The 72089-nt window shown below is 38.1% G+C and overlaps 1 protein-coding gene across 1 annotated transcript; it reads right to left on the reverse strand.

The window, feature by feature from the left end:
* Window positions 1-9479: 9479 nt before the first annotated feature.
* Window positions 9480-28610, reverse strand: RND3 (Rho family GTPase 3). Its single transcript, XM_081261474.1, has 5 exons — window positions 28220-28610; window positions 27641-27728; window positions 16203-16312; window positions 13044-13178; window positions 9480-11609 (listed from the first exon to the last, which is right to left on the reverse strand). The coding sequence occupies exons 1-5, from the start codon at window positions 28367-28369 to the stop codon at window positions 11358-11360; spliced, it is 735 nt and encodes a 244-aa protein (XP_081117600.1). The 5' UTR covers window positions 28370-28610; the 3' UTR covers window positions 9480-11357.
* Between the last annotated feature and the right edge of the window lie 43479 nt (window positions 28611-72089).

The following is a 72089-nucleotide window of genomic DNA, read 5'->3' on the forward strand; positions in this document are numbered from 1 at the left end:
AGATAAGCACAGCCATGGTTTGATCTTTCCCTTTCTGCTGAAGCAAGCTAATATTAGTAGGGAGAATGAGAGTGTTTTGCTGTTCACTTAACAAGCCCGTATTTATTGAGGGCCTGATATGTCCTAGAACCAGGCCAGATACTTGGCTATACTGGTTATAAAAAAAAAAAAAAAAAAAAAACAGATTTTTCCTTGTTGCACTGTGGCATGGCCCATGGCATGGGAAACCCCATAGATCCAGATAAGAGGGATATCTAAGACAACTTGTAGTGTCAGTGGGATAAATATCTGAATTAGCAAGACCCAGGTTGACATTTGAAGTGTCAGGATGAGTTTGCCAGGTAACCATGGCCAACCATGAGAAGAGAAGTGTTTTTGGCAGAAGACACAGCATACCTGAAGATCAGAAGTGAGAGAGTACAGTGAGAGGATCTTGCTTTGTCTCTGTAGTCTTAATTTTCATTCAACTTAAGGAAGGTGGAAGTACATACATTCATAATTTACCATGTTACTTGGGAGGAAAAAAAGTATATGTCTTATAAATATAATATTACATAAATATCATTTTTCATGGAATAAATTCTATAAGGTTAGGGATCAGATGATGATCCATTTGGAAGCTTCATTTGGATGAACTAGTGATCCATGAGCCTTGGAAATCATAAGAGAATTCAAGATGTTCCTACAGATGGAATAGAAACCACAAGGAGAAGGAGGGAATCTACCAGGGGGAAAAGGAAGAATGTGAAAAGAGAGAAGGCTGAGCTGGTAAACAAGGAACAGATGGGCCAGACATTGCAAACCCTGTGAAGATGTTCAAACATGATTGTAAGAGCAATGGGAAGCCACAGTCTTAAACCAAATCCCTGTTGCTTCACCTGAAAAAGTATCAGGAGTTTTATTCCTCCATCCCTTCTCCAAACACATCCTTTTCTTTCTCTGTTAAACAGCAATAAAAGTGAATTGATGCTTTGTCCAATCCCAGGTGTATGAGAAACAACTTCATTGATAATTCCAGGATGCTTTGATTAGAGCAAAGCTATATTTAAGTTATCATAAGAAAGATTTTCTCAGCATCTAATTGTAGAATGCACTTAAGAGTAAGCACAAAACTCGGAGCCATCGGGGTGCACTGTCTGGGAACTCATCACTTACTGTTTTGCCTGTGGTCTCCCACAAATTACTATCATTCCTCTAACTTTCCCCAACCTGTTCTGTCTCATTAAGGAACTGGAAATCTAGCCCAGTTTTCCTTTTGATTGATGTCAAGAGATGCAAAAGAAGGTGTTGCAACATTCTAGCCTAAAATTGTCTTTCGCCTTTCCAGGACCTCAAAGAAATGACAAGATTGCCTTGATATGAAAGAGATGACTGAGAGGTTATGGTTTTTCTTGTTTCACAGTCTCCTTTCAGGACCTTGCTTTGCCAACCACATCTAGATCTATGTAGCTAGAAGATAGACTTCAAAAAATCCAGATGTATCTTTAAGAATAGAGGGTAGCAAGATACCATTTAGTATAATTAAATCAGCATTAAAGGTCCCCACCATCTTCTATCTAAAGCTTCAGAGAGGATGACTAGCTCTTGACTGAAGTCCGTTTAACAGGCCATGGGGTGAGCACTAATAAAGTCTCCCAGCAAAAAATGGCTCAGTATGAGTTGGAAAGAAAGATGACATTCACATGATTTCTTGCCATAGAATTGAGGATTTGAAATTAAATGTCTGGATTCTGTTCCTTAGGACAACTCAGCTGTTATTTCTATTTTGCTTTTAAAATTAATCATTCCTATTTTATAAATCAATCTCCTCTTTTTTTGCATCAGCATATACTCAGGTTGTAGCTTTTGTGTCTTTATTGAAAAAGCATGTCAACTCCTTTTCTTATTGATTATGAAAATTAATACCCTCCGGCTTCCATTCATGGCATTGGGAGAACATCTGAGCCTTGTCCTTTTTAGTTCCAGGAAAATATGAATTTGCATTTGAAGGACAAAGAAACACATTTCTTAGTGGACAGAATCAGACTTTAGTAATGTCCCCTTATTCAATCTTACTTTCTGCCATTTCAATTATCTGTGACGAGCTAGAATTTAATATTAAACAGAAATTTCTAGAAAAATAATTAGCTTTACATGTCATTCTGAATAATATGATGAAATCTTGTCCTGTCTTGCTTCACTCCAAAAGGAATGTGAATTATTCCTGTGTACAGTACATCTGCCCTGGATGTACCACCTGCCTTTTGCCAGTTGGTAGCCATCTTGGTTTTCAGATTGACTGTGTAGGTATTGCAGTACTTGTGTCCAGCTAATACTTGTTTTACCTGACAATATCCCCAGAGCCCTGGAGTAGTGATGCTAGCAATTTTACCAAGCCATATTGTTATAATTATTCTCTTTTATTATTGTTGTTAATCTCTTACTCTGCTTAATTTATAAACATTATTATAGGCTCATAATGTACATATCATTGTGTGTGTGTGTGTGTGTGTGTGTGTGTGTATTTCAGCACTATCTATGGTTTCAGCCATCAACTGGGGATCCCCTATAGATAAAAAGGGACTACTCTATGTATTATTCTCCATAGAATTTCAGAGAAAACTCTATATCACAAGAGTGGAATCTGATCTCATCTTAGTTGTCCTATAATGCTGCAAATAATCTTTGAGATTTAGGACATGGATAGAGGATATAAACAATGATAATAACAAAGAGAGGAAAAGAACTCTCTCTCTCTTTATATACCCCTCATTATTAAAATTAAAATTTTGATTTTAATTATATTTGTATTTCTCACCAATTAGACAGTCCTTTATAAGGTCAAGGACAGGACAAAATTTGTCTTTCTTTATGCCTAGCACAGAACTCAATGTCTGAGACATAGAAAGTAATCAGAAAGCATTTGTTGACAAGGACTGGGTCTATAAAAGCAAAGGCAACCTCCAAACAACTATTTCCATAGTGATATTTTCCATTCAGAAAAATTCCACTGCCAGTGGAGCTACATCTGGCTTGAAAGAAACTCTGCATTCTGATTCCATCAAATGGCAGACACATGGTGACTGGGTCTTTCATACAATAGGTGGCTCTTTGGCTCAGGTCTGGGAGAATAGCTATACATGAATTCGAAGGCTGAGATTTGGTCTCTCTTATTACCTTAGTGACCTTGGACAAGACCCCGAATATAACTGGTTTCCATTTTCTCCTGTATAAAGTAGAGGAGATGGACAGGGGATTCCTAACCTGGAAACCATAGATTCATGAATGAAGATCAGGAAAAGTCTATCAGCTTCCTGAAGTGTGTATATTACGGCTGTATGAGTATGTTTTTATAATTTTTTAAGAAAAGGAGATTATAGCTTTCTGTGTTTTTTAAAAAATAAAACTATCTTTACAAAAAGTAGAGTAAATCTTGAATAGCTACATTTTCATATCCTTTTGCTTATAAAGTTTCTACATCTCTATAAAAATTTCTAAAACTGCATCAGCCCACAATATTTTCTTTTTACTCTGATAATTGGCTTTCTGTGCGATCTTTTGACACTTTAAATAGATTTGTCTATGTTAAACTTCATCCATATATCCCAAACCCAGACCTAGACCTTTCACTTCTCCAGATTCCATTTATGAATTATGAGTTATTCCCATAGTAAATGTGGAAATGTTATTTTGTAGATTTACCTTACCTAGAACATTCGTTGTATTGCCTTGAATACTCTAGGCCTCTCAGGAGCAGGGCCATTCATACCACCTATTCAAATGAAGTTCAGAGTGTGGAAAGTAGAGGGAAGGTTTGCTAAAAATGTCCACAAAAGGGGGCAACAGGATAGGATGAGAGTTCAGGAAATTTGGGGGCACAGATTGACAAGATTTTGAAGATTTGTGACACTCAGGAATGATGGGTAGGTCATTCTTAAAAGGCATGGCCTGGGTCTGTGTAGAAATTCCATGAGCAAAGGCTATCACCTCATGCTCTGAGGAAGTCAAACTTAAAGAGTAAAGAAGGAGGAGTTTATTTAGCATACGTATGTTAGTTGCCTATTACAAATTACCAATAAAAATATCGCAAATTTATTATCTTACAGTTTTTGAGGTCAGAAGTTTGACATAGGTTTTTAGATTATGTGTGTTTGCAGTCTTTCTGGAGCGTCGGGGGAGAATCCTTTCCCTCAACCTTCCCAGGTTCCAGAAGCCAACTACATCCTTTGGCTTAGGATCCCTCTGGTTCCCTCTTCAGAGCCAGCAGCATGGAAGCCTTGAATCTCCTGCCTGTCCTTCTCCTTAGCCTCTGTCATCACATTACCACTGTCTTGACTCTGCTGTACCTCTGTAGCTTTCATGAGGATTTGTGACTACACAGCGCCCCATTGGAGAAGCCACAATGATCTCCCTATCTCCTGGTCTTTAGTGGATCAGTTCTGCAGTCTCTTCTATAATAGAAGGCAACCTTCAGTTAATGCAGTTAGGAGGTGGACATCCTTTGGGGGTGGGTCATGATTCAGCCCACCACAATACCTTTATGTTTACTTACTTGTATTTTTTTATTATGTCATAGTTTTGGGGGAACAGTTGTGTTCATAGATATTATGTGCAGAAAAGGAAAAAGCACGAAGAGAATGTATTTGGCTAAGTATATGAATAAGTGGTCAGAAAAGAGGACAGACTGTGCCTGAAGCTGAAGGGAATTCAGAGTTTTTAACAAGTCACCATTTATCTCTGGGGAATGTAAAGAACAGAAGAGTCTCTTCTCACTAACAATTTAGCACATCTTCCATTTCTAAAGTAGTATTCATGTGGAAGACTGAGAAATTGGGAAGGTTCTAAAAATAATAACATTATAATATAATTATGTGCTATAATCATATAATGATCCAATAGATGTGAATTAGTGCTCAATGAAATGAGAGTATTCTGTAACATTTTCATTTCTGGTTTATGAGTCCGATTGTTCTGTTAGAACAGGATACCTGAAACAGGATAGTTTATTAAGAACAGAGCTTTATTTCTTTTTGTTGTAGAGGCTGGGTAGTTCAAAATCAAAGTGTCAGCATCTGGTGAGGGTCTTTTTACTGCATTCTTACATGGCAGAAGGCAGAAAGGGCAATGGAGAGAGAAATTCTATGTCCTTACATGGCAGAAAAGCAGAAGAAAGTGAACCCTCCCTTCAAGCCCCCCCCTTTTTTGTTAAAACAATGATGATCCATTCGTGACAGCTCTACCTCATGACTTCAACATCTCCCAAAGGCCCACCACTTAACACTGCAACACAGGGATCAAGTTTCCAATGTATGAATTCCCAAGAACGTACTCCAACAATAAAAAATGATATTTCTCTGGATACAGAGAGGTGTGCTGTGCAGAAGTCTGCAAAGGGTGGAGGGAGGGTGGTGGTGGAGCAAATATATACCAAATGACCACATGGGCACATTATAGTCCCTTTCTTATGAATCTAAGAATTGGAACATTTCAAGATGTTTCAGAGATCCTGCTACTTAGGAGGAAGAGACCTAGCTGTCCACACTCTTGATTGGGGAAATATAGTCACAGCATCACCAAGAAAGTCTAGGTCTTTTGTTGCTTTTTGGATGATGTTAAAAAGAACATGAAGGTCATATTGGCTGTTGGCTTTTGGTCCTATTTTCATGGAATATGACTGAAGAAATTTGGATAAAGAATTACAATGATTTTTTGGTTCGGTAGGACAGAGAGTGGATGCAGGGCGAGAGCTGAACAGGTTGGGTTCTGGGTAAGCGAGAGCAATGAAACAAATTTATTTTCCAGAAGTATATAATGGCACCTTAGGAAGAGAAAACACCACACCATTTGGATGACAGGTGGCATGTGGCACCTCTGTGAGTTCTGTTGACAGATCACCCTGATGACTATGGTCAAATGAAAACTACTGCATTGTTTGAATTGAGTCATATTTTCTGTCCTTTTCTGTTTTAAGGGACTATGTCAGCCCCAGCCAAAAGTAACTCACTTTTAGCTACTTTTCATCATGTAAATAACTATGGACTGAGAATGAACCTTTGGGAAACCAAAAGTGAGCAAGGTAGATCTCTCTCCAACTGGATTCCTCAAATAAGGGACCTGCAACAGGAGAAGGTGGTTGGTTAATGCAGCTGATTGCCCATCACCTTCATTTATACTACAATTTATTCATCTTACTCATAAAAAATTAGACCCAACTTAGCAGTTGCCCAGCTGTCTGTCAAATCTTTTTCTTTTCTATTATTCATCTTAATTCGGGCCTCCACAACATTCATTTTGGGGTTGAAGGCTTCTAGGCTATTGCTGTGGAAACTTTGGTTCTAGTAGAGTTCAAGAAGCCCTGGATTATGGACGGACACATATGTCCACCATTCTTGTGTCCTTTCATTGTCACCTCATAATGCTTTCACTGCCCCATAATCAGGGAAAACAAAAGGTGAAGGAAGAGTGGGCACAGGGGCCAGGAGTCAGAACCTAGTCGGAATCAGGAGGACTCATGCTGGTGAAGACTTTAGGAGGTCAGGATGGATTTGGCCAAATTGCAGCTCAGAAAGCACCATGGGGCCTGGTGTTCAGCTGACTGAGCGGAGGATACCACAACATACTCAGGAAGGGTTTGTCCGTGACAAGGTGGTGTGGTAGAGCATGGAATTACCAACCCAAACAGCATGCCTGTGTTCTGATCCTGGGTCCCCCAACATGATCTGGAGAAGTCTGAATTCCCATGTGCAATACCGGGAGCTTGTTGGTACTTAACTTGCTGCATGTTTGTGGTGGGAGACCAGGGAGTCATGTGAACCATTTAGAACAGTGCTTAGAACATATTTGTGCAATTTAAATGTTAGCTATTACTTTGGCAGTAGGATTGACCATATATCCATCTAGTTTAAATTTCTCATTGTGGACTACTTTTTTTTTTTTCATTTAGCTTTTTTAAAACAGACGCCCACTGGGTGACCACAGAAGACAGGTACTAACAGTTTCCTTCAAAGAAACAAAATTTGAAAGTAAAAGTCTCAAAGAGGATTTGGCTTGAAAGTCCTGTAAATTTTCATTTTGGGATTCATTAGATCATGTATCCTGTATTCCCAGATTGAAGAGACATGTAACAGCCTTAGACTTCACTGTGAATGGATTGTTTTTAAAAGATGTTTTACTGTTACAAAATAAATATTTCCAGTGTTATATAAACAATGGTTTTTCTACCTTTGACTAAAATATTTATAATTTCTTTGATTTTTTTGTCATCTTCTGAGAATTAGAATTTCAACTTTATAATAGAATTTATTTTACTTATGCCAAACTTTATTTCAATTTCTCTTTTCCAGTTTACTCAGTAGTTGAGAAAGTACAGATCTATATAGCAAGTATAGCACATGTAACAAACACCCATTTGAAAGGGCTGCTTGTACTCAGTTGTGACACACTTTTTCTCCTACCAAACTGGCCTTGGAAACCTCTGATTATTGTACAAATACTGCAATGATGACTGGCAACACTGGACTCTAGCCTTTAGGATTTACTAAAATATACAATACTGTTTTTGAGTTATAAAGATGTTTAATATGGCTATTGCTTTTGTTCCTTCCATATTGAAATATTTGCTACCAACTCAATATCCATGACTCATTTAATGCCAATGGAAATCAAAACCTGACAGGATGCACTGTGGTTTGTGACTGTCCTAGATTATGAAATGTCCCTGGCTCAGAGATTATGCTTAAATCAAGATTAAATGCCAAATCTAGAACAGTGCTAGACAGGTAATAGGCAATTAATAAATATTTGGTGAATGGAAAAATAATAAGAATTGAATGGTTTAGAGCTGAATGCTGATGTCCATCCGTCAGAAGGAGGGTAAGCAGCTTTTAGTTTCAGGAGCCTTAGAGAATGAGGTCATTAAAAAAAAATTCCTGATAAAATAAAATTCCCTGGTTATTTCTAAGTTTACACTTAAGACACATTCCCTCTAAGACTAGAATCTTCTCAAGCAACTATTCCTGGAAAAGATTAATAGAGGTGAAAGAGATACAGCTGAAGTCTTACTCAAGAGTATGAAAACCACCTTTTAGTATTTAAAAAGGCATTAATCATGATCATTTATCAACAGAAAGGAATGTTCACAGAATACATAGAAGAAATGTTTGCAAAGGCAAAAAGTCAGAGCAAAGGAAGGCATACATGCCCAGGGCTGAAGGCTTTTTCTTTCTTCTTCTTTTTTTCTTTTTTATCTTTAACAAATTAAAGCTGCTGAGAAACAATTGACCAGAGAGAAACATTACTGCACAATCTATAAAATACTGCCAAGGTCAGCAGAACCTCAGCTTATTTTTTTTCCTTCTTTTTTTTTTTTTTTTTTTTTTTTTTGTGGTAACGATTGTTAAGAAACTTAGATGTCATGTTTAGAAGTTACCCAACACCAAGGATTTGGAAAGTACTTTTATTTCCTTTACTAGTTGATGATGGGAATGAGTTAAAAATATATCCAGTAAACCCTTGCTTTAAAAAAAAATTTTTTTAACGTGGCTATTCCTTAATGCCAGTCCTCTTTTAATTGTTCATTCATCCTGGATGCTCTGGTTTTCCCTTTGTTTTGTGCCGCTGGGAATTATTTCCAAGCAAGTAACTATATCTCAAAGATTTCTAAAGCCACTAAAAAAAAAAAAAAAAAAAAACAAAAAACAAAAAACAACACACACACACACACACACACAAAGATGCAGTTTTCATATGAAGTGTCTTCGCTGTGTAGAATCAAAGTTTTAAAGTCCCACATGGACTATCTTTGTACATTTATGTAAAATTTATAGGCAAGAATTTTAGCTGAAGACTGAGCATCAGCTGGGCTTGTGGGGACCCTGGCTTCCCTCTATCCCAAGCTTTTCCATGCTTACTTTCCACTTTTCGGGTCAGTGGGGAAGACTGTATGTTGTTCTGTGCTTTAAAAATGCTACCACCATAAACAGGACAGTTTTTGTTTTGCTTTTTTCTTCCCTTCAACTGTTTGTCACAATAGCAGGGTCTTGGGTCATGTGTGCATCTGGCTGTTGTGAACAAGAGAATACCTTGCAAGGCAGATGGCTGGGTGAAGGACCAAGACTTTGGACCCCAGAGGAGAGAGTAGCAATCAGGCTCACACATTAGAATTCAACCTGTGGCCTGTGACCATGTCATACTGTTTTATTCTGAACTTCATTGAATTTCTGTACTTTCTTCAAGATAATTCTAGGCAGTATCATGGCTTGTTCTGTTGATCAAATTGCTCAGTCTAAGCATTAGCCCCGTTTACTTCTTGTCATTTGAAATTATAATGAAAATCTCTTATATACATGAAGATTTATTGTTCTCTGAGAAAGGACTACTGTCCCCAAATCCAACTAATTCAGGAAAAGTTAGGACAGATTCTGTAATCATCTCTAGACTAAAGAACAAAGCTAAACTTCAAAATCAGGAAGTGGATTAAGAAAAGACAGAACACATTTAGACAAAGACATGGTTACTTTTTTATTTGAAGGAAAAAAAAAGTATGTTTAATAAATACTGCGGAAACATTGACCAAACAAACGTACAAAGTGACTTCAACATTAAAAAAAAAAAAATGCAACACAAGTTCTGCTTTATAGCAGTTATAACTTATTCTCTTTTTACAATATTTAAATACAGAAAGCACTTGCCAGCTATTTTGTAATACTGCCCAAAGCATAATGCTGCACCAATCAAAGCATATATTATGTTGGTAAAATGTCTGTATTTCGTGGGAAATGACTGGAATGGTATTTTCTTGCAGAGACAAAACAAAGTGCTTGTAAGACATAGAACTGAGTGTTGTAATTACCTTAATCTCCTCTCCTGCCACAACTTAATGGGAACACAGCTTCAACACTTCAAAAATGAAGCATTATATCATTGGAAGGAAAGCTTGTTTTCAACAAGCGCCAACAACAAACAGGTTCAATCAGGTTTACTCTCTGAAAGAATCTCTAAAAGGAACTGGTCAAGAAAATATCTGTAAACTGGTTTAAATGCTTATTATTTTATGTATCAACAATCAAGTTTTGAATATGGACCCTGGCTGAATCTGGTTAAGTGAGGTTTAGCCATCAGAGTCTAGAAACAGCATAGTGTTACATCAGGACTGACATTATATAATTTTCTACTAGGGATTCTCTAAAGCTTGGGTAAGTGGGTCCTTCTCAAACTGAGGTTCATTTTGGGTCCCTCTCAAACTGAGGTTCATTCAAAGAAAGTGAAAGAAAATGCAGATCATTAGAGGCTGCCCAATTTTGGAGCTTCATCCCCAAATTGTCCTTTTGCTTTGTATATTTGGTAACTTGTTCCAGACAGCTTTACTCACAAACTGTGCTTTCTGTTACTATTCCTTCATTATCTCTCCTGGTGAAAATAGTACCTATACTTCCCCCTTGGATCATTCTATGACATCAAACCAAGACAACTTTTATTTGACTTTGCATTTTTATCAAAGTTGGCAAAAAACAAAACAAAACCAAAAAAATCACACACCCTCTTTTCTAAACAGCACACAAAAATATTACATTGAGCAATTTACCACTTGTTAATGACAATCACAATGATGAACAGAACCATCCGACTGAATAAAAAATCAACACTTTTTTCTATTTGATCTATGCGATCTGTGCAGTGCCGGTCTACACATCTTGCAAGGCTGCGAAAGCCTTTCTTTAGAACCATCTCGCTCATCAGCCATCTTCAGGAAGGCAAGATTTCAAAGCCTCATGAAGTTTTCCTCTGGAATCCCACGGGTCCCGATACAATTTCCATTTTAATGATGAGCTAAGAGGAAATTAGATCACATCCTCTAGAAAACTAAACGCTAAGGTCACAGTGCCAGTTCCCCAACGAGGACGGTATATTAAGATATACTTTTGTAAAGGAGATTAAAACGTTTAAAAATTAAATCAAAGTAGAGATCCATGAATAGATTGGAACAACAACAACCAAAAAAAAAAAAAAAAGCCAAAAAACAAAACAACAAAAACAAAACAAAACAAAAAAACCGCAAGCACCATTCAGAGTGTGATTTTTCTTCTTGGTGGTACTCGCATTCCTCCTCCTCTACCTCTAGAGCATTTGAATCTCACTTTTTTGGCATATTTTTCAAGTCACACTTCAAAACTCTTCAAAGTATTCACTTCTCACCACTCCGTCTACATGCCGAACCTAAGAACAGGATTCCAAAAAGACGGGCACACCTTGCAGGGGCCTCTAGCCTGTGGGACACGTGACTTTGGCTGTGCACTTCACTCGACTTCAGCTTTTTTGTTTTGCTCACGTTGTTTTTTTTACACTAGATTCCTTTGTCCTCCTTAAAGATAAGGCAAGTTTCACATCACACTGCAGCTCTTTGCTTTGTCCTTTCGTAAGTCCGTAGCAACTGCCGAGAGTTCTGGTCTGCTAGGCATGTGTGAAATCCGCTTTGTGGCCCTCTGTGATTTGTTCCGCTTAACGTTTTTATTTGTCTTATTTACACAGGCCAAGGTGGCAACGTGAAAAATGTCTCTGACGCTATTTTCTGACTGTAAAGCTGAGCATTCAATGTAAGTAGCCGCTCCAATCTGTTTGGCCATATTTGCCCCCTGAGAAGCAAAAGAAGGGATTTTAATCAGCAATAAGACTTTGGAGGAAACTTACAAAGTATCTTCTGAGAACACACAACAATCCTGCATTGTCAAACGTTTTCTAATGTCAATGGAATTTTCCAACTGTCATTACAAAAAAATAAAAATGCTTTTTTAAAACTGAACGACTTTATTACTTTATAAATATTTGCAGTCAAGATCTAATTCTGAGATACTCAATTGTCATTAGATACTGCTGTAGCTCCCCATGATGCTAAAGGCCAATCCAACATCACTGGGTCACTAAGAGATGAAGGCCCTGATCAGCAAATACTTAATGGTGAAGCAGGAGAGGAGCTAAGGGGACGAGTCATCCTATCAAATGTAGTTAAGAGTCACTGGTTCATAGGTTCTTCCAGGGTTTACAGAAAAGCATAGAAGCTTACTACTAGAACAAGTCAGCCCAAGATCACGAACCCAAACTCTGCACTTTCCATACAGCTCTGGCAGGGGCAACATAGCCTCTAAAGCCCTCATGGGGACTTGCTTTCTAAAACTCTTCCTGACTATGAGTGGCAGCTGAAGCTAGTCAACAGGTTGTACAAAACACAAGGACAATGAAGGAATTTAAAATCAATTTCGAATAGAGTAAGTTTGTGTTTGGATTTTAGGGCCAAAATAAGTTGAGAAAAGGATTCGTAGTACTTTGACATCAGTTACTTTATGAAACGTAAAATAGCTAGTTTCTAAATGTGGTTGATTCTAGCAATATACACAATAATAAGCATGTATGCATAATCAAAATGATAGATGAAGAAGATGAGAGTATTTTTTTTCACTCTTTTGTGGTGCTGAAGATCAAACCCAGGGCCTTGGGTATACTGGGCAAGTGCTCTTCCAGTGAGCTATACCCACAGTCCTAGATTGTAGTATTTTAAGTGATGAGTACTAAATATCATTCTAGCTATTTCAACACAAATTCTCTTTAGAATCTGACTGTGGGCTTTAGAGAATGAACTTCTGGAACTGGTTTTCCTTTCTAAATACTTATGGGAAACCCCTGTAGAAATGACGCATCTCTAAAAGACTGTTTTATGGAGTTGGTCTACTTTACCTGCAACTGACAGTTTTAGTATTCTATTGGGCTGCTACGTGTAAAAAAGAGTACCTCTCTTAAAGAGAACTATTGATTTTGACTACATTCTCTCTAAAACTACTAAACTTAAAAACCAAGGGGATTGCAGAGATATACAAGGGTAGCATATGATCAACCATTTATGTACTCAGATATCATGTAATTAGTCTACTGAATGACAGGGCATTTCACATACCATAGTTGACCACTGGCTGAGTCTTTAGAAAAACAGTCTTTTTATTTTATTTATTATGAGTGATATTCCATTTCTTTCACTCTTTCTGAAATCTACTTTTACACACTGACAACATACATACCTGGTCATATGACACTGGTGTTTGCCTGTGATTTGAGAGCTCTACCAGTGTACTAACATCCGTCCGCAGATCAGACTTGCAGCCGACCAAGAGCATTTTAGTATTGGGACAAAATTCTTGGATTTCACCTTTCCACTGTGAGAGGGAAAAACAGAAAAAGACAGAAAATTAACAGAGCACCTCTATTCACAGAGTGAGAACAATTTTTCTACTGGCAGACATTGGAAATGGGACTTTCAAAAGGACATTAAAATGAATGACACCTCAGATAAAGAAGCAAACTTGCATTTATTTCCTAAGTAGATATTAAGTTTTACTACTTTTAAAAGTGGATCCATTAGGAAATGTCTAAGTCTATTATCATCCATTCCCTCTCTGTGACTCATGTGCTCCTACAATAAGAGGCTTATTGGGTGTTATCTAAAGGTAGCCTCAACAATTTCTTAATTTGGGGGTATCTCTTAAAAGATAAAAGGACCTTAAGAATAATTACAATGAGTGACCGTGTCCTTAGATGTATTGAGTGGGAAACTTTTAGGTAGAAGGCTGGAAATCAAACACTAGCATGCACTCACTGGCTGGTCAGGGAAGATTGACACATGCCACAAGTGTCAGGATCCTGAGCTGGAATTAGTGAAATAACCTCCTGCCTTCAAGGAGCTTCTATTCATGTGGCTGAAAGAACAGATGACAGCATGTCCATTTCTTGGGCTATCAACAAGGCTGGTCCTATAGCTCATTTGCCTTTGAGTTAGTTTATATTTTAATATAGTTCAGTTTGACTGGTTGGTTCATGACCCAACCAAAATTATTAGGACCTCCAGAAATGTCTGGCAGGGAATGTTAACTGTACTCTTTAAAAGCAAGCTGTGGTTTCATTTCCTGGGGCTTTTGCTCTCTGCCATCAGGACAGAAGTCAGGGATTCCAAGTGTATCCACAAGATATCACTGGCTCTCAGAGATGAGGAGTTAAAAGGGGCTTAGGCTCTTCCAAATCACATTCACATATCTGCCCTAAGCACTCTAAGAACGATTGTGGAGATGACAAAGATGCCTAAGACATAGCTGTTTCTCCCAGAACTGAATTCACAGAATAGCTGGGCTGATGAAGGAATGCATGATAAGAGAGACCACCATGAGGCAACCCCAGGTTTACAGATGTGCTTTGGGCAGTGGACTCTAGTTCAACAACCAGTTTATGATCTGATGATTTTTTCCCCATGATTTCTTTCCAGAAATTGTTTAGGACAATCTACCATGGCTAGGTAGCACTGGCATTAGAAACAGAGAGGGAATGGATGATAATAGACTTAGACATTCCCTAATGGATCCACTTTTGAAAGTAGTAAAACTTAAAACTTCAAACCCTCATTTTTTAATGGTACAGAAGCCAAGCCATCAAATACCACAGAGAAGTATAAATTCATAATGATGAATTGAAAATAAGAATAAGAAATCTATCTTGCTTTAATTCACACTAATCTGTGATATTCATAGACTTCAAGGACTCAATTAATCAAGATGAACCACAGCAAGAGTTATCCTAAGTCTCAACCCTAACACAAATCTAAAATGCACTCAGTAATATCACTAAGGCCAAAGCCACTGTTCATTTGGTCTTAGAAGACAAAAGCAAAAAAAAAAAAAAAAAAAAAAAAAGCCAGGAGAGAAAGGCTTTTCATTATAAATTATGCATAACTTGATACTACATCAAGTAAAAAACCCAGTAAATAAGCAACCTCTTTTATCTACAGACAGACCCAGACATGCCGTGATGTTGATCTTCAGCTGCGTAATGACTCTGGCCTCCCTCTGCATGTCTAGCAATTGTTTACAAGCATTAAAGACAGGAAAGGTGTATTCCTGCCTGAATCTGACAAAACATCAGTCCTATTTGTGTTTGATATACATTACTTAAAATTGAGAGAAGTTAAAAAAAAAAAAAACCTTTGATCTATTCAGAAAGTCACATTTCCACATTTCCTTGAGCTATGTTTGCAATGTTTAGTAAAGATAGAGGGATGAGAACTTCAAACCCTCATTTTTTAATGGCACAGAAGCCAAGCCATGAAATACCACAGAAAAGTATAAATTCATAAAAGCACAAAAATTTCAAATCCCACTAAAGGTAAAAAAACAAAAGAATCCAACCCAAACAAAACAAAATAAATAAATAAACTCCGGTGTCTATCTTCCTCAACCCCTTCCATGCTCACTCTGATTGGGACACGTGGTGACTACTTGGCTGACACCACCTTGCTCTCAACATTCTGTGTCTAAGCCACAGTGCATGGAGGCAGGGTGCTCTACCAAGGTTCTAACCCTGAATCCCCACAGCACTTAATCCAAAGTTGAGAAAAGAGGTTGTGGCTAGTCAATGCTGCCCCATTAATGCTCACACCCCTCTAACACCCACCTGAGGGCTGAGTCCCAGGCTGGTAGAGGCCAAGGAACATCTCTTCCTTCTGCTGGCCTCCCTATGACCTCTGGTGCATCCTCAACTGGTTGCTTTCCTTTTGACCTCCCCCTGGTCCCTTTGGTATGAAGCTGCCTCAGGTTCCTCCTCCACTACAGAATCTGCCTTATTTTTGCCTCCAGAAACTGGGAAATGTGATAATGTACAATGTGTTTACAACTATTGTCTTGATTAGTATCTGACACACCTAATCATAACTCACATTGTCCCATGTCTGGAGACATACCCCTATTTCTCCTATACCAGTCCCATTTTTGTTTCTAATAAATAAAATCATGACTGAAACATGGCTTCTTTATTAAAGTATCTACTATTGCATTCAGTTCAATACCTAAACTGAGGTCAAATATAAATCTATAAACTAAGGCTTAATCTGTCTGGTAAATGAAAAAAGGAGAAGAAAGGAAGATACATGATAGTACTCAAATATAACTATTTTGAGATGCACCATTGAAAGAAAGAGGAAAGATGGAAAAGTTTTAAAGGATATTTTGTCTCAGAACTTTATGAGAAAAAAATTCAAGCAGATGTATTATCAAAAACAGTGACGCATACATGTGGGAAGCCTGTTTTGGTGTATCTTTTCTGGTGTTTTAATTACAAAATATAAGGTAAGGAACTAATTAGAGTCTTGGAGCTCCCCAGCCAAGCACAGAACTGTGTCACCCACTCCCAGCACTTGCCTTTTTAAGGACACTGTCCAGGGTCTCTGGTCTACTGATATCAAAGCAAATCAGCACGGCATCCGAATCTGGGTAAGAGAGGGGGCGGACGTTGTCATAGTAAGGAGAACCTGAGAAGAAACAAAAGACAAACAAAAGTTTCAGGTTAAAGTCCCCTGTGTTTGTCATACATTAACTCTCTGCTTTTGACCTAAATCCCTCAACTGTCATTTTGAGGCACCACTCCTAATTCTTGGGAAAGAAAGGCAAGCAAATATACAAAAGCCCTGTAAGTAATATATTCATTTCTATCAGAAGATGAATGGCAATTCACATGTATCTGACCTGAATCAGAGAGTAGGACCAGGATCTTAAAGTGAAATCTACACAGTTCAAAGACTAGAGGCTGAAGGCACCTGGATGAAGTGGGGTGGCACCTGGGGCCAGGTGTCCTTATGTGCAAATCCACCTCCACCATGAAAGTGGGAGGGAGTCAGGTAGCCTCAGGTGTCTGTGCTCTGATTCGGCACTCATAAAATGAAGATGACGACAATATGTCTACCTGGAATTTAAAAAAAAACACCCAGGTAATGCCTGGCATTTAATAAAGGATCAGGAAATACTGACTGGGATTACTGTGGTGGTGGTGTCAATTTTGTTAAAATCTGAGTGCTAGCAAGCATCTTAAATAGAGCCCGCTTCCTGGAAAGGATTCCAAAACAAGATTTGCCTGATATTCAGACAGGGGCAAGAGGGGGAGGAGGGGGGTAGGTTCAACGTTCAAAGAGGACCACATATCCAGTGGCCTCTTATCTCTAAGTTACAAGTTTGGTTAGGTCTTTGACCTTTGAGATTACTGACTTAAACTTATTCCCAGACCCTATACAGGCTTTCTTCCTGTTATAACAAGGAATGCAATAAATTCCATGCTGGATCACATCATTTTCCCACATAGATCCACCTCCAAGAGTGATGCTGAGGCACAATACAAGGATCCTGGCTTGAGTAAAATCCAGGGTACACGAAAAGTTCATGCCACCAGACAGTTTAAATTAACCACAGAACTCTCTGGTCGTTTAAGAAGTTTCTTTTACTCCTTTAAGAACTCTGAAGGATGGGTAATTAAACGAGGCCGGTAATTACAAAGCGGTGTGGCTATAAAATTAAATACAGCTTGCCGATTGCTACTTTTTAAAGAAATTGCTTTCAGTATACTGACATTTCACAAACCTCACATGAAAACCAGCTCACCAAGCAAACACGTATGCACATACATATTTCACTCCAGAGCAAAGAAAGAAAACTGAAAGCATCCAAAGTCTTTTTGAAACTCTCTTTCATTTTGACACTATTTTTCATTTCTAGAAGAAAAACATGACATGTTGTCCCCTGATGAATCAAAACCTCAATAGTGAAAGACAGGAGAAGGAAAAAAAACTTTAAAATCATCTTTTATACTTCTATTAAAATTAAAAATTTCAGAAGCTTGTTCTTGTTACCTAGAAGTCACCATGTTAGGACACCCCATTCCATGTCCACAGTATTTGGGTCCCAGACATTGACTATGGAAACCCAGGCAAAACTGGCTTTCTCACCAGCTGCTTTTAGGGGTACAGAGTAGTAACTTGAACTAGATGTGTCTGCAACCAAGGAAGAGTGTCCCAGGAATCAGAAAGAAAAGTGAGAATAAGCCAGAGCCTGACAACTGAAAGATATTTCCTCAATACTTACAGAGTATAAGTTTTAAAGTTTAAAAAGTAGAAGCATTTAAATATTAAAATAATCAAAATGAGGCCATTCCTGAAAATGACAACCTGTGGCTGCCACTTAAAGAAATGTGAGGTTACAAGAATAATTCACAAACAGTTCACCCATTTTTGAGAGACAGCAGAAATGAGCTAGCTTAACAGTATTTATGGATATATTGGTATCTCTATAGTAATGCTGAAATGCAGATGGTCTTTATGACTTTAACATAGCTCCTGCTGAAAGCATCAGGGCATCTCTTTCCAAATAGTCAGAAAATTCTAGATCACAGAGTGGAAATGTAAACACAGATGCCATGTCTTAGGAGGGTTTCTACTGCTTTTGAGAGTTAGCAAAAGATGACCTGACCCTAGATCCATAGTCGAAACTGTGGACAGGGCTGTCCAAAACCTAACCAGACTTCAGGAATCTCCTTTTCTTGGAAGTTATTCACATAAGGAAAGATAACTCTCTGGATACTTTCCAGTCTCAAGGGAACCTGAACTTGAGGACAACTCTCTACGGGTGGGTGCCTCACTTCTTCAAGACAGGATGTTGTAAGATATGAGCATACGCCCCCTTAGTCTGGCATCTTAAGACTACATGATATTGTAGACCACCTTTTCAAATGCAAAAATTAGGAATGGTGGTGAAAAAAATCCAAAGGGGACAAAAGTCATTTAATTAAAATTGGGACTACCAGAAAAACCCAGTGAAATGATTTGACCATCCAGGTCACCACATGGCTGGCTGCAGAGAACAGCCCACCCTCTGTAGGCTGATTCCCCTCCCCCACCCATTTTATAGCCACAAAGGAGATCTGGCTTTGTGTTCAGCCCTCTGTCACAGGCTGGAGACTCAGCTTGCAGAAATCAACTGAGCCAGCTTCTGTGCTTAGTGAGCATGTGCAAATATCTGCAAAATTTAGACTCCAGCATGATTTTTAAGTGAAACAGATTTCTTAAGCTAAGCCAAATTCTCATGGAAATTGGTTTTTGCTTTTGTTTTTATTTGGTTTAACAGTCTGAATGACAATACATATGTAGTGGAAAGGTTCATGAGAAATAAACCTCGGGGCTTGTAGGCATGAACAGGTAATTTTAAAGGCTTTCACAAGATCTAATTAGCAATGACACTTTGATCTGGTACTATTACTTCTGTTAATAAATGTGCTGCTTTTGGATCATCAAGAGTGTCCAAGGGTACTAATAAAACTGATCCCTGCATTTATTAGTTTAAGTATAATTTGTCTGACCACGGACAATAAGACTCACTTGACATTACAAATAATAAAATAAAATAGTTTTTGATAAGTTAAGGTTTTGTTTTGGGGGGGTAGAGGAAACTATTGCCTCTATTTTTTTTTCATAGCAACAAAATGGATACAGAATTATAAAAGAATCATCCTACCAGGAAAGATTTAACAATTCATCAGCTAAAGAGGAACTTCAGGGGAAAAAAAGTCTTGTGTAACTTTACAGTGTTTACTCTGAACTTAACCACTTTGAATTCTCTCCTATGAAGCCCAAGCTACTGCACAAAGAATGCAAAGCAAAGCTGGAGAGGGCCTGGTAGTCCCAGGCCTGTGCAGGCTCCCTCCTAAGCCAAAAGAAGAGGAAGAGGAATCCCAGGAATGCCCATGTAAGTGAGAAGCACCACAACGAAGCAGAAATGACATCCAAGGAAGGGGGGCAAAAGTAAGCCAAGAAAGCAGGAACCACACCTGCCCTGACTCCTGCATTCCTCCAGGAAAAGTAGTCCAACAACACAGGAAGCCAAGTAACAAAGCTTCTATAGACTATTTTTTTAAAGATACACATGAAAAGCTTTCAAGCTGCTAACTGTATAATCACAACACTAGAAAGAGAGCTGAACATATTTTACTATGTAGCCAAGTATTAAACTTTAACTGCACTACATAGTAGGTACTGTGTGCATGCAGTCTGTACTCAAGGACCTAAGAATGCACTACAATTAAGGTCTAATAAATCTGGGCACTGAGCTTTGCTCGTCAAATAAAACTTTTTCTCAGCATTTGGAACAGGCTTCATGCATATGGAAATTCTGAGATGCCAGCATCTCTCTTGTACTCTGAAACTTCTAAGCCCACAGCACTATTTCATGGTCCTTTCTAAGTAACCTACCAGACCATCAAAGGGAAAACTACAGGAAAATTCATTATTATTAAAAGAAAAACCACATTGCATATTCAAATTGTTATCTCCCCCTCCTCCAGCAAAAACATATAGTTGAAGGGTTTTGTTCTGGTACAGACTAGAGTATGTCTGCTTTGGGGATTCTTAGTTGCTCAAGTTTGCAAACATCAGCAAAGTCCTAAAAGGCTTTTGAAATTGCAGTTCTACCCATCTTTGTCTTCAAGATCATTAATTTCAGGTGAGAGCAAAATTTCCAGACCAAGAATAGTCACAAAGTGCCTCGCCCAGAAACTAATTCTTCAGACACATACCTACCTGTTGAAGTCATCCTTTTACAGAGACAGAGCACACCATATATGTACATAATTAAATGTATATGTCAGAAGATTCATGCCCAAAAGGGAGGCTTTATGGACCTTTGCAAACAGGTTCAAACACTGGGAGGCTTTAGATGAATCTAAGAACAGAGGACTCTTCTTGTTGAATATTTCATAAGTCTAGCTTCTAAGGCTTGAACCTTAATTTGAAAAGCATCCCTTTTCTTCATTAGAAATTCCTAACAGGAACAGCAAGTTAGGGATACTGAAAGTTTTTGGCCGAGAATATATATTAACTTTTGTTATTTTTAGTGACTACCAAAGAGCACATCTGTACCAAATAGCAGCTAGCATGACACTGCATGATCTGCCCAATTATTACAAGACTGTGCTTCCTCATGCCATCTCTGCTCACAGTGAAAACTTCAAATGAGCAGCAGTTCAAGAATGTGAATCAAGTCTGGACAGAACTTTTATATCTGGCCCAGTAGAAGACTCTTTTTTCCTCTTTTGCCAACTGTTGACACTTCAAATTCCATGCCTAAAGTATGCCACAAACATTCCCAGGAAGGATATTTTATTTGTTTCTTCTATAGAATCAGACTTATGTTCTGAAAACTTGTGGGCATTTATGTAATGCTATAAAAATTGACACAATATGTTCTACTTCTGGCGAGAATGAATACACACAATTGAATAGAAAGGTTGAAATAAAATTGCTATTTGGGGGCTTTAAATAAAACATTAGCTTTAAACTCCTAATCATATTAAGATACTTAAAAATATAGAAGAATCAAAATATTTTACTAGTGGTGGAACCATGCATGGTGAGTCATAGAACTTTATGGATAAAAGTATGTAGGCATAATTTTTTGAAAATTACATTATCATTCAGTAACAGATTGAAGCTTTTATGTTTCATGTGATATATGAGAGTCAGATTCCTTAGAGTGAAGTCCCATGAGTGAATTCCCCTTTCCACATACTATGTCATCAGGCTCATTTTTCAAAACCAATGTGCACAACACCTGGTCAAACTCTGGAGGCAACTCACATTCCATGTCAGTAAAAATTTCTGTTTTTGCCAAAGGGGACTCTGAGAAATTTGCCAATATGGAGTAATTGAAAAGATACTTCAAGGACACCAGAAAAGGACTGAGGTACAGTTAATTTGGTATCATAGCCAACCAGACATCATGAACTAACTGGAGACACTACTGGTCCTTGGTGTCATATTTACATGCAAAAGAACTAGACTAATAAGGAAACGTGGTTATTTCATATGGCATCAGAATGACCAATCTGGACAGCTCACTGAAATGTTCAAGTTAGCAAGAAAACAGTTTGGAAATTATTACATGGCAAACAAATCTCCAAAATGCAGCATTCTGTATTGCTTATTGGAAACCACCAGCCAAGCTGTTTTGCCTTATCCTGTATCTCTTCAGAACGTGAACACCCAATTTAAAAACTGAACCTGGTTTTGACACCCTAAGCTCCCAGTGATTATTACCACTTAAAGAAAAACCTGATTTTCTGCAATTTTATCCTGGATATTCACATCACCAACACCCATGCTTCTATGGTTTCTCTATAAATCTTACTCTCTCCCTTTCTCTACAAAGGTTAACTTCAGTTGGAATTCCAAACTTACAAATCTTGTTTTCCTTGGTAGCCATTATTGTAAGCATGTTTTCAAGTGAGAGGGGTGTAAAGACTCAAAACCTGAGTCGGGGGCCTGGGCCAGTCCCCCGGCCTTCAGCAATCCCTTGGTTCTTGTTGCTACTTGGTGAATCCAGCTCTCAAAACTTTAGGCTCACTCTTAATGTTTTCCCATGACCTCCATTTGTCCTGTGCATATTCTCAGAAGGATGCCAAGCCAAGAATTCCTTACCCTGTTAAGCTCCAGTTCACTAACATTTCTTTCCATCTAAACTCCTTACACATAATCTGGACTCCTTACCTGGTTTCTTATATTTCCTTGGAAGAAACTGAGTATTTGTTATTTTATAGTCACCCATTCTTCTACCTCTCTAATTTATCCTCTCACTCTAACCAGACTGTAAGCATCTTGTGGGCAGAAGCCACCCTTTCTCAGGTGAGTAACAACTCCTGGTCCCAACAACAGCAGCAGTATATGCGCACAGTCAACCAACCAGGTTGACTGGCTTTGTACAAGTCTGTAATTGGTGCCAAGATGTGTTCATTTGTATGTTAAATCACAAAAAGTATATGGGGGGGGGGTGCGACCAGTGATCTTCTTGCAAGCCACTTTTCTGGATTATTTATATACTTATCTCCAAAGTTGCTGATACACTTCCATTCCTGTTAAGAAATATTTCACTAGAACACCTGTCACCAAGACCCTTCTTCAAACTTGATAAGCTATAAATTTAATAATAGAGATAGATTTATGTTTATAGAGAGGTTTGTCTTCAAAGTGAAGTCATTAAGCTATTACGATTTTTCTATCCTCCCTGTTTCTATAAGTATAAAATTTAAAGAATACCACATTCTCTGTTAATGATGCTAAAAAAATATTACAGGAAGTGCTAACTTTAGCCCTCACGGCCTAAAAGAAGCTCATAACATGACAAGATTCAAAAGAGTATTCATAAGGCATAGTTCTAGTAGCTGAATTGAATATTTTAAAACTAATAGTATGTCTTAAATAATATGTGCACTAACATGCCTTGGTTAAAAGCTGGCTCGAATGGTTATTACTCCTTAAATCATATGTGCTGAAATTACACTGCAATCAAACCTCCTAGAAAAAGATATGGTGATCCTTAAATGACTAAGTTTCTATTATTAGTAGGGATCTGGCTTCATACTACAAATTGCTTCTATGCTTGGCAAATGTGGCAGATTTTGAAGCACAAGATACTAGAATTACTTTGGTCTCACTTATCACTTTAAAATGTTGAAATCATTGCCCACTGTTTTGTAGACACTCATTGGATGAATCTGAAAATCATGCAGAGCACTTCTGCAATGATTAATAAAAATGTTTATAATAGCATTTGTTAGCAAAATGAGAAAATATGGATCAAAGACTATCTTTATGAATCTCCTGTTTTAGATAATTCCTGTGGCACCTTTTTGTTTACTTTTGGGAAGGCTGGAGTGAATCCAACTGGCAAAGTGCCATTTGTGGTTGCTTTAACTGGCATGTGCCTGGGGGCGGGGGTGGGGGGGTTTTCCTACCCAAAGATGATCTAGAGGATCTATAAAGCCCTGGGAAGCTGATAAGGAAAATACATTGGCAAGCAGGTGGAATAGGGCACTAGAGCTCAAAATCTCAACAATATTGGGCTCCTTATAGGTTGACCATGAGCTATGCCAAGTGGGGAGTATCCTTCTCCCTGATGCCCCACTGGGCTGAACAGGCAGTAGGGCAGGACCATGTTTTAATTAACAATACATCCTACAGCCTGACAGAGGGCCTGCTGATAGCAGATGCAGGGGAAAAAAAAAAAAAAAAAAGAAGAGAGGGAGAAAGGAAGGAAATATTAGGTCTTAAAAAGGTCTTAAAAATTTTCCTTTTTTTCTTGATGCAAAGACATCCCACATTATCCTACTTTCATTTGATCTTTCCCGTATTTATATTGGCAGAGTTTTGTTTATAAATGATCACATAGTTGTCATGAGTTATGAGATGCTGAGCAATTATAAAGACCAGATAAGAAAAAAAAAACTGCTTCTGTCTCCTAAATGATTGCCCCTCTGGTAGGAGGCTGAATAAAATAGAATACCATGCAAAGGACAAAGTTTGTGGTATCTGTATAAGTAAGAGAAATAAAGTGCACTCAATTTTTCCAATATAAAGCCCTTCTCACAAAGTTCTGAGAATAAAAAATTGACATTTAGGACTTTACAGATTAGTCTAGGGTCTTTTCTCCAGAGTTGATAGCAGTTGTAAAAAAATAAATATATCAAGAGACATAAGGTATATGCAAATATTTTCACAACTTTAACTATACAAATGTCTTCAAGGGCAAAGAAAATGCCAAACTTTTGACAAAAAATAATAATAATAATCCTGTTCAGAAAATTGTGATGTAGGGCTGGGGATGTGGCTCAAGCAGTAGCGCGCTCGCCTGACATGCGTGCGGCCAGGGTTCGATCCTCAGCACCACATACAAAACAAAGATGTTGTGTCCGCCGATAACTAAAAAATAAATATTAAAAAAAAATTCTCTCTCTCTCCCTTTCTCTTTTAAAAAAAAAAAAGAAAAGAAAATTGTGATGTAAAGCTTGGGATAAAGTGGACAAATTCTGAAAGTTGAAATGGTTAGTTGTTAATGCAATGGTTCCTGCTAGATGTATTTTATTCATGAATGACAAACCACTTTTAGTGTAAACAGGCTGTTCTTAGAATACAAGCAGTGCTTGGTGACTGTTTAATTAACTAACAGCTCACAAAATACTGCAATATACTTCTAAATAATTCTCTTTTGCCTCTGTTTCCAAGTGTATATGTCTAAGTTCTAATTAAGATTTCATACTGGAAAATTTTGCATTTTAATTATTTTGTAACCACAGTTGTAAAACCTTTACATTTTGTTAAGCATGCATAGGTTTTTTGTTTCACTAAATAAAAATACAAGTGATTGTTCCACTACTGACTTTATTTCAGGTGTTTATCTTTAACTTGATGAAAGGCAATATTTATAAGTTATCATTCTTAAAGCACAGGTAATTCAGTGTCAGAAATGTCAGAAAACCTCATCTCCTTGGAAACCATGCAAATCATTATTCATCTGCTTATTCATCAGATTTTATTGGGTGACTACTGTTTGTACAAGGCATTCTGTTATGTGTGTAGACTATGAACTGTAAAGTTTTGTTTATGCCTGAAAATATCTAAAGTGATATTTATCTGCATGCTTGAAGAACAGCTCCAACTCTAAACTGTGCCTATTCTGTTTATTTTCTAGCCTTTAAAAAAAGGGCCTCTTCTCTCCTAAAATAAAGTCCTTTTTCCCTCCTTTGGGCACCTAATCTAAAATCTCTGTTGGTGGTCTTGTGACTCCTGAAGCTTGAGACAGGGATGCATAACCTAGCATTCTTATAAGCCCACCCATTCCTCCTCCCTATCCAAATATGTCTCATTCCTAAATTCACCAGGAAGCCTGGCTCTGCGCAAAACCTGGCTTGCTTTGTAGGCTGTGAGAACTCCATCATAGGACGCCAGATCCACTGGGACTAAGAGCTGAAGCCAACCAACATCCTGGGAAACAAAAAGCCTTGCCTGTCCGGTGTACTAAAGCCAAGAAGCGCATAGCTGGGACAGACTCTGCACATTATCTAGCTCAGTGTCCTCTTTTTACAAAAGATGAAAATGAGACCCAGGGAGGTAGAGGATTTGCACACAGAAATCCTGGTAACTAGGAGCTAAATCTAAACACAGCTTTGTATCAAGGACTGGATCAGATCCACTGCCCCACCCCATGCCTAAATAATTCTTATCAAGCATTAGGTCCAAACAGGATTGGGTGGGGGAAAGAGTACTGGGGTTAATTACTGGTACCATACCAGCTGTCCTGCCCACTAGGCAAACGATTTCCATGATATGTCTTGGAATTGGAGCCCATTAGTGCTAGGCTGTGAATAATTCTGATGATAGTAATATTGAAATAAAAAACCATCAACACCTTTTTGATAGTATCGAGTCTGTGTGGGCAACCCCCAATACACAACACTAAATATGACAAGGTCCTTGTTCTGCTGCCCTTGGCGCAGTTGAAGGAAGAGCCTGACTTCACTCCAGGGGGAAAGTAAACCGGCCCTCCTCACTGCAGCAGTCGGAGCCTCTGGCACCCACCGTGAGAGGCGCTCCTGCGAGACTTCTGCCTTTGTGCAAGGACTGCCTCTGGCGACCCTGTCAATCTGGCCTTTTCCTCTTGCTCTCTAATGCCCCACGTCTTTTGGGAGCTACAGAGATTCAAGCCCAGAGTTGTGGGAAGAAGCTCACAGAAGCACCTCCACGAAGCCACTCCCAGCTGAGCCCGGCTCCACCTCAGAGCCTCCCCGCCAGACGGCAAAACCTGCTTGTTGGCACTTGTGCGCTCCTCCTCGCTAGTTTCGAGCAGGATTTGGCAGATCAGTCCACCAGCAGATCAGTTCCCTATGCGCAGAGGCCTTTCCCTTGCCTTGCCTGGTGGCTTTGCTCCCCTAAAGACACCCTTTCAGCAAACAGCAATCCCTCACAGCGGAGCACTGCTGACCAGGGGTAGAGGATCCTAGTCCCATATACTGAGGTGGTGCCCCCTCCCCCACCGACCTTGACCCGGTGCAAACCCCTAAGGTGGAGGGCTGTAAGTATTCCCACTGGCGGGTGTTTGACCCTTTCTGCCACCACGAGACTGGTAGGTGGATGGGCACAGGGGAAGGCAATAACCCGACCTTGAACCCCAGACCTTTGAAAATAACCCACCACGAAGCCAATAATTCAAGTAGACAGGAAGGTCAAAGGGGAACAGTGCTAGCAGCAGCTCCGCTGGCAAACGGAAGGTGATGCAATAGGGGTAGCGAGGGACTGGCGTGGTAGAGGTGAGCTGCGTGATCACTGGGAGGGCTAAGAGGAGATTGCGTGCCGGTGGGCGCTAAGAAAAGGGCCCGCGGCGCTTCCAAGAGGCCAGTCTACTACCGGGCTCCCGCGCTGCCCTAGCCGCCAGCGCATTCCTGGCAGTAAGCGTCATGGGCGCCGGCAGCCGTTTTGCACGTTACTCTGCCCCAAGCGCGGAATCCGCTTGTAACCGCATGGCTCCGGGGATTTTCTTCCACCTCCCCCTCACTCCACCCCACCCCACCGCCAGAGCTTTCCGCCTCCTAGCCAAACATCAGGTCACATTCAGTAGGGGCGCCCGCCTAGTGCCAGTGGTTCCCCAGGGGCGCGCGCACTCCCCTTGCACCGAGCCACCTTGGCAGCCCGGAGACCACTCGGGCAAGGCCGCAAGAACCGACCATGCCGGGCCACCCAGCCAGGGGCGACTCCAACCTCGGGGTCACCCTGAGGGCACACAGCGCTCTCCTCTCCCTACTGCCACCCCTCTCCCCATATTGTACCCCGCCCCCACGCAGAAAGGATAAAATTTTCACCCAGCAGGGGCCGTGAGAATCCCTCACAGGGGCAAAATTAATGAAAGGGCGCAGAGAGCTGGTGGAACGAGCCCGCCGCGCACCCCGCAGCGACTAGAAACCCGCCCCAAGCGCCACGCGGTCCGATGACTCTTACCCGAAGTGTCCCAAAGGCTCAACTCTATTCTTTGTGTGTCGATTTCAAAACTGGCCGTATAATTCTCAAACACTGTAGGGACGTAATTCTGGACAAACAAAATGGACAGAAGAGGAAGGAAAGGGGGCAAAGAGGTTATTTTTAAAATACACGACACCATCGAACACTGAAAATATCTCCTCCCCTAGTTCCCAATGGAAAAAAGGAAACACGCAGCGCGCACGCACACACACACACACACACACACACAGGAAAAAAAAAAAAAAAACCCACACATCAGACTACACACTAAACACGTGGACTCTGTCCGAAACCCTGTCGGCCCCATCGGCTCTCGGAGACAAGCTGACCCAAATCTTCCTACCTCGGGCTCTGCACACAGAAATGAACAAGTTTAAGGAGCTAAATAACCCAGTGTGCAGACGCGTCCCAACCCCTGAAACGCTTCCAGTGCACTTTCCCATTCCGAGCAGTGTGAGCAGTGGGGAAAGTGGGAAAGGGTGAGAAGTAGGGGGAAGAACCTCGAGAAGGGGTATCTCATGGGTTGCCTCCCTAAAAGCCGAGGCTTGCCTCACTCACCTCGGGAAAGCAGTCCTTGGCGAAGACGTGCAGCAGCGCAGTTTTCCCACACTGACTGTCTCCCACCACTACTATCTTGCATTTCACGTTCTGGTTAGGATCCATGATAGATTTACTGGATAGTTTCTGGCTGGCTCTTCTCTCCTTCATTGATGTTGCCTTATTTTCTCTTGGAACAGGAATTTTCTCTTAAGAAGAAAAAATATATATTTCTCTCTATATAAAAAGCATATATAAAAATAAATCGCAAGGCTGGTGGGAACCCCTGAAGCGCAACGCGGACGAGGAGGAGAACGAGAAGAGCCGGCTCGTTACTCCCCTCCAACAAGTTTTATGCCTGACTCTACACCGCGCCTCCCAAGTCCAATTCCGATCTGACTGCTTTGTTTCACGCTCTCTGCGCGGCTTTATACGCCCAGCCTTCCAATCCTCTTCTTTCTCAATGAGAGAAGGAAACTGATCCGCCTCCTCCCCTTTTATGGAGCCTGGGAGCGAGCGCTGTAGCGTTGCTTGCGGAAAATGTAAGCAGCGCGCCCTCTAGGGGGGCTGTACAGAATGGATTTCAGAGCAAAGCTTTGGGACAACTAGAAGACCCCAAGAAGGATTTTCTGATGGATGGCACTGAACAAGTACAGAAGGAGGCAGAAAATGGATATCTGTGCACATCGATTTGTACTAGAATTCCTTTAAAGATGTTTTCATAAGTGATCTTCTCCAGAAGCCTCATGAACTTTTTTGTGAGAACATAAGTATTTCCCATTAAAGTCAAGGCATAGTTACAAAACATAGGAAGCAAATTTTGGGTGCCAAAGGGTTAAATGGTTGTATTACAAAGAAAATTAAAAGGTCAGTGTCAGGTACGTAGGCCATGGAACAATAGCTAAGCCAAGCTGTTTCAGATGCAAGAATTGGTTTGCTGGGTCACAGTAACAGGCTGGCTTCTGAAACCTGGCAATTTCAGTCATTCAAGAGAAAGCAGAAAGGTTTGCAGGAGTGGGAAGAGGGAGTGGGAGGGGAGAAGAAAGCGAGGCAGAAGATGCTTATAACTGAGGCCACTGGAAGCAGCCTTACTGCACTGGGGACCAAATACACAGTGTCAGTCTTCTGCCCACCCCTGCCCTTGGACCTCTCTGCCTTTCATTCCTTCATCTGTAGCCACCGTCTGCCTTGGAATCAAAGCACTCTCAGATGGATTCAGAAGACACACATACCCTTAGATGAAAAACTCAAGTACAACTCTCCAGCCCTCTCCACCTCTCCTCCACATCCATACCTCTAGTCTTCCAAACTCTTCCTCCCAGCAAGAGCCTCAGAAGGACCAAAATAGCCCACAGATTTTGTTCTCTTTTTTTCCTCTCTGTGAAAACTCATCTTCATCTCTTGTATCCCACATGGTCAGGAGGTTTCAGTTATTAAATTGTAATAAGGATATTGGCCCAAACTAATTTATAGATCCTCCTATGGAAATTTCTGGGCTTCTAAATGAGAAGGTAAGGTGGAAAAAAAATGTTCAGTGTGGGTAGTGGAAAGACACAATGAAGGGTAGTTAAAACCTTGATGTAAATAGGAACAGCTAGGACCAAGAAGTGTAGGGCATCCTGGAATGGTCTCTCCCTTCTATTCAGAGCTGAGAACATTGGAGTCTCCTCTGAAAGGACAGTCCTGACTTTAACTGGATTGATGGGTTTGTTTTACACAGGTGTAGACCCACAGAGAAGGAAGTTGCTGGCGCTTCTGGGGTTTTCTAGAGCATCATTTGCTGGAGTTGCTTTGAAGAGCTTTAGCCCTCTCCTCACACAAATGGTCCCCTAGGCAGTTTGTGAGGAAAAACTGCCCATATTTCCCATGAAGACTTACCAGGCACTTAGATTCGTTAGGGTCATGAAAAAGTCCTATAGAAAAGTGGCCCAGTGAGAATGTAACCACCTTTTGACCTAGATATCCCACTCCTCGGTCTATACCCAAAGGACTTAAAAACAGCATACTACAGGGACACAGCCACATCAATGTTTATTGCAGCAAAATTCACAATAGCTAAACTGTGGAACCAACCTAGATGCCCTTCAGTAGATGAATGGGTAAAGAAAATGTGATATATATATATATATATATATATATATATATATACACACACACACACACACACACACACACACACATACACATACATATGTGTGTATATATATATATATATATATATATATATATATATATATACAAATGGAATATTACTCAGCAATAGAAGATAATAAAATTATGGCATTTGAAGGTAAATGGATGGAGTTGGAGAATATAATGCTAAATGAATGAAGTTAGCCAATCCCAAAAGACCAAATGCCGAATGTTTTCTCTGATATAAGGAGGCTGATACACAGTGGGGTTGGGAGGGGGAGCATGCAAAGTTTAGATGAACTCTAGATAGGGCAAAGGGGAAGGAGAGGTGGAGTGGGGGCCAGAGGATAAAAATGATGGTGGAATGAGATGGACATCATTACCCTAAGTACATGTATGAAGACACGAATGGTGTGAATATACTTTGTATCCAACCAGAGATATAAAAAATTGTGCTCTGTATGTGTATTATGAATTGTAATACATTCTTCTATCATATATAACAAATTAGAATAATTTTTTTTAAAGTGGCCAGTGAACATAGTTTCAGAACTACCACTTCCCAAACCTACTTAAGCACAGGAAACTTTTATCAAATTATTTACATGCTCATTTGAGAAGTAGTGGGCATAAAGATTGGGGCAGGCGATCACAAGGAAGTGTAGTTGGATCTTGAGATTCACATATTCTGGTTATGTGACATTGGGTGAATTATTTAACTTCTGGAAGCCTCTATTTCATCATCTTGAAAATAGGAGTTATAATAGTATTTATGAGGAAATGCAAATGAGGCTTGCATAACAAGTTTCTGGCACAATAAAGAGCTCTGCACTTATATTTCCCTGTCACTCTTGCTTTTCCCAGAACCGCTGAACACATCTTGGGGAATCCTATTTTCATTCATGGATTTAGTCATTGGAATTGGCCCCACCTCATCTTCTTTCACATTTTTGACTTGTGAAGTTGCTTCTTTCCAGAGATAGGACTTGACCTTTCATATTCCTTTACTGTTGTGGCCTGTGTGGTTAAACCACTCTGACTAGCATTAATAGTTATTTGTTTTGAATTGAATGATAGGTGAATACGGTAACCACATAATTTATTATCTAAGCTGGCATACTTTGGCAAGCAAATGGGGCACTACCAATGGTTACAGCAGGAACACAGATGTAAAAGGGTCTGTCCCAGGCAAGACCAGAAGCATAACCGCCTCACTGGTGAATATAATCCCAAATCATAGTGGATGACTGCACTTGGCAATCAGGTGACCTGAATCTCTAGGAATCTGCCAGTTGCTGAGTGAAATTTGATGAATGCATTATAGAGTAGAAAACCAATGGCCTAAAGTCCCCAGCTTTGAGTCTTTCTAGGGTAGGAATTCTTTGTTTCTTTGTTGTTGTTTTTTTTTGTTTGTTTGTTTTGTTTTTGTTTTTGTTTTTGGTTTTTTTTTGATTCTCTAGCACTCAAAGTGTGATGTATATTTAATACATATTTTTGAAGCATTTAACATTCAGTTTATCATTTATTTACCAAGTATCTGCTACATACTAGGTACTGTTCCAGGAACTACAGATATAGCAGTAAACATGCCAGACCTGTTTTCTGCTCTCAGAGAACATACATTCCAGACAGAAGATAAACAATATATGAGGAAGCAAGCACATAAATAAGAAGGAACGTGCTAAGCTCCGTGAAGGAAAAAAAAAAAAAAACCCAGGGTGGAATGATAAAGTACACTAGTGTGGCAGTTGGATCCTAAGGCCTGGCAGTGCCTCTATATGAAGTTGAGTCTTTTAATGATGGGGACAAATCAGCCATAAGAAGGCCCAGCAGGAGGATACTCAGGCAGGAAACAGACCGTGGAAAGGTTATGTGGAAGGAAGCGGTGGCAGCATTGAGGAACAGAAGGAAGGCCAGAATGGCTGAGGTCCATTGAAGGAGGGGAGCAGAGGTGGGCACAGAAGGATGAGCAGTGACTGAATGTCTGATCATAGGATCTGGACTTGATTCTCAGGGCAATGGGAAGCCAGAAGCTGGAAGGCCTGGAGCAGGGTAGCAGCATGATCCCATGAACAAATGAGTGAATGAATGAATGGCTAAAGTTCTAGGTCTGCATCGGTCACTTACTAGCTGAGCCATCTTAATGAAACTGCTCATCTTCAGTGAGACTACGAGATCCAAATAGGCCAAAAGTCCTAGAGAAGACTGAAATTTCAGACTGCATTGAAAAATTTCCCCTAAGAAATTAATTTATTTGTAAGATATAAAGCCCCATCTGGGGGATCATGTGTTGCCTAATGGTCTTCCTTTTGTTAGTCCTCCTATTTGTTTTTGTCTTCTTATTACTCTCTCCTTTCTTTGATTTACCCCTAAGACCAACCGAAGAGAAAACCAACAGCAAACATTTCTATATGGTGTTGTTAATATTGCATAATCAGTTTCCCCAAAAGACATCAGCTTAAAAATTATTCTTTGCAATGAACCCTTTAATTATTAGGGGAAATCATCCTCTTATGGAAAATTCATTCTCTCTGACACAAAGAGGGCTGATCCCAGGCCTGGAGGAAAGGCTAACTGAGAGATCCCCCACACAGAGGACTCATAAACAACAGCTCTGTGTTCTCTCTTTGAGCACTGGACTACAAGTCAGGACGTGGGTTAGTACAGGTTGAACCAACACACTGCCTGACCTTGGGCAAGCCCAGAATTCTCTTCCTTTGTTTCATCCTTTGGGTGGGGGGATTCTATCTGCCTCCTTAAATTGCACAATAAGGCAGCTTAGAAATCCATGCCCGATCCTTTCAAATATTCCTCTTTAGATGGACACTACAGACACCTTTCTTTTCAAAGTCAGTGTCTTCACAGAGATCTCAGCTCACAGTGGAATACTGTAAGGCATAATCTGACTGTTTGTTCTTGGTTGCCTGCCTCTCCTCATATTCTAGCACAAGTGTTTGAAGAAGCAATTACACAATGAGGAGAAGGCACAGGTCACTTACCGACAACATCAGCAAAGCAGAGAGAAAACTGATGCAAAAACAAGAAATCTGGATGCCTTCGTAGACATTATGTCAGAAAATGTGGATGTGAGTCATGGGCTTTCTCTGAGAATTTAGTAAGATGATTGATATTGGATAGTTTTAAAAGCATGAAGATTAAGGACAAGGGTATAAAACAAACTCTGTACTTAATGGTGGCATTTTCATAGTTGTCTTTTTGGGGGGCATGATCAGAAGAGGGTGATACGTTAACTAGCCTTATACAACACCTATAAACCAGGAGGGTACTTCTCCCCTCTGCACCTAAGAAAAAAGAAATGAAAAAAGGAGGTTCATAAAATTCAATAGCTTGAACTCGCTATTTGGGAAGAATTTGTTCTCTTGGAAAGGAATCTTTTATTTTCTCTTAAAATTAGGCCTGTGTCTCCTGCTGAGGGCATTGATCAGTTGTCTAGCCTATATGTAAGAGTCTTCCAGTTGAAGTATTTGGTCTTGTTTTTCTCATTAATGGTGACTGCTAGAGTGATTTATGCTGGGGTGTGGACATAGCCTTTACATTTTAGCCAACAGGAAATAGCTGTGTGAATGTTGAATAGTAAGTCATTACCCAATCATCTATCCCTTTCTCAGTTTATAACAAATTTGACAAAGAATTTGTTGCATCTATTTATTTATTCATTTCTATGGATAGGATCTTACTAACTTGTTGAGGCTGGCCTTGAACTTGCAATCCTCCTGCCTTGGCCTCCCAAGTTGTTGGAGTTCCAGGTATGTGTCACTGCCCAAGCCTTTGTTGCATTCTTTAAAGTCCTGGACCATACAATTTTAGTTGTGTATATTACAGGGCATGCAGCAACCTTTCCAACCACCTTTCCCAAATTTCACTGTCTTCAATTCTTGATAAAATTGCATAAAAAACAGATTAATACCAAATTATCTTAATATATTAAATATCCAAATATATTTTATATCAACTAATTGACATAACATGAAAAATACTTTAGGAACTTTTCTAAGAAAAAGTTCAAAGAATGTTTATTTTTAAAATAGATTGTTCTCTTTGAAAAACATATAGTATATTCCAGAGATACAGCTTTTCTAGTGTTTTAGGAGTATTCCAAGGAAAGCATGATTGTTACTGAGCACAAGGCAAGCTATTTTTTGGAGACTGTCTGAGCTTCAATGCCAATCTGATGAGATATACTGAGCTGATTTATTTATGGCTATGTGCATTGTCAAGTGACATTGGAATTACAGGTATGTAATTATTAATATTTTAATCTTAAGACTTAAAAGATGGAATCAGAGATGTCCTATTAAGTTTATGAAAAGTCCTTTTTGGAAATTCTTATCCTAATGTTGAAATATTCAACAAAAGAGTATATAAAAACTTAGTTGAAGTCCATGCATACTTAATGAAAAGGCAATAATTGTTAGATCAGATTTATAAACAATAACACACACACTAAGCACTATTTTATCGTTTCTGAACTCAAAGTAAAGAAACAGAAAACAATTGGCTTGGATAACTGGTAAAGAATCATTATCTTAGGCAAAGACAGAGGAGAGCTTAAGACATTGAATCCCAACTTACTCTTCAGATAAATAGCTCTAGAATATGTTTGGGCTTTGGCTATTATTTTGACAAACAAAATCAAACCACCAGACTGCAAATTGGTGCATCCACTATGGAAAGCAGCATGGGGATTCCTCAGAAAACTTGGAATGGTACTACCATTTGACCCAGTTATCCCACTCTTTGGTTTAAACACTAAGACTTAAAATCAGCATACTACAGTGACATAGCCAGATTAATGTTTAGAGCAGCTTGATTCACAATAGCTAAACTATGGAACCAACCTAGATGCCCTTCAACAGATGAATGGATATAGAAAATGTAGTATATATACACAATGGCATATTATTCAGCCATATAAAGAATGCAGGCAAATGGATGAAGCTGGAGAATATCAGATTGAAATAAGCCAAACCCCCCAAAAAACAAAAGCTGAATGTTTTCTCTGATAAGTGGATGCTAATCCATAATGGGGTGGGGGCAGGGGTGAAGAATGAAGGAATTTTGGATTGTGCAGAGGGGTTGAGGGGAGGGGTAGGTGTGGGGGGATGGGTAGGATGGTGGAAATGAGAAGGACATTATTACCCTATATACATGTATGAATACACTACCCATATGACTCTTCACCATGTTCAGTCAGAGGAAGGAGAAATTGTGCTCCATTTGTGTACAATATGTCAAAATACATTCTACTGTCATGTAGAACTAATTAGAAGAAATTGAAAAGTAATTTTTTTTTAAAAAAATCAACCCACCAATCAAGGGGGAAAAATACATAGATGCTCTCTGGAATATGGCACTCAGATTGAGAGGGGAGGTTGTGATAACTTTGATGACACACCTGAGATTGAAAAGAGATGCCTTTTACTCTATGATATTTGTTGAAAATTGAGTGACTTTAATGAGGTTATGTTAAAGCTTGAAATGTTAGTGACCCATGAACAAAGGTTATAATGACTCACCAGTCTTTCCTGACCCAGTATTTCAGAACCACTCCTCTGGACTTTTTTTTTTGTGGGGGGGGGGGTGCTTGTACTAGAGAGAGGGCGGAATGTGCGGGAATGTTTCCCTTTAACTCAACCAATTTGACATCAGTAGAGCTGACTGTACCTCAGATTGAATTCTCAGCTGAAGAGGCATGATTGTACTTAACAAATCTATAGCTTATCTGATAACAATAGTAAAAACTATGACAACATTATTGCTTTCTAAATTTTTGTCATAGAAATAGGAGCATAATTATTTCATTTTACTTTCACTTAATTATTCAAAAGACTTTTTGTTCTTATCCTAAAAGATCCTTTCAGTTAAATTTTTCTTATGTCCATTGTCAATTGAAACCCCAAATCTTATTCATTCCATTGAAGGGTACCGGTTTCGGAAAAGAAGGCATTATAGAGAATATGCCCAATTGCTTAAAATAGCACTCAAAAATATCTAAGGTAGCGTAGGTTCAGATAAAGTCTGGAAAACACTATTTTAAAAAAAGATTTGAAAGAGAGAAGAAAAGTATCCTTTTATGTAACCAACAAGAATTTTGCCTTCTGTAAGTATCTTCTAGTCCTGAGGATCCTCTCTGCCCTTTTCCACCACAGCTTCTAGAAGGCCACCCTGAAAGTCACTGTTTTCTCTAATTCGAGCTGAAGTATTACTCATTCACTGAGCACTGTGGAATGTGATTATGAACAGCTAATGCCTTAGAAGTGGCCATGTAAGTCAAGGACAAATGACTCATCACAATCTGATTCTGGCCTTCATGCAAGACTCTCCTGTAGGTCACATCATTGTCACCAAAGTAGGGCAGACTGACCATAGGTTAAATGAATATGAAGCATTATGATGCAATGTCTTGTGACTAGAAAGATTGGTCAATTGTATGGGGGCTGGGGAGAGGAACTGTCCTGTGTTTTAAAAGCAAAGAGGAGGTTCTAATACAATCCATGATATCATTCATCTTAATTCCCACTCAGAAATAAAAGCTCCCATCAGCACATAGTATGTAACCATTGATCTTAATTAATATTTACTGAGGATTTATGGTAGTGTCCGTTGCTCTTTCTTATAGTGTCCACGCCGCCTCTGAAGATGCACCGTTCTGGTTCCACATTGTCACAGCAATGGTGACACTGCTTTCAGAACTGTCCTGTGTATCATTGAGTTCCACATGTAGAATTCTAATATCATGTGAGGTCAATAAAGCTTCTTAAGGTGGCATGAGGGCACTTAAAGTGGTTCACATATGTAAAACAGATATGTGAACAGATATGTGAAACTGAATTTTGTGGTGCACCGGCAATCATAGCATGGTGAGGAAAGAAAATCAGGGAAAAGGTGAATGTATTTTCTTTATAAAAACATAAGAATTAGAAAGTCAAATACTAGCATCATTAAAGATGGGTTTATTAAAAAGTATAATGAAAACCATTTAACTTTCATTCTTTTCCATAAAAGCTAACAAGTGGCTTTCTAATGAACAGGTCTTGGAAATTTTCCAAAACAATACTTTAAATTTTTCAAAAGTTTATGTAATGCTTTTTCTGGGGAAAAATACATCTTAATTATTTTATTTATATTTTAAATATATATTATTTTATTATATATAAATATATAATATACATATGTATATATTGAACTCTTGGTTTTATCTCCCCCCTGACTTCTCAGTATGGCTGCCAATCCTCTAGGAGTGCTACTCAGCCTGTGCTTCTCATTCTTCTTCCCTCCCAGCTATTCTCTGCCAAGGTTCTTCTTTTTCATGCAGCTTCTTCACATCTCCTGCTAGCAGAAAATTAGCACACAGAACCTGAAAAGTCAGGTGGAAAAAGCTGGAAAAAAAGAATCAGAAAATTTTGCAGTTCTGTGGAGCTCACCTCAGTGAGGCAGCTCATGGACTACAAGGTTTCTCAAGTCTTCCCAAACAGACTGATATGGACCGAATTTATCACAGGGCTCCCACCATTGTCAGGGGAAAGGATAGAGACTCTGAGCTCTGCAGTTCAAACCCTGTAAATCTGTTTCTATGACAGTCCCAAATGGCTTGGACACAGAACCAGGCATAGGCTTGGGGCAAGCACAGAAGCCCTTTGGAAGGCAAATTATTTGGGTAATTCCAGATCCCTGATATCCAGTTTCTAAACAGAAGCCTGCCAAAGGCTTTCACTACTATAAGGAACATCAGTTGGCAGTAAAATGTAAACATTGTTAGACTACAAACCCAGGCTCCAAAGGAAATCTGGGACATAAGCAAGATCTCCAGGTGTTTTAAAATTACACAGTGACAACAAATAATGAGGTTAAAATTTGGAAAGCAAAGTTTTGTTTATATCTTAAACATATAAATGATCCTTAAGTATCAAAGAGTGAAAATCCATTATTTTACTACTTTGAAACTAACATGCAAATGAAATGTTTGTGTTCCTTTTGCAGAATAAATGCAGTTTAAATTCAGCGAAGATCTTAAAACCACTGTAGTGCAGTTGCCCTAAGAAACTGAAATACACTTAACTTGAAATAAAGTTCTTTCTCAGCCAGCCAGCCCTGGAGGGTTTTGGGCATAGGCAAGCACAGTTAGACACTCTTCCCTTTCAAATCTAAATCTGGTTTGAATACAGATCAAAGGGAGCCTTAAAGGGGTCCGAGACACTCAAAAGTCAATGTTTAGACTGAATGCCCTAATGGTCCACTCACTTTTGTTTTGAAAATGAGGAATAATTATAGCTGAGAGAAGCAGTCAGATATAGTGACCTCTCAAAGTGTTGGGAATAAGGGTATTTTGAGTTTAGCCTCAGATTAGCACTAACTAGCTGTGTGTTCTTAGGCAAATATTTAACCTCTCTGGATGTCAAGTTTTCCATCTGTATAGTTAGAGTTGTCCTGGATGACCACCAAGGTATTGCATGGTTCTAGCACACTATGGCCCATGACCCAGATTATGTTTTTAGATCAACAGAAAGAACTGTGTCCTCTATTGCCTGCCTCCCAGAAACCACAGATTCTAGGCTCCTAAGTAGAGGACTTTGGATATTTGTCCCATTTTTCTAGGCCTTAGATCCTCTGCAGGCAATTTTATGCATGGACTTATAAATCCAACCATGTGACATGGTAAGGTCACTGGCCAATAGGCATAGGATTTCTACCTACTCTAATATCATTTAAATGGCATTGAGAAAAATCCATTCGAATCTAATACAGAAGAGTAGATTGAAATATGGTCAAGCAAAGTGGTTTCTTTATGTGAAAACACAACTATAACTGCATAAATATGTCATATTGTACATGCCAGATTTGTGTTATTAAGGTATAACTATATACAGCAAAAAGCATAGATCTTGAGTATATGGATGAATGCGTTTTGACAAATACGTATGCTCCCATCATCAATATCCCAAGCAAAACACAGAACACTGCACTATTTTCTCATTTCCCTTTCCAGTTAATTTATCTTCCTCTAGGAGCAACTATTATTCTGATTTTATCTCTGTGGATTAATTTTACTTATTCTCGAACTTTAAGAATTGCATAACATCAATATAATGGTGTTTAGATTTATCCATGTGATTGCATATATTCATAGTTTCTCCTTTTTATTGCGAGTAGTATTTCATTGTATGAACATTACCACAATTTGCTTATCTATGTTTCTACTGAAAGACTCTTGGATTGATTCCAAATTTTTTATGATCATAAATTAATTTTCTTTGAGCATTTCTGTATGTGACTGTTCTTGGGCATGTTTTCCTTTCGATGGGGTAAACTCTTAGGAGTAGAATTGCAGGGCCAAAGTTTAGGCATATGTTAAATTTGAGAAGAAATTGTTAAACAGTTGTCAAGGTGATTACATTATTATACTTCCTGCAAGCAATGTGTGAACAATTCCATTGCTCTACATTCTCTCAGGCATTTGGTAATTTTCATGTTAGCCAATCTAGTGAGTATATAATGGTTTCTCTTTGTATTTTCAATTTTCATTTACCTAATGTGTTTACCATATTTTCAGGTGTCTATTTGCCTCTCCTATATTCTCCTTTATGAGGTCTCCATCCAAAATGTTTGCCATTTTTAGTAGGTATTTTTCTTTCTATTGATTTGTAATTTTTAAAAAAGTGTTCAGAATCTCTTATTTGTCAGGTATATTCATTGTGAATATGTTATCTCAGTCTATGATCTGAATTAGTTTAGTGTCGTTTGAATTTTGATAAGTCCTGTTTATCTATTTTCTTTTTATAATTAGTGTTCTTTACATTCTGTCTATAAATATTTGCCTACCATAAAGTCTCAAAGATCATCTCCAGTTCTTTACTGAATAGGTTTATTCTAGCTTTTACCTTCATCTGTAAAACTTATGTGGTTAATATTTTGTATAATATTAAAAAATAAGTAAATTTAGCCAGGTGCAATGGTGCACACCTGTAATGCTAGTGGCTTTGGAGGCTGAGGCAGGAGGATATTGAGTTTAAATACAGCCTCAGCAACTTAGCAAGGCCCTAAGCAACTTAGTGAGACCCTGTCTCAAAATAAAATATAAAAAGAGCTAAACAGGAATATGGCTCTGAGGTTAAGCCCCTCTGGGTTCAATTTCTGGTAACAACAACAACCAAAAAGTAAGTCATCTCTCATTTTTCTTGGTAAGAATATTCAGCTTCCCTAGCATCTTTTGTTCAAAATTTATTTTATCAGTAAATTTTAGCCATCTTCTAAAATTTTTTTTCAGTAAAAATGAAGGAGACTATGTCTTGACTTTATTCATTGAACCACTTATTTATTACCTAGCCTTATGCAAATACCACACTATTTTAATTGCAAGAGCTTTGCATTAAATCTTGTAAAGAGTTTTCCAACTTCAATTCTTTCACAGGACTGTTTGAGCTATTTTAGGCCCTTTATCTTTCCATATAAATTTTAGTTTAAAAAAATTCTGCTGGGTATGTGATCATACATAAAGAAAAATTTGGGCAGAATTATAACATTAACAATTCTGAGTCTCCTAATTTATGTAAAATAGCCATTTATCCCTTATTTGAGTCAATTTCTTCAGAAATATTTTGTAGTTTTTGATGTATGAATCTTACATGTATTCAGTTAAATGTATCTCTAAATATCTTAAATTTGGGGCTATTGCAACTTAGTTTGCAGTTGGTCATTGATAGTACTTAGAAAGATAATTGGTATTCATATATTGATCCTGAATTCCTCAGATCATGCTTATTTTATCTTGTAGGTCTAGTAGGTTTTTTGGTTTTTGCTTTTTTGTGTAGATTCTTTGGGATTCACAAACAGACCTATTGTCTAAAATAAATATTTACATCTTACCACAATGGTTAGGACACATAGAATGTTGAATAAAATTGGCAAAAATAAGCATTACTTAATCTGTTTCTTGTCTTAGTGGAAAAGTGTTCAGGATGTGAGTTGTAGATTATTCATATATTCCTCTTATATTGAGGAAGTTCCTTTCTATTCCCAGTTTCTTGGGAACTTGTTCAATTTTCCATATTGAAATGTCCATGTGATTTTCTCCTTTATCATGAAAATACAGTGATTTCCATCAGTTTATATATACACATGGGCACACACACATTTATTGTTTGATTGATTGATTGATTGATTGCCAGAAATTGAACCCAGGGGCACTTTACCACTGAGCCACATCCCCAGCCCTGTTAATTTTTTTTTTTTTTTTTAATTTTGAGGCAGGGTCTTCTAAGTTGCTTAGGGCCTTGCTGGTTGCTTAGGTTGGCTTTTAACTTGAGATTCTCCTGCCTCAGCCTTAAGAACTACTGAAATTAAGGCATGAGTGCCACTGTGACTGGCTGCATTAACTGATATTTGCATTCAAAGTAATACTGCATTTTTAAGATAAATAATATTTGATCATGATGCAGCATCCTTTTCTATATTGTTGGGTTACAGTTAGTGATATTTTGTTATAGATACTAACTATATTAAGGAAGGATGTTGACCTATAAATTTTCTTCCATTGTTCTTTTCAGATTTTGGTAGTAGGGTCATATATTGTTATTGGGATCTTACCTCCCCTCCACATTTTCCAAAAAAGACTGGGCACAATTGTTTGTTTGTTTCTTTCTTTCTTTTTTCTCTTAAATATTGGACAAAATTTATTCTCATGGATAAATGTGTAGAGTTTTTTGGTGTGAAATATTCCAAATTTTAAAATATATGCATTTATATAGAGATTATTATCATTTTTGGATATTAAGTTTTTGAGGCATATTTTCTCATCTTTGTTGTCAAAATTGTTGAAATACAGTTGTGCATAATTTTTTTTTCATTAGTCTTCTAATGTCCATAGGATCTTTGATGATAACCCCTGTTTAATTCTTGATTTTGGTGTTTTGTGATTTCTTTCTTTTTTCATGATCAATCTTGCTGGATATTTATTAATTTTATTAATCTCTGAAGGAGCCAACTTTTGAATTGTTTTAATTTCTTAATATTTGAGATTTATTTGATTTCTGTTCTGTTTTTTTTATTTTTTTATTTTCTTCCTTCCACTTCCTTAAAGCTTAATTTGCATTTCTTTTTTCTAGGTTTTTAAGATGAAAGGGAAAATTATTGATTTTAGGTTTTATGATTTTCTACTATAAATTTAAAAACTATAGATTTCCCTTTAGGCATGGATTTAGGTCCATCTTACAAAGTTCAGTGTTTTAATTCCTTATAGTTCAGGTCAAAATATTTTTTCTAATTTCTTTTGCAACTTCCTCTTTGACCAGTGAGTCATTTAAAAGGAGGTTGCTTAATTTCCAAGTATGTGAGGAGTTTATTAACTTTTTTGTTATTACTTTCTAATCTAATTTTACTAGGGTTGGATTATATATTCTGTGGTTTTAGTCCTTTGAAGTTATTGAGTATTTTTAATATTTTTTTGTCTTTGTTTTGGTGTTGCTTAACATTCCATGTGTTTTTGAAAGGAATGTATATTCTGCATCAGTTGATTTTCGTGCTCTATTACAGTCTATTGAGGCATGATAGTGCTGTTCAAATATAATGTATTCCTACTGAGGCTTTTATCTACTTTTTCTATCAATTACTGAGAATAGACTATGTTTAAAGATGATTGTTCATTTGTCTATTTTTCTATTTCATTTTATCTATTTTTGTTTCATGTACTTTGAAGCAGCTATTAGATATAGCTTATTCCAAAATGCCATTTGGGGATGAATTCAGACTTTTATTATTATAAAATATTTCTCCTGTCTTTAATACTTCCTAATAAAAGTCTACTATGTCTGATATAGATACAGTGATACTAACTTTTCTGTAATTAGTGTTTAGATGATACATTTTTTTTTCTATTTTTTTTTTACTTTCAAATTATTTTTGTCTAATATTTGAAGCTTGTTTCTTTTTGATAGCATGTAGTTAGGTCTTATATTGTTGTCCATCTGATAATCTCTAATTTTTTTTTTTTGGGGGGGGGGTTCCAAAGACTGAACCCAGGGGCACTTAACCACTGAGCCACAACCCTAGCCCTTTTTTTAAAAAAATCTTTTATTTTGAGACAGGGTCTCAGTGATCTGCCTAGGGCCTCACTAAATTGCTGAGGCTGGCTTTGACCTCGAGATCCTCCTGCCTCAGCCTCCCAAACTGCTGGTATCATAGGTGTGGATCATCACACCCAGCTCTGAAAATCTGTTTTTAACAGGAGTTTTAAACCCATTCGGATTTAATATAGCAATTGACACAGTTCAGTTTGCTCTGATTTTTTAATTGTTTCTTTTTTTCCTTCCATGCTGGTTTCTTTTGTCATATCTTATCTGAATTGGTTCCTAGGTGACATTCTCTCTGCCTGGGCTGCTTTCTGTCTCTCAAGGGAAGTAGTTCAATAGAAGACATAGTGCACTAACTATAATCAACCCATAGGGAAATGGAAAATAAGCAAGCAGAGAACACAAGTTCTAGGGTGGATCACAGAACTCCAGGTCATTCAGTATGCAGGATTTATCAAAGATCAGTGTCAACACTGGTGCTACTTGGGGCCAGTACCAGCCGTGGCAATGATAAATATTTTCTTGGGTGATTTGTGAGAATAATAATTAAGGGAGTAAATAATATATTACTAAACAAAAAGATTGGCCAGTTTGGGTTGTCTGGATCATATTATAAAATGATATGTTGGAGGAGTAATCAGTCACAACCTAAAGGTAAGTCATTTAATTATATCTTCAGCTGATAGGCTGCAGAACAAAACTCAAAGCTAATAGGATGATCAAGATTAGCAAAAAACAAACAAACAAAAATCTTGGGGTCAACAAAGATAATAAAGTAATCCTTTCATCCTGGAAGTCCAATAATTTTAAAAGACTGTTGTGAGACTAGGATTCAGACCCAGTAGCAATGCAGGTCAGTTGATAATATGACCTCTCTGTACAGCTCCAGTGCACTGCACCTAGCTCTAGAGTACTGGTTAATGTGGGTGAATTAGATGGACATCATGGTAGACTCAGAGCTTGACTTTAAGATACAAGAATAATTAGAGATAATTCAGTCCAAACTCCACAGTTTACTGATGATAAAACTCAAGAGAAGTTGAAATTATTAAAAAATACAGTTAATTTGTGGCCAAATTGTGGGTACAACCTTGACTTTTAATCCTCATCTTTTGCTGCTTCCAGTTCTCAGTGTAGACTAGGAATTTTGAAATTAAAGGAGATGAAGAAAGAGGCAGGAAAGTGAGATTATTCACTGTAGGAAGCAAACTCTAGGTTAGATACAATATCCATCATCAAGCCTATGCAAATCTTTAATTAAAAAGATGGTCACTAGTTACTCTCCAGCTTCTTTGATAAGGGACTTCATTCCCACAATATGAAGTACATACTTAAAATTAACAGGCAGAATTTAGGAAACCCAGGAAGGTACTATTATAATAGCAATTATTACATATTAGCTTCACGGTTTATAATATCTGCCCTCTCAGAGGTTTGGCTTTTTAAAATAAATTAGGGTGTAAATGTAAGGTATACATTGTGTTTTTATTTATTTTTAAAATAAATAAAAAATACAGGGGGTGCTTAACCACAACCTCAGCCCTTTTTATTTTTTGAGACAATGTCTTGCTAAATTGCTTAGGGGGTCACTAAATTGCTTAGAGCTTTACTAGGTTGCCAAGGTTGATTTTGAACTTATTCTCCTGCCTCCACTCCCGGAGTCACTGGGACTACCTGTGTGGGACACTGTGCCCTGTTACAACATGATTTTATAGGATACGTATATAGTAAAGTGGTTACTCTAGTGGAACAAATTAGCATATCCATCATCTCACATAAGTTATCCCCTTCTTTGTATTTGTCAAGAGCAGCCATATTCTATTTATTTAGCATCCTGAATTCAATATACTAGTGTTAACACTCCTCATTTACCAGGTCTTTTATAGTTTCTCCTGTCTATGATGGTGATATTTCGAGCTGGAAGAAGAAAGTAAAGTATTTGTTAAAGATCCTTAAAATTCTCTACTAGATATTTTTATTTGCCTTCTGTGTGTGTGTGTGTGTGTGTGTGTGTGTGTGTGTGTGCATGCCCGCCTCTTACTTTTCTTACCACATACTTAACACTGGAGAGTATTAAGATGTGCATCAATAGCAAATGGAATTCTTGATAAACACTAGCAAAATTTTAAACTGTCAAGCTGTGAATTGCTCTATAGAATAATCTTTCTCCAGTTTATTGGGAAAATAAAATCCTGGACACTAGAAACTACATTAAAAACTATAATTAAAATAATTAGGGGCTGGGGATGTGGCTCAACTGGTAGCGCGCTCGCCTGGCATGCGTGCGGCCCGGGTTCGATCCTCAGCACCACATACCAACAAAGATGTTGTGTCCGCCGAGAACTAAAAAATAAATATTAAAAATTCTCTCTCTCTCTCTCTCTCTCTCTCTCTCTCTCTCTCTCTCTCTTAAAAAAAAAAAAGAGGCTATCTGGCCTCTTTGGCTTCTAAAAAAAAAAAATTAAAAAAATAAAATAATTACCTGTGGGAGATTTTGCTTATATGACAGAGTAAATAACAATACAACCTGAATTACATAATTTCAAAAACATAAACCGGGGAAAACCTTAAAGACTTCAGAAATTCAGAGATTGCCTTTTGTTGTTATTTATCTTCTCTCCAAAATATTCTATGTTATGAACAAGACAATTTAGCATCTTTGAAAGTTGAAAGTGAATTGAATTTCTTTTTTTTAGGCAAGTACTTTCAGTCAAGAAAAATAACTGTGTTTTAGTTTATTTCAAGGTTGATTCTTTTCCATTATAGAAGAGTGTTTACAAATGAGTCTGACAAAGGGCACACAACCAAGTCATTATTTTTCTTTTGAGAATGCAGCTCTGTACGAGATAACAAAATTAGAACCAACCAAGGAAGTAAATAAGTTTGTTTACTTCTCTCAAATGTATGTGGGGACCCTGTGACTTGTCCACATCCCACCTAATTTATAAAGGAAGAAAAACAATAACACTGTAACAGCTGGTTGTTTAGAATAGCTTTAGTGTTTTTAAAAATATCTAATATTTTAGGTGTTTTCCTACTGAATAGTATGTACATGTTAGAGGATGTTAAAAAATATTTCCCGAAGCCTTGGGCTCTGTGGCAGTTTTCTTATGCTCAGCTGTATTCTCCATGCACAGAAAGAGGATCTATGCATCCTGGTCTGGATAAAAGCTTGAACAATGGAATTTGAGAGACCTGGTTTTGAATTTGGACTGTCTCTTTGCTTCCTGTGCATGAGCACTGTGGGCGAGTCCCTTAACCATTAGCTTCTTGCTGCTTGTGGATGATGGCTTGATTGCATCCTATTGATTGAGTAACTTGGTAGGTAGCATTCAAGACTGATTGTGCTAATATTTTTGCTTGCCCTTGCACTAACTCACTGTCAGAGGGCAGAACAACCTCTGCAAGTCCAGGGGAGTTTGGTGTAATAATATTGTAGCCCTGTGCCATACTCTCAGTATTCTTCCACCTCAGAAGGGAACATCCGTGACCCTCTTGATCTTGGACAAAGCAAATTTTTTGTGTTTATTTGTTTTTTTGTTTTGGTATCAAGGATTGAACTCAGGGGCACTTAACTACCCCTTTTTTGTATTTTATTTAGAGACAGGGTCTTACTGAGTTTCTTAGGGCCTCACTAAGTTGCTGAGGCTGGCTTTGAACTGAAGATCCTCCTGCCTCAGCCTCTGGAGCCACTGGCATTACAGGTATATGACGCCACACCCTGCAACAGATCTTAAGAGATCCTTTTCAGTGCTTATATGTAGATAGACTTTGCCATTATTATGCTCAAAATTGCATGTGGAGGATACATTACCTGGCCAGTCATCCCACAAAGGCTTATGATAATAGAAATGTGCCAGAGTCAGGCCTGCCCTCCTGCAAAACAGTAGAGTGAATTTTTATTTTTAGAGTTAGACTGCACAATTTATAAAAATTTATAAAGTACTTATAAAGTATTTCAGACAGCATTGCACTAGAGCTATTCTGAGGACTCCCATGGATTTCCACTCATAATATTTTTTTTTTCATTTCTGGAACTTTTAATGCATATGGAGAATATCTTAGCACAGATGATCATAACAAAATACCTCAGACTGTCTGGTTTAAACAATAAAAAATAATTTCTTACAGTTCTGGAGACTGCAAAGTAAAAGATTAAGGCCTAAGAGGATTTAATTTCTGAGAGAATTTTTTTCCTGGATTGTAGATGGCAACCTTGTCATGGTGTCCAAAGACTATCTTTCCTCTGAGCACACACATCTCTCCCTCCCCCCACTTTATAAGGCCATCAGGCCTATCTGAATAAGGTCCTGCTGTTTTTGCTTTTGTTCTTGTTTTATTGTTTTTGTTTTATAAAGCTCATTTAATCTTAATCACTTCCTGAAAACACCGTCTCCAAATATAGTCTTATTGAGGATTTCAACATATGAGTTTAGAGAAGAGGACACAGTCAGTCCAGAGTAAAGAATAAATACGAATTCTTAATGCCATTGTTTCAATTACTTAAATCTTTTTTTTCTGAAAAATACAACTGTTTAAATGTATAACTGTGATTTTATATCTTTGCTAGATTTTTCTGGTGGCAGGTACTAGGGATTGAACTCAGGGGCACTCAATCACTGAGCCATATCCCCAGCCCTATTTTGTATTTTATGTAGAGACAGGGTCTCACTGAGTTTTTAGTGCTTTGCTTTTTCTGAGTCTGGCTTTGAACTCAGGTTCCTCTTGCCTAGGCCTCCCAAACTATTGGGATTACAGGTGTGTACCAGAGCGCCTGGGCTTTGCTAGATTTTTTTTTTTTTTTTTAAGGCAAAATACTTGGTTCAACTTTCTAGACTTTTACATTTTACATAAAATACATTTATACATTTCATAAACTAGAAAACAGCCTTTGTTTCTTCACCAGCTGCTGAGGCCAGAAAGTCACCATAGCTTTAAGATGCCTCCAGAGGAACTATATGAGGTGGGATAGCATTAGCATCATGTTATGAGGTCAGAGACACTGAGTTCAGGGCCTGCACTGTGAAATCACAAAGTGGACATCCAAAGAAAGCCACAGGCTAATTAGCAGCTGAGGAGTTTCTGCAAACCCACCAGCCTTCCTATTCTCACTTCATTTTGCTTTCCTCATTATTTCATTCAAAAATCTTTCTTCCTCCTACCCACATTATTTTAAAATTCAGAAAAATAAAAAATCTCCTGCAAAATGCATTCAAGATGTAACCTGAATCTGTAGCTGAGATCTGGTGACTGTAAGTGGTAGCTCACCTTTGACCTTAAAAATTGATCCAATAAATCAAAATTTCAAAGTAAATAGAGATTTGTAGGAATTCAATAGGTCATAAAGTGACCTTACTTAGAAAAATAAATAATGTAATAAATATTGTTGGCATATTTAGCAAGATAGACTAGAATATTGGTAAAATATTGTATGGTGTTTTATGAAATTTATTTATGGCAGTTAACTAATCAGCAATTGTCATTTATCAGTACCTACTGGGAGGACAGTACTGACTAAAAAAATGGCACAATGATTCTGGTTTTCAAATTGTCAGGAGCTTTTCAGCGGTACTTAAAGTCTCTTAAACTAATCTGAAAAATATTCAGTATTTAAAATTTGAAAATAAAAATCATAGGTATTATAAAGATAGTAAATGTTTTATTATGTCTAAAATATTACAGTCACATTGTAGTAAAAGCTGCTACTTTACTCATCAGTACAGGTCATAGAGTTTGAGGAAGAACAAAAAAGGAAGGGAAAGGATCCTAAATAAATGCTAATCTTTGAAGTCTCTCTTTGGGGTGCTGAAATCCCCCCCCCCACACACACACACACAACTTCAGCATATTAACTCGTTAAACTTCCACAGGTCTCTGGAGTCAGCTTGAGGGCCTAAGTGAGATGAGTAGAGAAAAATAACTCTCTGCATTCAGGGTGGGTTGTAAAATACCTTTGTTAATAACAGTGCAGGCATTCACCTGGTTCTGAGGGGGTTAAATCAAGGGCATGAAACATTCCTTCTTTGGGTGGAAGAAATCTCATGGTATCACTGAGCCCAAATGTCATGCAAACTGCTGAAAAGCAATAATTAAACATATACCTTTGACTTTGTTAAATGAATTATCTAAGAAGCTCCACCCTTTGGAAAAAAAATAAATTAAGCAGTGTGAGCCTTCTCTTAGCAACTGCACTGATTATATGCAACTTGTAGCTTAGGAGTATTTGGATTAAGAACTATTTGCATGTATGGAGTGCTCAACTCTATGCCTACAGGAAACACTGTGATTCTTCTAAGACATGTTTACTTGTATATGCTACAAAATATACCAGGTAAAGCCAAAATCTCCTGAAGGGGGAATCAATTCACTGCATTTGGTAGGTCTATGTGTTTTTGAAAAATGAGAAAAATGTAAATATGCTTTTAGTTCTTAAAATAATGAATTTCTGTATATAAAAATTTCCTGTATGATTGTGATAAGGAAAATATTGTCATATAGGCAAAATGGAGGAGACAGAGTGAACTAAATTCAAAAGTCAAAATGTTCATAATATAATGGCAACAAACCTCAATATAGGGGCAGTTTAAGAAATTAAAGAAACAAGAGACCTCATCCAATCTAAATGGGGAAAGATTAATGGATTAATAGCGTCCAGTTGTTAAATTATATATCTTCTGTTGAGGATATGAACTTTGTTAAGAAGAATCTATGAGCCTGAGTTTTTATCTTAATTAGGTAATAAAATTGTGTGTGTGTGTGTGTGTGTGTGTGTATGCATGTTTAAGGTCTTTTTTTGAGCTTCACATTCATCACCTGCCTCTTTTCTCATTATCTCTTACTATAGATTAATCAATTTTCTAAGGCAGACAGCATACAACCATGTCTGCTATTCTAGGCTGAATGTGCAATACCCTGGACCAACTCCTCAATGAAGAGCCTTCCTTCTGGAATTAAGAGTGCCATTTACTAATTGATCTTTACTAAGGAACTGGAGAGTAATCTTCCTGGGAAAATTGATTCTTCTTACCTAGAGGAGATTATGTTTCTGAAGAAAGGATTGCTTACTCTGTGCTTGTTCTGTTGAATTGGCACTAGCAGCAAATCTTATTTGAAGAAGTCCAAAACATCTCTCTGGTCACCCCAAGTTGTAGATATACTACACATTTACCTAGAGGCATCTCAATTAAATGAGCGTGACTGTCCCGATTAGGCAAGAGTCCTCCCTATTAAATATCATTAGATTTAATTTAGTGCCTTGGGAAAATTCTTGATGAAGCCCATCCCACTAAAGGGCAGGGCATTGTATACTTAAATACAAATCAGACATGCTCAGAACACACAATAAAGTTCATTAAGTCTCAAATATCAATTAGAGACATGTGCTCTAGGCTTATAGGAACATAAATCATGAAAGGTAAAAAGAACTTTGGAAATGTCATTATATCTAACACTTGACAGATGAGTAAATGAAAGCCTATGGAGGTGTGGTTAATAGGAGAAATAAGATTAGATTTTAAGTCTCCTGACTCTTTCAGCCAAGGGCTCTTTACCTGATACCATCGGACAGTACATCTTCAACAATGCCAGTGGCTGAAGTAGATGCATCTCTAAGGCTATGACCTCTTAATGTAGTTGTGTTGCTGGGTGATCTTGCACTGATCAGGGAATTGCAGCACTTAGAGCTGAGTTCTAACTAGTGTCTTAACTGGGAGGATGACAATCTTACTGTATCTGATTTCTGTTATTTGTAAAATAGAGATAATTTTGTCTATGAAGTTGTGGTGGAGAGTTAAATCATTGCATGACAAGATACTTTGAAAATGATAAATCTTCCTGTAAAATATGCTCAACTGGTGTTGAAAATTTTTCTTTAGAAGCTTCTCTGCAACTTTTGATTTGACACAGTGAATGGAAAACCTGTGTTTATTCCCTTCCTACCACCATCACCCCCCCCCACACATGAAATGCCACTAAAAACAGTAGTAGAGAATAATGAAGATAAAATTCCACAAGAGTGAGGAAGTATGGGAGATAGACACCAACAGATAAGGATGCTAACAGATTTTTGGAAGATAAGCATGGATGATGAACCAGCGGATGATGAAGCTGGGCCTTTGGAGGACATTTAAGATCCAAATCATGACACATGGTTTAGAATAAAATTCTTTTAACATATTCAGCATTCCAAAAAATCATTCTCAGAAGTTTTTGAAGATATTTTTATTTTCAACAAAATGGTGAAATAAACTAAGAAAAAAAAAAAAGAAACAAGAACTCTAGTAAATAATATTTCCAAACCAGGAGAATTGTTGAAGGGGGGTCCCAGAAGGTGAGCTCCCAGGAGGTTAACAGGGCAACCGGACTGACAGAGGGAGGAAAGTGCTCGTGGAAGGATCACTCTGACAGGGGAGAAAAGAAACTAGAGAGAATAAATGATAAGAAGGAGTCTGATAGCAATTGAGAATATGATGAAGACAAATGGATCAAGAACAAAAAAGTGAAAATGTCAAAAGAAACTTCCACAAAATGACAAATAATGACATCATTTTGTAATAGAGACCCTATTACTGATTTTCCATCTTCCAGTAGTAACCTATAGTCAAAACTTTGCTTATTGAAGGTAAATTTACCTATCATTATAAAATGCTGTGAACATGTCATTATAAAAATGATAGATGACGGAAATTGGGGGTTGGCAGAGGAGAAAATCTGTAGGAGGTGATGGGAATGGGTAATAAATACCTCAACTGAAAAAGGAAGTTATGGGGGCAAAAATAGATTACTTCTTATGATAACCAGTAATTTCCATTGTTGGTTGACTATCCAGCATCTTCCTCCTTCCAAAAACAACCCAGATTTTGTTGGTATGCAGGGAGCTGGAGTTGGGGGCTGGGCAGTCCTACTTAAAATTCCAAGGACAATATCATTTCCTTTGTCTGTGATGCTAATTTGGCTAGATGAATGACAAAGGAAGGGTCTCAGGTAGGGGAACAGGTATTTTTTTTTTAAACAGCTTTCTTTACTCTTTACTTAGACTCATCAATTCTTTTTTGAGAGAGAGAGAGAGAGAGAGAGAGAGAGAGAGAACTTTAATATTTATTTTTTAGTTTTCCGTGGACACAGCATCTTTGTTTGTATATGGTGCTAAGGATCGAACCCGGGCCACAAGCATGCCAGGCGAGCGCGCTACCGCTTGAGCCACACCCCCAGCCCGGAACAGGATATTTTTGAGAAAAAAATCCATATTTAATATATTTACTATTACAACTAAACAACTTGATTAATATTACAAATTTTACTTCAAGCATACAAAATTCTCACTCTGCATTTCACAAGTTTTGTTTTTTGCTTTTTGTATTTTGGTAGGTGGGGGAGTATCAGGGATTGAAATCAGTGACACTTGACCACTGAACCACATCCTCAGCCCTATTTTGTATTTTATTTAGAGGCAGGGTCTCACTGAATTTCTTAGCACCTCCGTTTTACCGAGGCTGGCTTTGAACTTGTGATCCTCCTGTCTCAGCCTCCCCAAGCTGCTGGGATGACAGGCATGCACCACCAAGCCTGGCTTGAATTTCAGTTTCAAAACAAAAATTATCAAGTAGCAATATAAGTCAATGCAAAAGTATATAAAAATAACATGAAACACTCTGGTTGTCAACCTTAACATTGGGCATCTTTTTAGATACTATCATGCATAGTTTTTGTTGTGATTATATATGTTACCAAAACATGGGAGCATACTATATAAACTTTCCTACAACTTTCTTTTTCATACACATTATTTCCTGGATATATTTCCTTGTCAATGATTTTTTTTTAAAGATTGATGTGATTTTTTATATACTTTTATTTTATTTACTTATTTTTATGTGGTGCTGAGGATCGAACCCAGCGCCTTGCACATGCTAGGTGAGCGCTCTACCACTGAGCCACAGCCTCAGCCCCAATGAATTCCTTATAAAGGAATTCATTTTGTGACTGCACAGATTTCCACACATGGACAGCCCATAATTTATTTAACCTGAGCCCTATTAATAAATATTTAGATTGTCTCTAATTCTTCACTAATATAACAGCAATAGAAATGTTGTCATAAACTGGTACACACTTCTTATGTGAATATTTTTCTAAAATAAGTTGTAAGATGCAAAATTGCTGTTTCAAAGCACATGTGTTATAAGTTTTAATAGGTTAGAAACTGAAAAGTCCTTTCCTTAAGTGAGCAGCACCATTTTACATACCTACTAACAATAAATAAGAGTGACTACTTCCTTCAACCACTGACCTTATCAACTACTTAAAATTTGGCTCCATGAATTGTGCAAACCTAGTTCTCTGATTCTTTAAAATATTTTGTTCTCTGATAACTTTTCAAATGTTCATTAGTCCTTCGTACTTTTATTCAAATCTTTTAATGATTATTATTTTCCCATTTGACTATTTGTATTTTTCTTGTTATAGTGTTATTCTTTGTCTTTTAGAAATAATCCTTTTATCAAATATGATGCAAATATTTTCTTCCATATAGTTATTCTAAGTTTTTTATTTATAAGTATCCCAGTATTATCATCAAGGATTTTTCAGAATTGGCTAAGATTTTTATTTATTTGACCTTTCTCTTTATGTGCATTTAAAAATAAATCAAGCCAGGCATGGTATTGCACATCTGTGATCCCAACTACTCTAGAGGCTGAGGCAGGAGGATAGCAAGTTCAATCTAGCCTCAGCAAAAGCAAGGTGCCAAGCAACTCAGTGAAACCCTGTCTCAAAATAAAATACAAAATGGGACTGGGGATGTGGCTCAGAGGTCAAGTGCTTCTGAGTTCAATCCCTGGCCCAAAAATCAATCAATCAAGATAGTACCAAGCTATTGAGCAAATCTTACTGAATGCTCACTGTTCATTAATCAGAGAAAATTCTAAGATGAAAACAATCCCTGTTTGAAAATAGCCTATAGTACATTGAGCAGAAACACCTATAAAGAAACCAGTAAGACAAGTTTTTAACATAAAAATACAGTGGGACGAATGAGAAGGTGAAAGGGTAAAGTTTCTAAGCTGGAAAGCTTGAATTAAAATGTAAAAGATTAGGTATTATTAAATTCCTCTGTTACACCCAGATTCCTGAGATAGTTAAGACAACGCCCTACTGGCCATTCAGCCTAGGGCCCTGTGCAGTTTGTCACAGGGCCCGAACCAATCAGTTTGGATGTGTACCCAGTTTAGAAGTGACCAATCACCCCTGCCCAGCCTGTTCCCGCCAATGAATGGACTAATCATGTATCAGAGTTGTTGTTCAATTTTCCCGTGCCTCATGATGATTTGTTCTGATGTATGCAAAGCCCCCCCACCCTCTCCAAAAAGTGTACTTACGCTCTGCTTGACCTCTGCTCTGGGCTCTGGGCTGCTCTCCCTTCTTGAGTGAGCACGGAGCCCCAGCGCGCTGGAACGGATCCCTAATAAATCCCCCTTGCCATTGCATGGAGCTAGTCTCGTGTGGTCTCTCCTTCTCTGACGCTTCGCCGGACCCTTACAAAGGAACATCTAAAACGACCGACCTATGGATTATCACTGAAGAACCCAGAGGAGGAAAAATTAGTTTGTTGTTTCTATGTTGTTAATCTTTTTGGTAACATTTTAATTTAATTAGGCTGTTGAATTTTTAGGATACATTAATATTGTAAGAATCAAGAATAATTTGCAAGTCTGAAGTAGACTTGACTTTAAAAAAAATTGAATTTCAAAAATTTTAATATAAAACCTCAAAATCTAGGTATCTTATTGCTATTAAATCTTGATAGTTTTAAAAAGAATTGAAGAGTGAGTCTTAGGAATATGAAAAGTGTATTCTCTTTTGTTTCTATTTTTTTTTTAGATTACTCCTCCTAATATTCTATCCTCATTTTTAATAACTTGAAACTTTTTATTTACAGAAATGTGAACCATCTAACAACTGGGAACCATTTTACTCAGTTTTCTGAGAACAATTTATAAATACTTGTGATTATGAGAAGTAACACTTCCTCCCAACACCCCTTACAGCCACTCATCCAAACACAGCACTCAGAGGAAAACATGTCAGAGTGTTTCTCTTAATCTTTGAGAATGTCCTTGGATTGCCCTCTCCCCTCTATTGACTTTGGTATTTGTGGAGCCTTACATTAACTATCCCACAACCAACTTAAAGTGATGAGCACACTGCCCGGAATATCTGCACACCTCTTGTACTGTTTAGGGTGGTAAGTACAGTGGGTAGGTTGGCCTACTGTCAACAAGCCCTGGGTCCTGAATGAAAGACTGGTCACATGCCAATCTACAGCCCCCCCTCTTCTGTTGCCATGACCTTCATAGCACCTTTCTTCTCGGCCCTATCTCATACTCAGTTCAGTCTTTTCTCAAGTTCACCTGAAAAGCACAACTTTGTTCTCTACATGCCTCTGTGTTTCTCCATTCTGACAAAGACAAAGCATAACCTCCGAATGCCTTGAATTTTTCTAACAAAAAAAAAAAAAAAAATGTCTAAGTAAATTGGCTCTACCTGCAGTTCCAAGCAATCAGAGACTTGTTTCTAAATAGCTCCGGGGGATTTCACCATATGACTCCTATTAATGAAAATTGCTGAGCTAATCTCTCTGTGTGACATTACAAATATTAGCTTCCTGTCCAACTTTGTTTGAAGCTTTTCTGTATTTCTTTTGCTGTTAGAACAAGAACTGTAAATCTGGAAAGGATTTTCAAGATCAATCAATTCAGTCTTCTAATTTTACAGATGGAAAAAAAAAATGGTTGTTACTATTAAGTGGCTAAATGTTTTGAGCAGTTTAATCCCACTGGCTCTACAGACTGACTTGGAATTTAGGAAAGATGTTTTTAAGCATAATCTACCTAAAAGATATGAAGTGAGGAGGAGACTTGGAGAAGGACCCAGGTTATCTGAAGTCAGTATTTGAAGAGGTTTCTTTTACCCCACAAGCATTTTGTTAAATTAATGAATGGGCCAGTACTTAGAAGTTGCCCATTTAAAAGAGCATATTGGAGAAAGCATGGTAAGGGTCGCTGAATCATCTAACTGAAGGTTTGTTATTATTAATAGGACTAATATGGTAGGGTAATCTCTCTGGAGTGTATTTTACATGGTTACCTAAATTTAAAACCTGAAAATTACAGTAGTTTCATAAAAATAAGACTTTAACAAGCTTTGGCTGAGTGGTTTCCTACTGCATAGGTTACTATTGAAAGGGTAAAGTTTCTAAGCTGCAAAAGCCTGAATTAAAATGTAAAAGACTGGGCATTGTAAAGCTTCTAAATTGCAAAGCTTGAATTAAAATGTAAAAGACTAGGTATTGTTAAGTTCCTCTGTTACACCCAGAACCTGAAATTCCTGAGATAGTTAAAACAATGCCCTACTGGCCATTTAGCCTAGGGCCCTGTGCAGTTTGTCACAGGGCCCGAACCAATCAGTTTGTATGTGTACCTCGCTTAGAAGTGACCAATCACCCCCCCCCACCTGTTCCCGCCAATGAATGTGCTAATCACGTCTCCCCGGCCTCATGATGATTTGTTCTGATGTATGCAAAGCCCCCCCCCCCTCCTCAAAAAGTGTACTTAAGCTCTGCTCGACCTCTGCTCTGGGCTCTAGGCCACTCTCCCTTCCTGAGTGAGCCTTGAGCCTCAGAGCGCTGAATTAGGATCCTCTTCAATAAACTCCCTCCTGCCCATTGCATGAAGCTGGTCTCCTGTGGTCTCTTTCTCCAACGATTCGCCGGATCCTTACACTATAAACTATAAACTCTTCTTGGATTTTTAGTGAGGCTAAAACAATTCTGAATAACTCTTGAATTGGTTATGGACAAGCCACAAGAGGATGCAGACAACTTTACCTGTGTTTTGCGCGCCATTACTTCTTTTTCTCAGTAGCACTGCAACCATTTCCAGCAACTTGCAGTAATTAAAATTCTTCGACTTTTATAAGCTCAGTTAATTTATTTAGAGCATATGAGACACCTGTTTTTCTTTCATAATATTCTGGTTTTGTTTTTTATTTTTAATTTTTTATTTTAGACTCTTACCTTTTAGTGAATTTTTTTTTCATTAGTTGATATTTTAACACATGACTAGGGTTACACAGAACATATGGTGTACTTTACAAGCTCTTATTTCCTTTTCGAATATCGCCTCAGGTGGAAAGAATTTTTTTGCATTCATTTATGTAGGATTCAGGATCATTTGACTTTGTATTTACAGTGACCCTAGTGATCTAGGATGTAGAAGAGGACTTCCTATTTCGGTTCAAATCTGCCTTTTATCTTTGTATTTTTAGCTTCTGTTCCAATTAAAGTGAAATACTGTGAGAACCAATTGGGCATACAGTTGGTTTCACCTCAGGAAGAGGCAAATGTGTGACTAAATAAAAGAAAGCCCTTCGTATTAGTGTATTAGTGTTCATTCGTAAACCTAAAAGTTTCCCAGAAAAGAAATCCTTTCTTAATGTATGTGTTTCTATATGAAAATTTGCTTTTTCCTCAACATATTTCTTTTGAGAAATGACTGCTCACTTATTTTATTCCACAAATATCAAAATGCAATTTTTCATGTAGGAGATTCTTGTTTTTTCTTTTCTTTCTTTTTTTTTTTTTTTTTTTTTTTTTTTTTTGGTAAAGATCTTCATTTCTCTCATTGCCTAGAAAACAGATGACTTTTAATTCACCACATTCTGGGTTTTATTGTGGTGCAAAGATGATTTAATAATTGTAATATAACTCTGCATGTTATTCCTGCTTTGTACTTTCTTAGGAATAGTTCATTGCATGATATCAAAGCCAGATTCCACAATTAGAAAAAGGTTTGTATTAACTGGATTTTGAAATAGAACAATAAAACTACTCAAAAATTCTTCAGACAACAGAGGGGAAAACACAGAAAAAAATAAGCCTCATGCATTTTGGCATTTGCTTATACTTCTTTTAACTCTTGCTCCTTCATAAAATAAAAACATGGAAGAACTGTTGGGAACAAATGGTCTTCATGACAAAAAATTCTTTGGGCTCGTTTTAAAGAAAATGGAAGAGGAGATTTATTGAGACTGGACAAAGCATATTTGTCTTGCATTGTTCAGTTTTATTATGCCTAAATACTCATTTAGGATGAATTTAGTAATGACGCTATTGGACTCTTTCACATACAGTATATAGTGAAGATTAGTGAACTCATGACAACCAGTCAACCAAACAAACAAAAACATACTTAGAAACACAAGCTGTGAGGCACAGCTCATGCAAGGAAATTCCTTTGTAGGTATGTGTCAGCTTTGAGAGAAGAATCAGTATTCTAAAACTGGAACCCTGGGCTGTTAACTTCTGCCAGTGCCTTTTAAAAGGCATGGGGATTTGTGTATAAAAGCATTTCTGGGGTATTGGTGAAAGGGGCTATTCTCTAAGTGCAACAGATAGAAGAAGTTAGGTATAATAGCTTACAATTTTCAGATACTGTGATTTTATTATATAGGTGGAAGCCATTGTTTCTGAAAGCATGTGGTTTCAAGGGCGCATACTTGAGTGATGACAAATAATTTTTCCTCTATCCTATACAAGCTCCCTCATGTAATTAGTTTTCCCCTTGAAACAGATTGGACTGTTTATCAAGGAGTGAATATGACATTATTAAAATCTGTATGTGTAAGTAATTGTTTAAATAAGTGCAGAATTGTAGACAAAAACATTAGACATATAAATGATTGTTTCCTTTCTCGGATTTGAGGTTAAATCCGTCCTTCCATCACACTTGGCAGACATAGTTAGGTATGGTGTTGGTTTGAATGACTTTGAGAATCCTTAATTTCAGCTGCACCTCAGTCTTGTCAGAATGACATGGGTGTGTACTTAGATGGATGTAACTGGATATGAACCTGAGCACGTATTTCAAATGCAAATCAAGCCTCCATTGTTTTAACCATAAAAGGTATGAACATGAATTCCAAAGCTGATTTCACATGAAATGATGTGGGATAATAATATTACTTCCTTTTGTGGACCTGTTTCTCCTCCCACAGGACTTAGAACTTCTTTACCTCTCTTGAGGCTTGTCCGTGCAAGTCCATAAACATTTATGTGAATAAACTATAATTAAAAAATGCATCCTAATCCTTCACTAAGTAATTATATTGAGTATTATTCACCCTTTGTAAGAAATCCCTTTAAGATCTAAAGAGTGACAGCCTCATCCCATCTCCATTGCTTACCTTGATGCATTTCCATTTTTGGAAGTATCCTCTCACTTTCTACTTTGCATATGGGCACACCAAAAGGAATTCAAAGGAAAGTACCTTGAAAGAAGAACTTCATTAAATAATTATCAAATTAGAAAATTACATACTCAAATATCACACACACACACACACACAAGAAGATGAGATATACATGTGTTGGCATGTTTGTATGGAGATATGCAGTCTCTGGCATATATAAATACACATAATTTTCTCATATAACATAATTAGAGAAAATTACATATCTAGCCAATTAGTCTTCAGAACAATTTTCTTCATATTTTCTTCCTCCTTAGCCAAAATGGACTTGATAACCTGACCTTCATTTTCTGCAGTTTCACTCTCACCCACTGCCCTCCTCCTCTTCTCCACCATCCTTCACATGCTTTCCATACAGAACATCCTGCTCCTGTCCAGTTCATTTTCCCCAACCCCTTCCCAAGTCTCAGATACTGGGCAAGACTCCAACTGTTTGTGGGTGGACAAAACAATCACACAGAAACTTTAATAGAAGCAAAGCTGACTCTCTGTCTGATGTCATGGGTGGCCCCAGACCACGCGGATTCTCTCCATCTCTTTGTCCCTCAGCCACAAACAGGAGAATATATCATCACCCTAAGCAGAAATTGATTGCCAAAGTGTCTTTCACTACCAGTCTGCTAGTTTACAAAAGACCCAACATAGTCAAATACTTCCTCCCGAATATCTCCATAGAGACATGAGCCTTTGCAGAACCAGCACTTAAGACTAAACTCAGCCCTTGCTTGTCTGTCCCCAGGTGAAGAGCAATGCTGGGGAAGCCCAGCTCTGTCCTTACAAGCCTAAGCTCCAAGGAGGACTATGAGAAATCCCCACCCTCAAGTTTAACAAGCCACTCCTAAGCTGCCTGAGCCTGTCACTTCCCCAGCTGCCACCCAGCAGGCTTTCTCTGAAGTCTGTAAGACTGGGAATTTCATACTCTGTTTCCGCTCTCTGAATAGCTACCTTCAGCCTTGTCACTGCAGATGCTACAGTATTTAGACAGTTCCACCTTGGCTCAGGGACAGAGTCAGGTGGGGTTTTCTCATGAATTTTCCCCTCCCCCTCTCTCCACTTCCCCTGTGAATGCACTGCAGCAAGGCTGAGGCTCCTATGCTCCTACAACAGCATTTCTCAATCTTTCTCATCATTGCTCTCCTAAGGAGATAATGTCAAGACATTTTGTTCCTAAGACATTAGTAAATTAATAAAATTTTCCCCACGACAATTTAATACTACAGTATATGTGTGTGGTGTTTATGCATAACACCAGTTAGATGTTTTTACTCTCCAAGAACCAATCTTGAAGGTGATATTGGTCCCTTTAAAATGTGGGCTGACCAAGCGCAGTGTTGTGTGCCTGTAATCCCAGTGTCTCGGAAGGCTAAGTCAGGAGGATTACCTCAAGTTCAAAGCCAGCTTCAGCAAAAGTGAGGCCTTAAGCACCTCAGTGAGACCCTGTCTCTAAATAAAATACAAAATAAGGCTGGGATGTGGCTCAGTGGTCAAGTGCCCCTGAGTTCAATCCCCAGTACCCTCCCTCTCCAAAAGAAAAAATATGAGTTGTAAGGATTCTCTGTGTCTCTGAGGCAAGGCTGACACTGAATTCAGCATATCAAGGTCCGTAGCCTTCAGTCGGCTGACCTTGGATATTCTGTGCACACCATCTCACAGTGTCCTTTCAGTAGTAGTTTATTTCATTTTGTATCTCCTGCATATTAGGAAGCGCTAGGGGGGGTCTCCATAGGGCTGTTTGAAGTCAGAGGGAGGGCTGCAGAGGAGACAGAAATCGTCCAAAACCAATGTGTAGAACATTCCTGTGAAGTTAACCAGTGCAGTATCCAGAAAGCATCCCCTTGATCTCAGGCAGTTTGTTTTCTGGTTCTTTATCTAAGTACCAAGGGAGGGATGGTGCGTAGTGTATGCATTACTTTTAAAACATTCTCTGTAACAAGAGTTGATGACAGAGGAGGCTTATCTGTATGCACAACACAGGAAAGCAGGCTGGGATGGTGGGAAAGGGTGAGGATGAAATGCTGGAGACAGCCCTAATGAATGGGAGAGATGATAGTCTCAGTATTGTGATAATAGACACCGTTGGCTTTTCTGGAGTCCACAGACCATGCCTCCTCTTAAATCCCCTCTTTGCATTTGTTCTATACAGTGCTTTAAGATATCAGTATGTGGTCAGGATTGCATTTTAGGAAGTGTGATACCTACTTAAAAAAATACTCTTAGTACCTTTCACTTGTCTGAAGATTGAAGTGCATTCTTATTAAATTCACATTTTAGGCCCTCCCTAGAATGAGCCCATTTACTGATGTGTTACTGGTCTCCAAACTGCAATCTACATTCTCTTTGTAGCCCTAACTCTAAACTCATCATGGCCCAAATGTCAACTCACATGCCTTTGCAAAGGCTGCAGTCTCTTCTTGTAATAAGCTTCCTCTATGGCCAGCCACCAGCTCAATCCCCCTCTTCCTGCACCTTCAGGGTCAGCCTCTAGAAAGTAACTTCTCATATTTCCAAACAGACATTAATTCTTCCTCCTTCAACTCTCACTTCATCCCTTTGTGCAAGTACAAAAGAAGAAATCAATTACAATGAAAGGTAAACAACTGAACTCAAAGAATCTTTCGTTCCACCTTTCCATCTTGCTTCCCCCCTACCCCCATGAAGTTCTCTGACAACATTTTTCTGGATAATTTCTTTCCTGTTCAGTCCCCTCAGATTATTTAAATAATGTAGCTAAGTGCAAAAGTCTAGCTGTTATGAGGAGTGTAGAAAATGCATGATTTTGTTTGACTGTGGTATTGTTGCATTGTTTTTGAAGGGAAGAAGGCAAGTCTTGTCCAAATCAATTGGAAAAAAAAAAATGAAACCATCTAGGAGATAGTGTTCAGATGAAAGTCATTGAAAATGATGAAAGTGTGTGGGACTGAACAGCAAAGCAGTTGAAATTTGAAGTATATTGGTTATTTTCTGCCCTTTTGGTAACCATGGGGATTGCAGAGTAACTTATATACCAAGCTTGTGGGAAGGAATAACCTTGGAAATTCTTCCACTGAAGAATGATTTAAACCTTGTTGTGACACATGAATCATGGGGTGGTGCTTTCTGTCAACATTCTTCTGAACCAGAAAAGCCAGTATCTGTCTGGTTACTGGAGCTGCCACTACTGCTGGGAAATGGCACTGTGACAGAATTAAAAAAAAATAATTCTGAAATCATTCCCAAATAGTTGCATGTGCCCAGGAACACTTCAGTGTTATTTGCATCACAGGTATTTTTTGAACATATTGACATTCTGAACTACATAAATAACATTGTGAACAACTTAGTTTTTATTCTTAACTTAGAGAAGGAGAAACTACTCCAAGAAATTCTTTTAGCACCTGAATGATACCTAAGCAGTGGATATGACTGAAGTACTGGACTTCTTGTTGTTCTTTTTTTTTTTTAAATTTTAATATTTATTGTTTAATTTTCGGCGGACACAACATCTTTGTTTGTATGTGGTGCTGAGGATCGAACCCGGGTCGCACGCATGCCAGGCGAGCGCGCTACCGCTTGAGCCACATCTCCAGCCCCTTGTTGTTCATTTTGATATTAATATTATCTTCAATCTGCATCTCCAAAAGTATGTGTATTTGGGTGTATATATATGTATTTATATATATATATATATATATATATATATATATGTGTGTGTGTGCACATGTGTGTGTATATATCTAATTCAAATGATTTCTATTTTACTGTTGGTTCTTTTGTGGAAATGATTGTTTTGAATTATCATTTTTCTTTTAAAACTGGAATAAATGTGAAGATTTATTAAGATAGTCTAGAAATTTTAAAATTAGGCCTCTAATTTAAATATAGTAAACATTCTAGAAATTTTAAAATTAAATCTCCTCAGTGGATTTTATACATTAAACAGGAAAAGGAGCATTTGAGAAAATATATGGATTGATCATGTAGCCTATTTTTTTATTTGCTTATCTGAACATTTTATCAGAAAGCAATTTGTGTTTTATTTGCTGTCTGTAGTTCTTTGGATAATTGCTTCCATATCACACCTCCCTTTACTTTTATTTTGATTAAGAAAACTTCATCATAAATTATTCCCCCAACAACTCCATTAAAAAACAAACAGTATTGCTGGGCATGGTGATGCACACATCTGTAAATCCTGGCAGCTCTGGAGGCTGAGGCAGGAGGATCTTGAGTTCAAAGCCAGCTTCAGCAAAGGTGAGGTGCTAAGCAACTCAGTGAGACCCTGTCTCTAAATAAAATATAAAATAGGGCTGGGGATGTGGCTCAGTGCCGCTGAGTTCAATCCCCAGTAACTCTGCCTCCAAAAAGTAAAACAAAACAAAAAAATTATTGACTTTAAAAGCCTTTTATGTGTCAAGAGGTAATACTTTTTCTTTATTGACTTTTCTACCATCACGGCTCTGTTAAACATGCCACAGCTCAAATACATGTTCATCTAAAACCATATTCAATGTCACAGGGCACCTTTAACTCCACTTTCCCCACCCCACAAGCAGAGAGTCACAGGAAATCGAGTTATCTTAATCCATCATGTCCATGTTCCTCCTCTCTATATATTGTTAACACTGGCTTTGGACTTCTTCACTTACAGGTGATTTCTTCTTCTGTCCAGTCTACCCTTAGTTTGGATGGCTTTCTGGATTTTCTCTTTTGCCCACTCTTGCCCTGAATAGTGAGCACATTTGCATGTAACGGCTCAGATTACTTGACTCTGAGACCAGATCCTAGGACCCCCTATGTAGCCAGGAGATGACCGCAGGCAAATCTTGCTACTGATTCAGGCATATTATCTTCCACTGTCACTGTCCACTCATTTCAACCCTGTTAGATTCTAGGAATCCACTCTGCCTGTGAACACTGACTACTAAAAACAGTTTTCACCATCCACATGGATTTCAAATCAGCCCTGCTTATCTGCACCACCCACACCAAACTGCAGCAATGTCAGAATCCCTTTAGCACTCAATTGTCTTCATTTATTTGCTCATTCCTTCTCTCTACAAGATTGTGATTCCCCTGAGGAGGAGACAGCAACTGTTTCAGCATTGTGTCAAGCCCCATACCTCACTCTGTGCATACCATACTATTTATGGCCAATAACCGACAAATAAAGAGAATGTTCTCTCCTTTGCCTGGCTCAGTTAAAAAAAAAAAAAAGCACAACTCTTATTATCATTTGGAAACCTTTGTGGGTTTACAATATAAAGTGTGTAACTTGTAAATTGGTCCTATTTCAGAAATTACTTCTGCTTTGATATGAAACAGAAACCCATCAACCATCTGTGAGGTGGAGTCATCAAGGCGCTGTGTTGGGTGGGGTCCAATGAGTATGGTGAAGGGACTGTGTGGATACCTTCTAGGAGAAGGTGGCATGGAAAAATGCAGGAGGGAAGAAGAAGACAAGAAAATAGCACTGCTGTGGCATTGTCAAGATTCTAAATAGAAAAAGGTTACTTGGGATATTATTCCATGATTTTACTTATTTATTTGCAATTGTCTCCCACGTCATGCTGTGCTGTTCTTACCCACTCCCTCCCTCTCCCCTCCACCCCACAGTGACTTTGCTGTTTTGTACCTTCCCTGTAGAATCTCTGCAGGGTGGGCGAAGACCAAGGCTGAAAGAGGAAGCATATTTTAATGAGAATAACAGCAGTCCAGATTAAAGTAATATTCACTATGGTTTGAATAACTAAGAGAATTTTTAATTCCTCTGTTATTTGCATTTTGAAGTTTTGCCCCATGGCAAATTATACCAATTCCTGCTTTCCATTGCTTCCTTTCCCTGCATTTATACTCCACATCCTGTGTTTAGATGAAAAAAAGATCTGACACATCTAAGTGCCCTTCACAGCATTTAGTGATGAATCAACACTTTTGCATAAAGGTGAGTGTGGGTTCTGTGGCAACGGGATTCTGTGAGCTGGACATTCTGATGGGTGACTGTGCTTAGAAGTCAGGAATGCATAGTATGTGGGAAAACTTTTCTGCTCGGATCCCCTTTTGGTTTCCATTTCAGTCTTTGCAGCTTAAAAAAATAATCCGATGAAAATCTTTGGTGGGGAATGTAGGCTTCAAACAAGTTTTCTTTATTCTTTTGTGATTCTAGAAATTTGATTATATCAATTAGGTAAGGTTTATGTTTCCTGACTGTCTCCAGGGAGTTTCATGTTTTACTCTTTGGTAATTCCCATAAAGTTATGAGTGTGAACCAGCCTCAGACATCAGAGCACATTGCCAGCTTCCCTGAAGAAATAAGAAAGGAACATTTTGGGGGGTTAATAATTGTGACATAAAGGAATATATGAACTGTAATAGTATTATCCTACATTATTCTCTTTTATAAATGGTGTGAAATGTGTAAAATATTACATAGTATATTTATGTAGTTATGTTATATATACAAAAATTTGTATTTAGAATTAAGTATGTATATGTATACCTGAGCAATAATATAACACATATTATATATTTGTATAGTGTGTATATTCTCAATATTGTGTTTATTTACATGTTATATAATATGATGTATGTCTGTATATGAATGCGTGTCATGTAGATAAATTAGAATATAATTATATCTGAATCACAATGATTGTTACATTAGAAGTACGAATATGAATTATTTGAAGCCCTGCAATGAGCTCCATCCTCCAACTCCTCTTTCCAATGAAACTTGTGCTACGGAAGGGCACAGCCTGAACAGTGGTATGAGTGCATTTGTCCCCAGCTGCCTCAGCCCTCAGCCCTCTGCCTTTATCCCATTGGGAAGTTGGATTACAGCGTGGGTTGGTGTATGACTGTCTCTTATTGACACATTCTTCCTTGCTCAACTGTTCTTCCTCTGTGGTCTAAAACAGCAGGTTCCCTGCTGTAGCTATATCATTGCTATTATTTTTGAATATGTCTTTGTATGGTCAATATATTCCTCAAGGGCTTGCTGCATGCCGATGCCAAGAAGAGAAAGGCATAACCCTTGTCTTTATGGGGCTCCTACTCTACAACCTTGTGATATAATGCTGAGTTCCAATTTAGTAGTTCTCCACAAAGGGCCTTTATGTGCAGATGTATTGAAATATAAGATAATTACATGACACAGTTCTATGCAAGTTATTCTAATTAAATATCTAGGAACTAAATCTTTTCAAAATTACTGTAATGAGAAGATAAAACACATCTTATAAATGAAAAATAGACATTTTAGTCTGTGAAGAAAACAATAACAAAAAAAATGTACTTTTCTGACAATGATTGGTGAGTTTCTGAATATCTTGAGCCTGTTATTAAAGTTGAATAGTAAGACAATATATCTTCATAAGTCCTTGTGTACTTTGATTTTATAAATAACCATGTTATTGATCAAATGTGGTTTCTTTTTCTAGGAAAATAAAAAGGCCTTTAAAAATCTCATATAGCTTATTGGTGATCAAAGGCCTTGTACAAAGTAGTGTTCTGATAAAGAAAGTGAGAATAAATCAGGAACGTATGGATTACATTAACTCCAAATATATGGACTTTTTAAGAAGTTATGGGAAAAAAAAGCCTCTTAATTTGGAGTATGAAACAAATCTGAAAAAGACACAAAAATGGTTGGTATTAGAAAAGCTTTATATTTGGACTCTGCTAGAATTTGAATTGTTTTCCAATTCATAAATATCTAGGACTATTCTAGAAATATACAGGCAAGTCCTGGATGACTGATTCATGTTAAAAATGCAGTTGTGCATGAAATTTGCAGAATGATCCCCAAAGTAATCCATTGCACAGTTTTACACATATTACCCTGAATAATATGGAATCTCCAATATGTATTTTGGAAAACCTTTTTTCCAGTAGCTGGAGGAGTATACAGAGAGAGTGCACATATGGTGTGTATGTGTTTGTGTGTATAATATCTTTACCAACATGTTTTTGGAAGGGCATTTACATTTCAATAATACATTCTTCTATCACTTTTTATGATATAATTGCATTAATTTCATTTGCTTGTACAATGTTATCCATGTTTTGCTTGGTTAGTACGTGTACTAGCCTTCTGGAGAGTTAAGTGTGCTCACCTGAGCCTTCAGAAGAGTACAAAGGAAGAGACTTGGCCCATTCTCCCTCCCGTGCAGGGACAGTGACATTTTTGTGTTTTTCTCTAATCTTTGCACTTCTCTCATTCACACGTAGCCTGTGTGGGAGATTTCCAAGTTTTCTAAAAGAGCAGTGAGTCTCCTTTATACCTGCAAAAGCGCCTCAGGTGAGAGTGATGATACAGTGCTCTGTGAGTTTCCCTGGAATGGAAATGTATCATCCTTCTTTCCTGCATCTCCTCCTAGGCAGGAGGAAGACACTGTGAAGCTCCAGGGTGTGACTTGAGATGATTTAGAAAACAGACCAAAAGTAGGGAAGCAGCATAGTGGTGGGTGGTCCTCTAGCTGAAGCGGTAACCTGAGTACAGCCAGCAGGAGGGACCAGGTAATCAGAAGATGGTCCCATACATAAAGCCTCCTGGCTTAAGTCTCTTATAACCTCCAAAAGCCTTACACTTCAGCACTATACTCAGAGTTGCCCCTAAACCTCAAGGAATTACGTTTTTGGTTTTAGAACTGAATGTGCACCTGGGGCAGAATGGAACACAGAATTAGACAAGTCATTGCCTCTGGTCCCCAGAGCCAGCTGCCTCTCCCTGAATGTGGCTTCTCTGAGAGCCACAGCTTATCTGCAGCCCATGATGTTCATGAGGATAGGATGAATTACTTGCCACACTCCAGTAGAAACTTCTCTGTGCAGATTCTCCACCGGCATGAATATTTTTCTTTGGTTAATAAAGTATAATACAAACTTCTCGAGTGATAACTCCTTTTTTTTTTTCTTTTTTTGGATAACACCAGACATTAATCAATGTTGCTCATGCCATGAATATAATTCTTTCCCATGAACACTATGAAGTTTCTGATCTAATGACATTGTTTTGGAATTTATGAAACATCTGTCTCATTCTGTTCTGACCAGAGAATACAGAGGGGCACAATTATTGCTTTACTCCTGTAAACGGGCCAGTGGCACAAATTTTTAGATACCAGCAAGAGGAAAGCACAACTTTGCTTCCCACCTACAGATCTTGATGATCTATGTTAATCACATCTTCCACTCCAGGGGAAGAGACGATGCTCTCCAAGTCTCTAAAGCTTGTGTGAATTCTAGCAGAAAAACCTCATAGGAAAACCTCAGAGCTTCACAGCAACCATATCAATTGCAGAGTGGCAGTTGGGCCTCACTTCTCTCCAGGGCAGGCATGTGGGCATGTGTATGGCCAGGGAATTCCTGGATCTGAGCTTCCGCCGCCACCCTCCACAACATCCTTGTTTCAACATACTGTAAATAAAATGGTTGAAAATGGAACAATGCATCAAAGATTTGGTGCTATTTGACCAACTGGTCTCTAGATACTCAGTTATGCTGACCCTCCTCAAAAGGAAATGGCACAGAGAGTGATGTTGACTGCCTTTTCTTTTCTATTCTGTTTATTAATCTACATGGTGCTATTGGAGCGCAAGAGAAAATCACAGTGATTAAAAAAGAAAAAAAAACATTTTGTCCTTCCATCCAGTATAACACTCTTGGACCTGTGAGAGCACAGAGGAAATCTGCTCATCTGTGGACATTCTTAGCCATGTCATTGGCTCCTGGCATTGTGCACCTCTCTGTTATACTGGATGCTATCAAATGTGTTGTTTTCCCTAGGATAGATGCTAGTTGTCTATTTACACTGAAGGATTATTTTACTTTGCAGTTCACATAAAAACAAGAACAGAAACAAAATCTTCCCATACTGTATAAGCCTTCTTGACCAGCAGCCAGTAGGGCACAATGGTACTGTGTAACCACAGCTAAATGATCACTTTTGTGTTGGGTTGGTAGAACTTCATCCATTAGAGCCTTACAATGACAGCTGAACTCAACATATCCAATGACAGTCAAGGGACATTAAGAAAACCAGAAGTTGTCCACCTTAATATAATCTGCTGGCCAAAACCACAGTATGGATGCTGCAGGAATCTTTTTTTGTCATTTCCTCTGCCTCTTTGGAGAAATAAAAAAGGAAAAGGGAACTAGTTGTGATTAAGTAGGAAAGAAGTTACACATACAGGCTTTCAGGAACTTTCAACCTTTCATGTGATTTTTTTTTTTTTTGGAATACCAAGTCATAAAGGCCAATTCAGTTTTAAACATCTGTGAGATATGACCTGGAAAAATAGGCCAAGAGATAAAAATGACAGAGGAGTAACCCCTCCCCCCAAAGAGAGAGAGAGACAGAGAGAGAGAGAGACAGAGAGACAGAGAGAGAGAGAGAGAAGCCCCCCTGTCAGACTGTAGTTAAATGTCATCCAGAAGAGAATGTTCAAAGTCTCCCTAGCAAAGTGGGACCAGCATGGATGCAAGTAAATTCCTAGATATAGTGGTCTTAAAAAAGACATAGCTATAAAACAATGTACGAGTTTACACAATAATAATTATAAGAAGTAAACACTCCTCTAGCACACCATTGACAATATTTGTCTAAAAGTCTAATTGCTATCTGCATAGTAATTTCCATATTATTGGTGGTGTGCTGATGCACAGGAGTGCACGTGTCCTCCTTCCTCTCTTGACTTTTCCACTTGCCCTGAAGATCTGTTTGGAAAGACAATAATCAAAGGTTAAAGGATTCTCCTGGGTGTGGGCTCAGGAGGCTGATGCAGAAGTATTGCAGGTTCGAAGCCAGCCTTAGCAACTTAGTGAGGCTGTTAGCAACCTAGTGAGACCCTGTTTAAAAAAAAAATTAAAAAGCTGGGGATGTGGTTCAGTGGTTGAGCACCCTTGGGTCCAGTCCCTTTTACCAAAAAACAAACAAACAAACAAAAAAAACAAACAGTTAAAAGATTCTGGACATATCTTTAATTTTATTTCCTTTCAGTTACATTGATACTATTTTTAAATTAAACATTTTATTTCAATAAAAAATATAAAATTGTACATGTTAATAGGGCACCATGTGGCATTTTGATAGATATATTTATTGTACAAAATTTAAAATAAGATTAAACACATCTACTTGCTCAAAATTTTATCATTGCTTTATTGTAGTATCTTGAACATTGTTTCTTCTGGCTTTCTGAAATATTTGGTACATTACTGCTATCTGTAGTCACCCTACTATGCTGTAGCACCCCAGAACTTCTTACTCTGATCTAACTTTAATTTAGTACCCATGGATAAACCTTGCCTTGAGCCTCCCTCCCCTTACTCCTGGTGCTATTTTTAATAGAATAGAACCTGAAATATTTCTCCATTTGTTTATTATATAGACACCCTTATATTGCAAAGAAAGGTTTTTAATCTTTCCCCTGGTAAATCACGATTTACCAGTATTTTTTTTTTAATATTTATTTTCTAGTTTTCGACGGACACAACATCTTTGTTTGTATGTGGTGCTGAGGATCGAACCCGGAATGCACGCATGCCAGGCAAGTGCGCTACCACTTGCGCCACATCCCCAGCCCAATTTACCAATATTTAACCAGACCAGGTGTCAATCATGTCTCCTTATTCTGAACCTATGAAAATGCCTTTATTCTCCATCAAACTTCTCCCTCTCTTCCTTGAAAATCTCAAGACACCAAGAAAATTTTGACACATCAAGTACATAAGACCTGGAAGAAACTCTAGCATAATATTAAGAGGATAGTAAACCTTCATAAGGCCATCTACCTTGTCAAGTTGTGAGTATACAGGTTGATGGGAGCCCTCAACTCCTAGAAGAGAAACAATCAAAAGTAGCTTAGAAACACTATTCAAAGCAGATAGACAATGACCATTAGGGCAAAATACCCAGGATGGAGTCCAGTCTAATTGGCTAGTCAAACCTACATTCATTCACTCAAAGGACCATTCCCAGGAAGGAAAATTAGCATCTTTAAAAAAAAATTTTTTTGTAGATGGGCACAATATCTTTATTTATTTTTATGTGGTGCTGAGGTTTGAACCCAGTGTCTCACACACTCGAGGCAAGCACTTCACCACTGAGCTACAGCCCCAGTCCAGGAATTAGCATCTTTTATTGCCAGTGATGGTTTAGGAAGTCAGACCTGCCTGAAAAATTAGAAAACTGAATTATTATTCATTAAAACTCACCAAGACTATGTATACCTCTGGGCTATTTTTTAGTTTAATGCAAATGTTTTATCTCACACACACACACACACACACAGACACACACACATATATGTATATGTATACATACATTTTTTTTTTAAGTTCCAAAAGTTAACTCTAGCTATGTGTACTTTTTGTCACTTCTCTCATAAAAC

The sequence above is a fragment of the Spermophilus citellus genome (assembly GCF_964194105.1).
Source record: "Spermophilus citellus genome assembly, chromosome: 11".
Lineage (NCBI taxonomy): Eukaryota > Metazoa > Chordata > Mammalia > Rodentia > Sciuridae > Spermophilus > Spermophilus citellus.

What these genes read in the sequence shown, in the direction of transcription:
- RND3 (XM_081261474.1), bottom strand. Translation starts at nt 28,369, where the DNA reads ATGAAGGAGAGAAGAGCCAGCCAGAAACTATCCAGTAAATCTATCATG. An exon ending in CCAAGGACTGCTTTCCCGAG is followed by an intron (nt 27,729 to 28,219) that starts GTGAGTGAGGCA and finishes TTGTTTGTCCAG; the next exon opens with AATTACGTCCCTACAGTGTT. An exon ending in CACCAGTGTCATATGACCAG is followed by an intron (nt 11,610 to 13,043) that starts GTATGTATGTTG and finishes TTTGCTTCTCAG; the next exon opens with GGGGCAAATATGGCCAAACA.